The sequence below is a fragment of the Dipodomys merriami genome, unplaced genomic scaffold (assembly GCF_024711535.1).
Source record: "Dipodomys merriami isolate MVZ:Mamm:240054 unplaced genomic scaffold, mDipMer1.0.p SCAF_2252, whole genome shotgun sequence".
Taxonomy (NCBI): domain Eukaryota; kingdom Metazoa; phylum Chordata; class Mammalia; order Rodentia; family Heteromyidae; genus Dipodomys; species Dipodomys merriami.
Window position 1 is genome coordinate 1 of NW_027203663.1, and position 61,908 is coordinate 61,908.

A 61,908-nucleotide genomic window follows, 5' to 3' on the forward strand; every position below is an offset into this window, starting at 1 on the left:
ATTGTCCTCTAGCATTTTTTGCTCAAAGCTGTTACTCTACCACTACTTCCTGCTTTTTTGTTAGTTAATTGGAGATAAGAGTCTCCCAGATTTTCCTGCTCAGGATGGCTACAAATTGAGATCCTCAAATTTCAGCCTCCTCCTTAGCTAGGATTACAGGCATGAACTATTAGCATGTGACTTACCTTGGTTTTATAATGAAATAGTTCACTATAAACTGTAATTAAAGCAGTAGATCATATCCATATTTTTCATTTTTTACTTTCTACTGTGAATAAATATTTTGTTACATTGTTTTGAGGGTTAGGTATTGCTTTATGTTGCCATTATGTGACTTTTTAATTTTCTTCATAGTTTTAGGGCTTGAACTCTGAGCCTCATGATTGCGAAGAAGGTACTACCACTTGAGTCATACTCCCAGGCTTTGACCTTATAGTTAGGAAAACTTGTTAGACAAGTTAGACAAATTTGCATATTCTGATCTAATACTTAATATTCTTTTTAGCAGTGATTACCACATTTGGGAATAAAAAAAATAAAGTGCTGTTTTGGGAGGAAAGAGTATGACTAGTGAAACTTGTTGAAGAAAGTATTATATTTGTTAAATGTTTGTGTGAATATCCTTTGTTTAGGAAGTCGAGGCACAAGAGGTTCTCAGATTGATAGTCACAGTAGTAGTAGCAACTATCATGACAGCTGGGAAACTCGAAGTAGCTATCCTGAAAGAGACAGATACCCAGAAAGAGACAACAGAGATTCTTCCTTTGAGAGAAGACATGGAGAGAGAGACCGTCGGGACAACAGAGAAAGAGGTTTGTCAACAGAATTTTATGAACTTCAGCCAAGTGAATTGTTTTTTTAACAGATATCGATGTACTTTGTAATGCCAAATATCATTTAAGATATTTAAAGCTATTGTGTCTATTGTGTTTATTCATATAGTCTTAGTCCATGTGGTGTATGAGTGATTATGTAAAATAGTTAGCTACCAATAGATAAAGCCGCAGAGTTCAAAACTGGGATGCCCTACTGTTCTCCCGTTGTAACCAAATAGGTCAAAACTCCTTAAAAAGCTGTGAGTAGTTTAATAGTTTAAAATCAAGAATTTTCTAAAGACTGCCAGAAAGGAGCCAGAGGAAAATGGTAATAGGTCTGGGGATTGTTGAGTGTAATGTTGTGTTATTTTGTTCTGAGAATATATAGTATTTGCTTTAGCTTATTTTGTACTCATATGTCTTAAGCTAAAGATATTTAGTTAATCTGTTATATGATCTCTTAATTTTTTTTTTTGGTTGGTCATGGGGCTTGAACTGAGGGCCTGGGTGCTGCCTCTGAGCGTCTTTGCTCAAGACTAGCGCTCTACCATTTTGAGCCACAGCTCCACTCCTGTTTTTTTTAGGGGATTAATTCGAGATGAATCTAACAGTCTTTGCTGCGTGGGCTAGCTTTGAACAGCAATCCTCAGATCTTAGCCTCCTGAATAGCTAGGATTATGGTGCCATCAGTAGTGCCTGTGGTCTTAAAGGAATTTTGAAGCAAGATTACAAGAAAACATTTAAGGGTTATATGTACTTTATATAGCAAGCTTTTATTGTCTGTATTTAGGTCTTTAAAAATCTAAAAATCTTAGGAAGGTCTCATTGTGTTTGGCTGATTTCTTAACACAAGATTTATTATAGTGCTGAGTTTGAAATATTTTTTCAGTTGATGAATATTGGTATGTTAATGTGGGTGAATCAAAGAAGTAATATTATTTCTTGAAATAAATAGTAATAAGAAGGGAACAAACTCTTTTAAGACACTATCTACTTTTGAGAGAATAGACAAGCCCAGACGGTTTGGTTGGAATGAGTTTGTGAAAGGTAAGCCTAAGGTGTATTAGGAGTTTCTCAGTTATAGGCAGGACTAGACTTTTTATGTTCCATATTTCTTAAATTATTTCTTCCCTTGTATTTTAACAACTTCTCTTTTATACTGTGTCCTGATACTTTTTTAAAATTTTCATATCCTAGCTCAGGTTTCCTCATCTTGGGCCTGAACTCAGCAGTAGGATTGATTTCAATCTTGTGTTTAGTTCAACCACACACTTCTACTGGGTGACAAGAATGCTGATAATATTGTTACATACATTGTTTTACTTAGTCTTTACAATAGTCCTAGAAACTTTACAGTATTTCTAAAGTTACATAATCGATATTTCACAATCTTGGAGGTTTTACTAAGAGACATTTTAATACTACAGAGAAGTTCCAGAACTGGAATCTAAACTCAGGTCTTTTGAATACCAGTCCGTTCTTGTCTTTGTATAATTCAGTGGTGAAGATTCTCCTTCTCACCCCCAAAAGGACTCATTGAGACTGTCAAAGAAACCAATATGGACTGAAACTAAAAGAATAAAAAAGAAAAAGAAATAAGAGAATCTGTTTTAGAGTGTTAACAAAAAATTTGAGGAAACATTATTTAGGTGCAAATGGGAGAAAGAAACTAGCTTTACTGAGGAAACTAGCATTTTAAGGATAAAAGTGATTTCATGGGCAGGAAAGAATAGGTACACATTTCTTGAGATAGGAAATAGCTTTCTATGACTCCGGATAGGAAAGAAGACTGCTGTGTCTAGGAGGATGGCATGCAGTAGAGAGACTGACAAACGTTGAGGGTAGAGACATGACCAAATATTTAAATCTGACTTCATAGTCTAGCCACAGAATAGACAGTTCAAGTATAGCGGTTGCTATATAAAGTTGTATGAGAAGACAGAGAAGCAAACATAATTCTGAGGAAGTTCAAGAAAGCTGCTTTAACTAAAAGACTTAACTTCTTTAGGTTTGAAAGATACATGCTTGCTAGAAGGAACAATGGAGGAAGCATTTTGCAGGTAAAGGTACAACATAAGCAGACATGTAGGACTAAAAGAACTATATGCTTTATTTAGAGTAGTATGTATTGTGTTATGAGGCTGTAGTGGTGATGTGCCATAATTGGTATGAAGAAAAGAAGACAAGGAAAAGTCTGATGAGAGGCTCATTAAGAACTTGCCAGCTTTCATGAGTGGGTATGTTGTTGATCAAGATAAGACAGCATTTGAATAGAGGCACATCTTTGAAGAACACATTCCAGGGGAATGATAGTAAGGAAGATAGTTTGGAGGTGTTAGTGTGGCATGCTCATATTCTTTTTATTTTCCTTGGGAAATAAAAGTCATTGTCTTCTTGGTTGAGAAAATTAAGGTTTTATATGTGACAGTATTTTATTGTCTGGTATTCATATATTCAGAAGTTTTAGTGTGAATTGCTATGAGATAGAGTATTGATTGGCATGGATATATAGCATTCTGGGATTCCATTTACTGTAGAACCATTTTTAAATTAAGTTGGTTTCTGCAAAAGTAAAAGTCTTTAAGAAAAACTAACATTTAGGCATAATTTCCATAGTGAGTTCTGGACCATAATTTCTGTACTTTTAAGAACTAAGAAAGGAAAAGATTGGTTAGATTTTAAATTCTCAAAACTTTTCTGTCTGGAAATAAAACCTCTACATAGTAAATATTGAGTATATCTTTCATCTGTGCTAAGGAAGGGAACTTCAAGTTACTTTATTATATACTTCCCTAGAAATATTCTAAAATTATTCTTCATAAAAATAAATGGATGTTAAGTATTCCACTTAACAAACTAAAATACAATTTCTTTGTCAATTAACCAATGTACATTATAGAGTGAAAATATAAGCAGCATAGTAGCATAGATCATACTAGAGTAGTTGCTATCAAAAATGGCTGCCTCTTAGAAAAGTTCATGGATTTTACACACTTTTTTCTTTATCTTAGCTTGATTTCTTGCACATCCAGGCATCTGGTCTTTTTCTCTGTGTTGGTGTGATTCTTATATAGACTGAAAAAAAAAGTTGCTGTTATTAATAGTTATTCATTATAACTTTATTACTAATACAGATACTTTTTACATTTGACTGTTCCACAGTTGTTAGACAACAGTGCCCTTAATTCTAATGTATGATAAGAGACTGATCATTGCAGTCACACTTTTGACGTATGTTTTGTTCCATATTTTTCACATATAATCACTGCACTTTAATGTGTATATGATTTGGCCTGAAATTAGAGGTGTGACTTACGAGGGAAATTTTTTTTTTCCTTCAGCTCCTATGTTCTACACCTCCTGCTGCCCCTATCCTTTGCCACCAGTGTTCTCAGGTCCTGCTGGGGGGACAGAGAAGATCAGAGGTGAAGGGTAGAGATGGCAGAAAGTGGGGTTGGAGCAGTGGGCTGGAGTAGGGTAGGGAGCATGCAGAGAAAGATCAAAGGTGGATCAGTGGGAGGGGGGAAGGGGGTTGATGGGGAGCAGAACACATGATAGTTAAGAGGGCAAAAGGAAATTGACTTTAAGCAAGCATTTTTTAAAGGTCTAGGGGTGATTATTACTTGATTATTACATTAAAATTAAATATAGATGCTGATTTATAATTTGTTGCCAATGTGACCCTGTATTCAGATAAATTTTTAAGATTTGCCATTTACCTATAGGTTATCTGCCAAATTAATCACTGACAAAACTTGATTTTCATTATAGATCAAAGACCAAGCTCACCAATACGCCATCAGGGGAGAAATGACGAGCTTGAGCGTGATGAAAGAAGAGAGGAACGAAGAGTAGACAGAGTGGACGATAGAAGAGACGACAGGGCTAGGGACAGAGATAGGGAGAGAGAGCGGGACAGAGAGCGGGAGAGAGAGAGGGAGCGTGAACGGGATCGGGAAAGAGAAAAGGAAAGAGAGCTAGAAAGGGAGCGGGCCAGAGAACGGGAGAGAGAAAGAGAAAGGGAAAAAGAGCGGGACCGTGAACGAGAGAGGGATCGTGACCATGATCGAGAGAGAGAAAGAGAGAGGGAACGAGATAGGGAAAAAGAAAGGGAGCGAGAGAGAGAAGAAAGGGAGAGGGAGAGAGAGCGAGAACGGGAGAGAGAGAGAGAACGAGAGCGGGAACGAGAAAGAGCGAGAGAAAGGGATAAGGAACGAGAACGTCAAAGGGAGTGGGAAGACAAAGACAAGGGACGGGATGACCGCAGGGATAAGCGAGAAGATATCCGAGAAGATAGGAATCCCAGAGATGGACATGATGAGAGAAAATCAAAGTAAGAATGATTCCCAGTCATTTTTTAAAAGTTATATTTGAGTAAGCATTCAAAAGCACTGCATGTATAAAGGGTTTTTCATTGCCTAGAAAAAATAATTTTAAAATTTTGTTGCTGAATCCAGGAGCTACAAATCATCAACAAGTTATTTTCTGTTGCCATAACAAAAATAACAAAGTCTAGGTAATATACAAAGAAAAAAGGTTGGGCAGAGGTGGTAATTAAACCTTGGTCATTCTGCATGCTAGGCATAACACTCTACCATGTGAAGTTTGCCCCTAATCCCTTTTTTGGGGTGGGGGGGGCGGTGTTGGTCATGGGGCTTGAATTCTGGGCCTGCAGCTCTTCAGCTCAAGGCTAGCTAGCGCTCTACCACTTGAGCCACAGCGCAGCACCACTTCCAGTTCTTTTTCTGGTAGTTTATTGAAGATAAGAGTCTCACAGACTTTACTGCCCGGCTGGCTTTGAACTGTGATCCTCAGATCTCAGCCTCCTGAGTGGCTAGGATTACAGTCATGAGCCACTGGCACCCTGCTAAAATTTGTTTCTGAGGCGCTACCTTATGTGAGCTAGCCTCCAACTTGGGATCCTTCTTCTCCCATCTTCCAAGTAGCTGGGATCACAGACATAAGCCACCACACCCAGCTTACTAGATATTTTCTATGACAGATGAGCTTTCTTGACTGTTGCAGTCAAGAAAGTAATCAAATGTAAAAGTGTGTGTGTGCCATCACATCCCCTTTAAACTAGTTGATATTGACTAGTCATTAAGTGTTACTGCTCTGTGGTTCCCATGTTTCCTATGCCTTTATATATGGTGTTACCACAGCAAGCACTCAGTGTTTTAGAAACTGAGAGAATCCTTAAAGTCAAAACATAGCTTGAAGAAAGTAAGAGTGTAGAAGTTACCTCTGTGGAGGTACAGTAGGTTATTAGGGCCAAAGGTAAGTTATTATGTAATACGTCTGATAGAATTTCTCTCTTTCTTAAGCCAAAATGACTGCTTTGCTGAACTATATGAGTTAGATTAGCTTTTGTTTGTTCTGATGTGATTATATCTTGATTTTTGAAAGAAAGAATTAGGGAAGGTATCGGTCTCCTATTTCCCTTGTATTAGTTCCAGTCTCAGAAAGGGTTGCTCCAAATGGTGAAATGGACTATCCAAGGTTCTACCTGTCAGCCTAGCAGTCCTCTTTGCTATGCTTTCCTAAGCCAGGTTTTTCACTACTGTTATGGATTATGGTTAGGAACAAACCATGTAGCACACAAGTGGAGCCTTCTTCCATTATGCATTGGACGCTCTGTAACCTCTGTCTTATTTCCTGCTTTCCTTACCCCACGTTTAAGAAAAGCTTTATTTTTTAGTATAAACCTCATATAGACACTTAATTCATGTAGGCAAACATGTCCTTCCTCTGCCCACTTGAAATCTGTACTTTTTAAAAAAATTCTGAAATCGTTATATCACATGTTTTATCTAGTTCAATGAGTTATTTTCTTTATGTTTCTAATTTCTGCTTGTAATAGTGAAAGTTTTTCTGGCTAGCAGACTCAAGAATTGACCCTAGAAACTTAGGAATCAGACAACTGTAACAAAAAGCAATTTAAATTAGATTAATAGTGTGATGTTTACATTAATTGGATTGTTGTCTCAGTGCTTTGAGTTATCCAGAAAACCACTGTTTTTCAAACCACCGCTGTGTAGAAGATTTGCTGAACTGCCATAGTATTTTTTTATTGTAGTTTTGTTTCTTTAGATATTTCCTTTGAAGAATTTTAATTTTTTATGTTTTTTATGTTTTTTAATTTTTTTATGACATATTCTAGTGTATCATTTATTTCTTGCTGTGTTTACAAACTACCCCAAAAGTTAGTTAAAAATAACCACCATCAACCTGACATTCCAGGTGGCTTAGATGACTCAAAGTGGGCTTTCTTACAGTTCTAGTAATTTTAATGCTTTATTTCTCCACCACATGACCTTGTCCTGTTGTGGCCCAAAGTCTGCTTCTTTTTTTTTTTTTGGTCTGGTCGTGGGGCCTGAACTCTGGGCCTGGGCACTGTCCCTCAGCTCTTCAGCTCAAGGCTAGTGCTCCACCACTTGAGCCACAGCGCCACTTCCAGCTTTTTTCTTTTTGCTTATGTGGTGCTGAGGAATCGAACCCAGGGCCTCATGCATGCAAGGCAAGCACTCTACCACTGAGCCACCTTCCCAGCCCCCAAAGTCTGCTTTTGCATGTAGTAGTAGAACATATCTTGAGAGCAAAAGCAGAAGCAGCAAGGCCTTTCATTTCTCTCCAGATTTGTATAGTGTCACATTCATTAAATTCTCTCATCATATAAGGGGAGTCACTAAGCCAGCATAAATTAGAACATTGAAGAAATAGGCCACCTTACAATGGGAAGAGCTGTGCATAAGGAATTAAATAGACTGGCACCTGTGAGTAGTCATATTACTCCTGGGCCAGCTTTTCTACATGGTTACTCATCTGCAGATGGAGATGTGTACCATAGCATATTTCACAGCTTTTGACATGGTATTTATAAATACTTAAAATAGTGGTCAAGATTGAAGGAAAATACAAGAAAATACTAGAGTAATAAATATAAGTACCCAAAAGATATAAAGCATTCTTCATTTACAGTTCATCTAAAGAACAAGAAATTCAGTCAACATATGAATCATTTTATTAATTTTTCACTCAGCAAGTAACTTGGTTCTAGTTCTAGGAGGGGGAAGGAAAACTATCTACAGCCTTCCAGGCACTGGGTGTATGACGTAATTAATGTATTCCATACTGCAGTTTTATCAGAATGACTTTCATCTTCTCCTCCAGTTTTAGAGGTGAAAGCTAAAGTTCTGTGACTTTAAGGAACTTATTTAAAAGTTGTATAATAAGTAATGTGGCTGTAAGTAGAACTCACAACTGTTGGATTCCAAAAATAATGCCATATTTTCTCTTAGCCTCTGACACATTTGTTTATCATAAGAGTATAAAACTGAAGAATGTTTATATCAGAAGGCACATTAATATATTGATTTTTCTGCTACTTGTTTTCTCCTTGCAGTATTTAAATCTGGCAATTTCAACTTGAATAACTATGCACATATAATGAAATACATGTTACCTTGTATTTTAAAATCCACATCCCTAGCAAATTTTTATAAAGGACACTGCATGTCTTTTGTGTGATACAGCTGACAGTACAGTTACTGTAAAGAAATGCTAGTGAAAAACAACCATCAACATTTTGTAAATTGCATTTACTTGCCCAATTTAGGAAGCGCTATAGAAATGAAGGAAGTGCCAGCCCTCGGCAGTCACCTAAGCGCAGGCGTGAACATTCTCCTGACAGCGACACCTACAACAGTGGAGATGACAAAAGTAAGCACAGTCCCTCTTCTGTGTCTGTAGTTACACTGTTTAGTAACTGTGAGACTATGCAACTGGTAATTTACGATTTTTAATAGTTTCCTTGCTATACTGTTGCCATACATTTTCTATATGGCTAAAATATGTTACAAATGCATTTTAAGCTAGGTACTGATGGTACATACCTGTAATCCTTGCTACTCATGGGGCTGAAATCTGAGAATTACTGATTGAAGCCAGCCTAGCCTGTACAGACAGGTCCAAGAAATTCTTATCCCCAGTTAACCAACAAAAACAAGAGGTGGAGCTGTGGTTCAAGTGGTAGAGTTCCAGTCTTGAGTGAAAAAATAAATAAATAAAACAAGCAAAAGCATAAGGCCTTGTAACAAGCCCCAATGCTCAGCACAAAAAAAAGTCATTTTTATTACAATGCATTGTCTTTTCCCATTATTTGTAGTTAAAGCTATATTTTTATTTTTACTGAAATAATTAAAAAGGGAGAGACTATCGTAGTATTATTTCAATGTCATGTGTTCTGTTGCTAATTTGGTAAAGATATGGTTACTTTTTATTTTTTGGTATAGATGAAAAGCACAGACTCTTGAGCCAGGTTGTACGACCTCAAGAATCTCGTTCTCTCAGCCCATCACACCTCACAGAAGATAGGCAGGGTAGATGGAAAGAAGAGGACCGTAAGCCAGAAAGAAAGGAGAGTTCGAGGCGCTATGATGAGCAAGAATTGAAAGAGAAAATTTCTTCTGTAGATAGACAGAGAGAACAGACAGAAGTCATGGAGAACTCAAGAGCACGTGCCCAGGACCTGGTAGGCCACCACCAGTCTGAAGATCGTGAGCTATCTGATCGAGCCCATGATGAAAGTAAGAAAAAAGCAAAACTTCAGAAGAAACCTATTAAGAAAAAGAAAGAGGATGATGTTGGAATAGAGAGGGGTAGTATCGAGACAACATCTGAAGATGGTCAAGTCTTCTCACCTAAAAAAGGACAGAAGAAGAAAAATATTGAGAAAAAACGCAAAAGATCCAAAGGTGATTCTGATATTTCGGATGAAGAAGCCACCCAGCAAAGTAAGAAGAAAAGAGGTCCACGGACTCCCCCTATGACAACCAAAGAGGACCTGGTTGAAATTTCTAGTGATAAGGATGGCCCGCTAGAGGACCCTCTGAAGAAGGAGGATACTGCCTTTAGTGACTGGTCTGATGAGGATGTGCCAGACCGGACAGAAGTGATGGAATCAGAACATGCAGTCACCACTACCACTTCAGCTAGTATCCCTTCCCCTCTGTCTTCCCTTCTCCCTCCTCCACCTCCTGTGGCCACTGCCACTGCTGCAGCTGCGGTGCTCACCTCCACCACTGTTACTGCTGCCACCTCTGCCACCCCCACGCCCACCTCTGCCACCCCCTCCACCGTCAATACTACTTTTGCCAGTGAAGACTCACATAGAAAGTGCCACAGAACACGTGTGGAAAAAGTAGAGGCCCCTCATGTGACTATAGAGGACACACCACACCGCAAACTGGTAGACCAAAAGAGGAGCAGCAGCTTGGGCAGCAACCGGAGTAACCGGAGTCACACCTCTGGCCGTCTGCGCTCCCCATCAAATGATTCTGCCCATCGAAGTGGGGACGACCAAGGTAGTCGAAAGAGGGTGCTGCATAGTGGCTCAAGAGATAGAGAAAAAACAAAGAGCCTGGAAGTCACGGGGGAGAGAAAATCTAGGATTGATCAGTTGAAACGTGGAGAACCCAGTCGAAGTACTTCTTCAGGTAATAAGTTGAATTATGTGTTTCCTATGTTATATATTTCACCCAGATGATAATTCTAAATGCCAGATTGATTATAAACTACCTTAAGTTTTATGAGACTTACAATGACATGTCTTGTTTAAAAGGGGTTATGAATTCATGTCCTATATCTGTGCCTGCCATTTTAACCTTCCCGAATTCAATACTAACTTGACAAGAGAAAATAAGGAAGAGATTTTTTTAAATTAACTAGTTAGTTCTACTAATGCCTAATACATTTATATGTTTACAAAGATATTTTGGGCCTGTAGTAGAACTAGACAAGACTTATAAAATTTGCTTTAACATTTTGAGAGCCATAACATTTTTCTCAAAGTTATACATAGTTAGAAGTAGAGAAATGGAGGGGAGGGGAGGAAAGGAGAGGAAATGTAGAATATGCACATATGCAGGGTAATATATGAAGAGATTGTTGAAACTATATGTAAAACACAAAATAAATTGTAACTTGTAAAGAACCCTAAAAACAAAGCATTCTGTTCCTATTTTATTATATGTTAACTTTGGGTGTGGCATATTTATTTTAGATCGTCAAGATTCAAGAAGCCATAGTTCAAGAAGAAGTTCTCCTGAGTCAGATCGGCAAGTCCATTCAAGATCTGGGTCATTTGACAGCAGAGACAGGCTTCAAGAACGGGATCGATATGAGCATGATAGAGAGCGGGAGAGAGAGAGGAGAGATACACGGCAGAGAGAATGGGACCGAGAAGCTGATAAAGATTGGTCAAGGAACCGAGATCGGGAGAGACTGCGGGAACGGGAGAGAGAACGGGACAAAAGGAGAGACTTGGACAGGGAAAGAGAAAGATTAATTCCTGATTCTATGGAAAGGGACCGAGACAGAGATAGGACTTTTGAGAATTCTCAAATAGAGTCTGTGAAACGCAGTGAAGCAAAACTGGAGAGTGAACATGAAAGAGACCTAGATGGTGGTTCCAGAGACTCTGTATCCTTGGATAAAGAAAGAATGGATAAAGATCTGGGGTCTGCACCAGGTTTCGATGATACTACTAAAGTTGAGCGAACAGAGAGTGTGGAAGGTGAGTACGTACCTTGTTATACAACTCTCTCCTTGTCCAGTTTCATGAGGAGCAAATACCTGTTTTGAAAGGCTATCCACTAATAGCAAATTGACAGTGTTCTTTCACAAAGGACATAGATTCATAAGGAAGAGGCTTATGATATTAAAAAAAAAGTGTTCCTTCAGCAGTACTTTCAGTGCAAAATTTGGTTCAGATAGGTCTAATGAAATATGAAAAGTACTGATGAAATAAAAGGTAGGAGAGTAGCAAGAAATAGAAGAATGCAATAGTTTTCTTAATGCCTTACCATTGAAATAAAAGATTGCTTAGTAGCAAAGACCATGGGTGTTAAATAATAATCATCACATCTTTTTTCTCACGTCTTTTTAAAAAATAAAGTCAGATAGATATGCTGGCAGTAACTGTAATCCTGACAGTGGGTAGGCTGAGGCAGGAGAATCTTGAGTTTGAGGCCAGCCTAAACTAGTGTCACTGTCTCAAAAGTAAAATCTTAAGTAAAAACTTCTTAGTTCAATGCAGTCTAATATTATTAGCTTCTGTTCAGTGATTTCTCTTTTGTAGGGCAATTAGAACAAACACAGAATAATACCATCCCTGAATCCATTTAATAGCAGATTGATTGAAATCCTGCTGATACTCCCCACTCTTTGAAAAAGAACACAGAGAGGCCCACTTCAGCCCTCAGGCCAGTCAGGGCCAGTCTGCTCTGTGGAGCCGCTCCCCCATTGCCTCTGCTTTCCATCCTTTATTCCCACTGGGCCAGACTGACTCTAGTTACCAGAGAACTATTACAATGATTAATTATGTTCAGTTATGCCCCCAAGGTTTCTTTTCCTTTAGAACCATGGCTCATGAGTTCATGCTATTTGTACTCAAATTGAGATAAAAATGTAATATGAAAGAAGCTGAGGTAGAATTGCCTTTCATCAAGTCAAATAGACATATATACACATACACACACCATTGGAGTATCTATCAAGAGATATAAGGGTCTGCTTTTTAATACAGTGGATTATTTGTCATCTGACAAATAAAAATACTGTTTATGTGCAACTGACCTGGCCTTTTCATTTTCTTGCCATCTTTATTCCTTTCATTTTTTTTCTTCCTTTTCATTTTTATCTCTTTCTTATTAATAAACTTTAGGTCCCAGTACATGTGTTGCTTGCTCTTGTGAAGCCTTCTCTGCTAAAGTCACTCCTTCAACTTCCCATAGCGTCCCCATACTGTATTAGGATTTTCTATTATTTTTCTACTCATTTTTAGGAACCATAGCTTTTCATCTTTTAGTCATCCAGGCTCCATAGTAAGGGTACCATCAGTGGTTGATAAATGAAGATGTGTTCTGTGATTATGTGTGTCCCCCACATCCTATTCCTTGGTGAATTATAGCCAAGATTAATAGGAAGAGTACCCTGAAAACCTTCCTGGAACTGGGAAGTCCCTCACTGTGACTGTGAAGTTCTTCTACCAGCACTTACAACATTGTTGGGACATAACCTCTCTAATTTGAACCTCCAAGATTTTTTTTTTTAATTTGCCACATAATAGTATTTGGCCTATAGTATAAATGTCCACCATTTTGAAAGTGGATCCTTATATCTCCTAGTCATGTGACTAGATAGCCTGGATGCCATCTGTTATATAGATTTTCCCATTTGACTTAACAAAGACATTACTACCTCAGCCTCTCACATTACATTTTCAGCTCAATGTAAAGAAAATCACTAGCCATGGTTACAATAGATGTAATGGAATGTAATTAGACTAATTATAATACTCTTGTTATTGGAGTCAGTGTTTCTTACCCCTAAGTGCATCCTTGGTTATTTGTGACTACAGATGGTATGGCCTAGAGATATAGAGATTAATCACCTGTTGTACCATTGAAGTATTTTATACACATGGAATAGGAAAATAGGTTGGATAAATTAAAAATCATTAAAATCCTATGATGTCCATTCATGTTTAGGATTATATTTGTATAGCAATAATATTAAAACCAATTACCTTAGAAGTTAATTTATAGGGGTATAAAGAGACTACTACAAGAATTTAATGAAAGAGAAAATTATTAGAATGATGACAAATATACCACAGCCATATATTGTTTTATCCTCCGATTTATACTATTACAATTTCAAAAAGTTTATAGACTTCATAATATAGATAGCTCATAATTAGAAATACTAGGCATATTCTATAGTTTGGGCATTAGATTGACAAAATTTAGTTAGGTAATAAGAAAAGTTGATTAAGAGGCAAAACAATATTAGAATCAAAAATCCTCTTTATTTTCTGCTGCTCCTGGAGCTGGGCTTTTCCCTGAACTTTTTGCTCAAGGCTAGCACTCTACCACTTGAGCCACAACTCCACTTTTGGCTTTTTTGGTAGTTAATTAAAGATAAGAGTCTCATGGAGTTTCCTGTTTGGGCTGGCTTTGAACATTGATCCTTTGAATGTGGATCCTCCGATCTCAGCCTCCTGAATAGCTAAGATTAAAAGGTAAGCCACTGGCACCCAGCTAAAAGTACTTTTTAAGTGTATTATAACATTTTTCTAACAATTGAATTCATCATTTAAAAGAAAATATGCCAGTGGAGAAGAGGAATTGGGAGGTAGGGGGAAAAGTAATGACATTTTTACATTTTACCTTATTCATAGGAAGTTCTTCATAAACTTAAGATTTAAGTTTAAAATACACTCAGAATAGATTTACAAGATTTGTATGTTTCAGTAAAGAAATTGTTGAAGCCTTGGAAGTTAGATTTTTCTGAATGTTAAAGTTTTATTGTCAACTATTAAAGTGTACTTTATCAACAAATATATTAAAAAAGAAATTTAGCAAATTAAATATGTTTTGAGGGTTTTTTCCTTAGAATGATCACATTTGACTAAATGTAATTTTCTGATGAAAATAATCATTTTTACATTGTTGTAATGTGCACAGCTTCTCTCTTTTGGTTTGACGTAGGCATCCATTGTAATGCTTTCTTTGACATGAAGTTAATGTCTCTTTAGCAGGAGATGACGATTCCAAGTTAGATGATGCACATTCATTAGGATCTGGTGCTGGAGAAGGGTATGAGCCAATCAGTGATGATGAACTAGATGAAATTCTGGCCGGTGATGCAGAAAAGAGAGAAGACCAGCAGGATGAGGAGAAGATGCCAGGTAATGGTTTCTAATGGTGGTTGAACATTCAGAATACCTGTAGCCTTTGTTCCCTCTTATGCTGTCAGTGTTGATATAGCATATGACCTGGAATCTGACCAAATACTGATTTCCTACTAGTGTTTGACATGTATGTAGATAGTAAGTAGGTGCAGTGCTTCACAACTGTGGTGCTACAAGCTAGCTTGCTTTTTTTTTTTTTTGAGCTGATTCTGTAGGGCTTGTCCTTGGGCCTGATCACTGTCCTGAGCTTATGTGCCACAAGCCAACTTTTTAAATAGCTATTCAGAAATTATGGTAGCTTATATCTAATTTCAACACTATTTCCCCTAATTCTGTAAATTCAGAAATTGTATTTGCTTCTGGTCACTTCTAGTACCACCCTTTGACATTTTACTGATTTAGTCTGATTGTTCAGGCATATTTTCTTTTTAGTGAGGATCTTTGCTTGGTCTGGATATGTAAAATATTACTAATTTTAAAAAAAATTCTCTTAGTTTTTACATTTTCTTCTAATGTACAAGTTATGTGTGATTTTTTTTCTTTGTCCTTTTCTGGTAGTAGGAATTTGTGAATAGAAATACATATTTAAGTATTCATTCTCAATGGATTATTTGCTCATGGTATCAAATTCTTAAAGGAAAATCATAATGAGTTACTTGTTTATATATATGTGTGCAGATATGCAAACCAGATAGTCTCCTAACCCTTAGGTTAGGATTAAAGTCGAATTCTGGTACCAAGTTTCAAAACATCACATTTAATTTTTGTGAAATAATGGAGACCTTCTGAGAGTCTTTCATGTAAGTTAAATGAGTTATTTTATAGGTATGGGTTAGCTTACCTGTTTTCCTTTAGTGGGAAGATTTTTTTATTTGTAAAGGTTTTTAGCTTCTAAATATTAGTTTTTATGGGAAAGCTTTTATGGTTTAATTGGGTTTTAATTAGCACAAAGTCACTCTGGGTAATAAAATCATGGGAGATTGGCTCCAGGATTCTTAGAGATAGCAAAGTATATATAAATATGAAGTGACTTACTATCAGAATATAGTGTATGCACAACCCTCAGAATACTTCACTTACTTATAATCCCCATTACACTATAAATTCTATGGAAAGAGTTGTCAAACTATATTATTTAGTAGAAAATGATGAGAAAAAAAAACTATACATGTTCACTACAAACTTCTTTTATTTTTAATCTGTGGTTGGTCAGATCCATGGACAGAGAATCCCTGAAACTGGAGGAACAACTATATTTGTCTAGAGATGAGACTACTATTTTTTGATGCAAAATATAATCCTATTTCACTTTTGACAGATCCCTTAGATGTGATAGATGTCGATTGGTCTGGTCTTATGCCAAAGCATCCAAAAGAACCACGAGAGCCTGGGGCTGCACTCTTAAAATTCACACCTGGAGCTGTTTTGCTGAGAGTTGGGATTTCTAAAAAGTTGGCAGGTTCTGAGCTGTTTACTAAAGTCAAAGAAACATGTCAGAGAGTTCTAGAGAAACCTAAAGGTAATTCCATTTTACGTTCTGTATTTTAAGAAGAGTTCTGTTTGGTTGTTATATAGTACTTTATACTATAGGAAGTGCTTTTTGAAGACTTTCATATTTATCATTTCTTACCCATGATCAGAATTTCTTAAGTTTATCTTGAGGAAGTTCTAATTGCACAGACAAGTTGCAAAAATGGTAAAATGGACTTTATATTGCAATTACTTTTTTTTTTTTTTTTTTTGCCAGTCTTGGGGCTTGAATTCTGCACCTGGGTGCGGTCCCTGGGCTCCTTTTGCTCAAAGCTAGTGCTCTACCACTTGAGCCAAGGCCTCACGTCAGCTTTATTTTTCTGTGATTAATTGGAGATAAAGAGTCTCACGGACTTTCCTGCCCAGGCTAGGTTTGAACCATGATCATCAGATCTCAGTCTCCTGAGTAGCTAGGATTATAGGCATGAACCACTGGTGCTCACCTACAGTTACTTTTGGAGCTGAGCGCAGGTACAGCTTTTCATAATAAAGCATGTGCTTTGTATGCACAGAACTCTGGGATCCACTCTAATACAAATAAAAAGGATAGAAAGATTCTGTTTAACACACAGGTCCAAATGTTAAAATACACAATGGTTTGCTCATTGCTAAACAAAGCAGAACTTAAGAAAATTAGGTATCTTGGTAGCCCTTTCATGTGGAAGTGGAGAATTCTTCCCAAATGTAGAAGTGTAGGTTGAGCTTTAATAATGTTCTTCAGGTTGGTCCATAGGGCCAAATGGTCAGGGTTCCAATAGGCATACCATACTACCTATTATCTGATCTCTTCATATGATCATCTGTAGTTGGGATGATTATACTTCTCACTTCCTGAAGTGTTGTAAGGAAGAGCATGACCAATAACTCACTTGAACACTAGAACAGCAGAGCAAATATTAACTGCTACTATTGAGTCTGAAAATACTTTATCACATTGGCTTTTCATCTTACTGTCTTCACTTCATTTGATTTTTGTTGTTTATCTTAGCTGTCATCTCCAATACTTTTATTAACAAGGAAAGGCCAAGTACATGGTAAAAACAAGGAAAGGAAGGTAAAAAGTAAAAACTACATTAATTTTATGTCATGTCCCTGAAAGTATAAAAGTTTATAGTTAAATGCAAATTAGGTTTGTTCAGGCATGGTGGCACATGCTATAATCCCAGGCTAAATTAGGAAAACACTGAGCCATCCCACTCTACAGAATGGAAACAAAAATAGATTTTTTACTAATGTAAAATTATTAATATAAAATCGAAAAATATATGACTTATGAATCCATATCCTTTCACCTGTCAACATAAGCAGCAAAATTTCAATGGGTCCAATAAACTATATATATGAAATATCTAAACAGAATAAGTGTGTGAACATTAAGTAACCCGAATAATGGCCAAAGACTTAGGTGCTTGCCCCATTCTTTCTACTTTGGTTTTATCAGTACACCTAAGGAAGTAATTCTCATGGACCTCAGTTTTATCTGTAAATTGAGGGAATGAAACCCTAAAGATGTTAACCAGCTCTAAAGCTATTTGGTTCTGCGACTTTTGCTAATGGCATTTCAAATTACAATCTGCTGTGATTTTGCTTATTATGAAATAAAATTTGACACTTGCTTAATGATGACATAAGTCTTAAGACATGAGGCAATCTAAGTAAAAAAAAGGATCTGTTGCTTAACAAACCTTTCCTATTTAAGGCTGTGGTGGCTGTATTAAAGAACTGATAAATGATGCTGAATATGAATCATCTAGAATAGTACTTTGTTTTGTTTATTTCCATATCCAATGTCTAATTATCTATTCATACAAATTATGCCATTGCCTACATCAGTGCCTGACAGATGGTAGATATTCAGTAAATGTGCATTGTTGATAACTGGTTTGTATTTCATTGATCTATGCTGGTGGCCCAATACTAATGACAGTATACCTTCATACCGTATGTAATTTTATTTTAAATTAAAAAAGCCAACTAAGCTTAAAATAAAACCATATGTATAGTAGGATTTAAATTGCTCTTCTCTAGGTTTTATTCATTGAACTACAGATATGTTCTTTTGAACTAAACTTTCCTGATTATAGTATATCCATTGTTTTACTTAATCTTATTTATTTATTTATTTATTTTATTTATTTATTTTTGTTGGTCGTGGGGCCTGAACTCTGGGCCTGGGCACTGTCCCTCAGCTCTTTAGCTCAAGGCTAGCGCTCTACCACTTGAGCCATAGCACTACTTCCAGCCTTTTCTGTTTATGTGGGAATGAAGAATCGAACCCAAGGCCTCATGTATGCAAGGCAAACACTACCAATGAGCCACCTTCCCAGCCCCTGTTTTACTTAATCTTAAGTATGTAATTAGTCTGTCTTTTGAGTAATTTGTTGCTGGTAAGCTCAAAACCATAAAAAGAATGTAAATTTATCGAGGCACTGGTAGCTTACGCCTGTAATACTAGCTAATCAAGAGGCTAAGATCTGAGGATCACAGTTCAAAGCCAGCCTAGGCAGGAAAGTCTGTGAAATTTCTATCTTCAATTAACCACCAGAAAACTGGAAGTGGTGCTGTGGTTCAAGTGGTAGTGTGCTCACCTTGAGCTGACGAGCTTAGGGACAGTGCCAGACCCAAAGTTCAAGCCCCACAACCAGGAGTGGGAGGACAGAATGAAAATTTAGTCATGTGCTCTCAGGAGTTTTAAAGGCTTCCTGAAAAAAGTAGTATTTTGTGTCCTGCTGCTATAAATACAGAAAGCCAGGATGCCAATAAAAAGAATATTTTCATAACAGTTTTCAAGGGCCAATGTTCAGTGTAAATTCTATGTACTGTATATATATTTTCAGTTATGTCTGTACTTAATGATGGTGCTCTCAAACAGTAGTGAATCACCTGAGGAGCAGCTGCCTTTTTTAAGGTATCCCAGTCCAACCGTGATGATTCTTATTCTGTAGGTGGGATGCATTCCTAAAAGTTCCTCAGATGATTCAAATGGCTTCAGAGTTTGGGGACTACTTTGGAATTACAGTTTATATTTACACTTGTTATATACCTATTGACTAGATGAATTGCATGAAACTAGTTTCTTGTTAAGTACCTATTCTCATTAATTATGCTTTATAGTCCAGAAAATTCAAATGAATTATGTAATGTAGCCTTGTTTCCTCTTAATCAAAAGTGTTTATTTTTAGATAGATGCTATTCACTAGTTTTATTGCTAACAGTAATCTGTTTGATCTCAGTGTATGAATAGAGACAGTGTTTGTGGCCTGTATTACTCTATAACTTGTAGTTATTTATTTGGATTACTGACTGGTACTGTGTTATTTTTACTTTCTTGGTATATTTTTTAACCCAGTTTACTTCAATTAATCAAATCTTTTCTCAGTTCATCTATTTTTTGCAACCTTGTAAATGTTTTTTCTAACTTAAAGATTGCCCAACAACTTAATCACTTTTCTATCTAACCAATTTGTAGAGGGCACTGTCTTGAGTTTTATTACATTATATTATATTTACCTATATGACATCATGTCTTTTTTGTTGTTGGTGGTGGTAGTTGTGGGTCTTGAACTCTGAGCCTGGGTGCTATCCCTGAGCTCTTTAGCTCAAGGCAAGCACTCTACCACTTGAGCCACAGCACCACTTCTAGTTTTCTGGTGCTTAATTGGACATTCCTGCCCAGCTGGCTTTGAACCACGATACTCAGATCTCAGCCTTCTGAGCAGCTAGGATTATAGGCATGAGCCACTGTCGCCGGGTGACATCATGTCTTTCTATATAATAAAGTTCTAAAATTTAGAACTTGTAGTAATAGATGGTAAAGAACATACTGAATTTAATTTCAGTAATTCTTCTGAAACTTCTCAGTAATCAATGTCTACATTCTATCTCCAAAGTCTGCTTTTCTTATATCTTAAAACTAAAGTTGCTATCAGAATATTTATTTAAAGCTAGCAACATAACTATATGTTGACAGCCTTTCACAGAGAATGTCACCTTAAATATAAAATAATTTTCACCAATATTGCTAACTTCAATAAAGGATAAAATCATGAAATATTCATTTGAGTTGTTGATAACACTTTCCATTTTAAGAAAACTTAAAATATGCTTTTTGTATTGAAAGATGCAGAGAATCTTTTTGAACATGAACTGGGGGCTCTCAATATGGCTGCATTACTACGGAAAGAAGAAAGAGCAAGTCTTCTCAGCAATCTTGGACCCTGTTGTAAAGCCCTGTGCTTCAGGCGGGATTCTGCAATCCGAAAGCAGCTTGTTAAGAATGAGAAGGTACTGTTGCTTCCTTGAGGAAAAATGCAAAGTGCAGAACACAAATGGCACTTATTTTTACATTTGATTGCTTGAAAAAGAGAAGTTATAGTCTGACCCACTTTTTTGAATTTGGTTTCTAGTCTTTTGGACATGTAAAGAAAGAATTATATTAAAATTTATAATACATTTTTTTTCACTTCAGCATTGATGAATGGGTATTTTGAATGACAATTATTCAAAATTTCATGCAAAAAGTTTTAAATGTTCATTCTGTGAAAGCTTTTACATTTGTGAAAAAGCTTTTTTAGATAAGTAAACACTGGAAATTTATCTACATTGAAGACCAAGAAAAAACAATTTCAGATAGAGTGGTGAGGATGGTTATAGGAATAGTGTTCATGCACCAAGGTGGAGGAGAGGTAAATTAATTAAAGGGAATATACATAAGCAGCTACTGGAGAATAGACAATTGACAACTAAGAGAAATATAAATTAGTGTAGCTTTGAAAAATATCTTTTAAGAAATTGAAAACATCTTAGGCTGTTAAAGTTAGAAAACAGAGTTTAATTTTAGAATGTGGCAAGCATGCATAGTGTGACAAAAGAAAGTTGGTTTTAAAAAATTAGAAAAAGGGACTGGGAAGGTGGCTCAATGGAAGAGCGCTTGCCTTGCATGCATGAGGCCCTGGTTCTATTCCTCAGCACCACATAAGCAGAAAAAGCCAGAAGTGGCACTGTGGCTCAAGTGGTAGAGTGCTAGCCTTGTGCCGAAGAGCTGAGGGACAGCGCCCAGGCCCAGAGTTCAGGCCCCACAACCGGATCCAAAAAAAAAAAAAAAAAATTGTAATAACCAAGAGCACCCCTTACAATGTTCAGAACTTTCTAACCTTTTAGTATAAGACATGCATGCATGTGCATGTGTGTGCACCTGTATACACACATACAACATCAAAGAAATTAACGATACAGACAGCACAGTGTGAAGCACGTTATTAGAAGTTTTAATGGCACATTATAAATATGCTATAAAAAGAATTTTCAAATTTCAGATTACTCTGTTAAAAATATCAGCACAAACCAGGTATGGTATTACATGTTTGCATAGGGTGAGAGATATACAGTGAGTGAGTGAGTAGAAAAGGAAATAACTAAAGAAGAATTTTATATGCTAGATAGCCTTGTGAAAAATGTTAAGAAAAACAAAAGCATTTAACTTGTGTATGTTAAGTATATAAAAACTACCATGTATTTCAGAGAATTTAGGTAGAGGATACGAAAAGAACACAGCCATCATAAATTATTTTAAATATCATTTAAAAACAATATGTAGATTTTATAGCAATAATAGTAGAAATGGATTAAATTAAAAATAGAGCACATTAGTAAAACCTAAAGTTGATTCTTCAAAGAAATGAATAAAATTGATAATCTAGCCACGATTGACCAAAAAAAAGAAAAACATCAGTGATCATTATTGGGAATGAAAGTAGAGGTATTACTGTGTATTCTACACATTTTAGAAGTATAAGGGGTCAGATGATATGGTTCAGTGGTACAGTTCAGTTTCTAGTGGTGAAAAAAAATATCAAAATCAATAAAGGGATACTGTGAATAAATTTGTACACATAATAATTCGATAACTTAGAGGAAATGGGTTGAATGTGTTAAAGCTTTAGAGCCCTTTAAAGTCACAGACTATCAGAAGTATAAAAGTAATAATGTAAAACCTAAAAGGTTTGGGTTTTTTTGATCAGTCATGGGGTTGAACTCTGGGCCTGGGCACTGTCCCTCAGTTCTTTAGCTCAAGGCTAGCACTCTACCACTTGAGCCACAGAGCCACTTCCTGTTTTCTGTGTGGTTTATTGAAGACAAGTCTTACGGACTTTCCTGCCTGGGCTGGCTTTGAACTGGAATCATCAGATCTCAGACTCCTGAGTAGCTAGGATTACGTATGAGCCAGGAGTGCCAGCCCCCTAAAAGGTTCTATATCTTTTTTTTTTTTTTTTTTTGGGGGTCAGTCCTAGGGCTTGAACTCAAAGCCTGGGTGCTGTCCCTAAGCTCTTTTGCTGAAACCTGGTGCTCTACCACTTAAAACCATAGCTCTGCTTCCAGTTTTCTGGTGGTTAATTGGAGGTAAGAGTCTCACAGTTTCCTGCCCAGACTGGCTTTGAGCTGCTATCCTCAAATCTTAGCCTCCTGAGTAGTTAGGCTTACAGGCATGAGCCGCCAGCACCTAGCGCTATATCTACTTTTTAAAGTTGGATTTTTAGTTTGAAATTTTATGAAAGAGGAACCTTCAGTTCTAGAGTTGTTCCATTAGCAAAGTTACCAAACACTGAAAGTAGAAATAACACCAGTTCTACACAACAGAAGTGTTTCCAACTCAGTTCATGAGTCTGGCATTACAAACATATCATGCGAGAACATTATAGATCATCATCTTTTATGAAGATGGACATAAAAGTCCTCAAAAGTATTAAGAAATCAAATCTAGCAATTTATAAAAGTGAATGTATAAATATATAGCAATATATAAATATATAACCAAATATGAGAATGAGAAAGTACCTCAGTATACTGAACTTACTTGAAGTAACATACTTATTGACTGATTAAAGAAGAAAAAAAAATACATGATTATATCAGTCAACACAGTAAAAGCACAAAATAAGCTAATATTTATCATGTATCTGACAATTATAAGAATTCTCATCAAGTTATCATTAGAAGTGTTTTATAGCTTTGATAATTTTAGTGACAGTCCACTTGTTTTATCCATTGTCAACTAATAATACATCTTTTCTTGCTCATTTTTGTTTCTCCAAATAGGGTACAGTAAAGCAAGCTTATACAAATGCTCCAGTGGTAGACAATGAATTACTGCGGTTGAGTCTTCGGTTATTTAAGCGGAAGACTACTTGTCACGTCCCTGGACAAGAAAAGGCTGAAGATAATAAACTGGCACAGTCCAATATCCCACAGGAACTGTGTGTATCTTAAAGACCGAAGTTCAGTATGATGTTTGTGGTATTGTCCTCCTTGTACAGTGCATTTTTTTTCAGAGCTCTTTGATTTGAAAAAGATTATTAGTGACAAAGGCAGAAAAGTCTTATCAGCCATGCTAAGGGTGAAGAACTTTGATCTGTAGAGACACTAGTTTTGACCAACTTAAGATTTACAATGATTTTTATACAGCAATTAATACATGCAAAATAATGTGGAAGCATCTAAATTTAGTAGTTTAGTCTGTACCTTCTGTGAAAGCTGAAGATTTTGGAAATTGGTTGTCACCGCTCTTCCAGCTTGTGAATATTTTTTATGAAATGGAACCACTGATTTATATTCTGGATCATCCTTACAGAAACTGATTTTATTCAGAAGCAAGGTGTTCATCAAAGTAACTGCACACATTGTACAGCACCATATTATATGGAACATTTGGAAGGGAATGTTCGTCTAGCATAGTGTATTTAGGCAAATCCCCATCAGGAGAAATCCAGATTTTTTTCTCCTTTTAAAAGTTCTAAAAACATGGATCTTCGATTTTTTTTTTTTTAATGTGTGTACATTCTTACAGTGTATATTGGATATCTTTGGATTCTGAATGGGTTTTTTGTCTGGTTGTTCATCAGAGACTATGTACTATTTTTATTTTTAATAAATGTACCTCCCTTTTTCTTGTTCTTGATTTACTTTACCTTTAGTAACCATATTCCTGATATTCTAAAACACGCATTATCATCACTAGTTTCATACTTCAGATGTTTTCCTGCTGTATTCTTACTGGACAGCTTGATGGAACAGTGTAATACAAGTTGAGAGATACTTGAAGTACAGCTCAGTGATTCCTAAAACAAACCAAGACTTAGCAAACCTATTTAGTATTTAAATGCTACCTTTACATTTTTCACTGCTGTATTGCCTTTCGTTATATTCAACTGCCTCCATGTTATACTATGGAATTGTTTTAAAGTTGCAGAATATTTTATTTGTTCTTTGTACCCATTTAACTTATGAAGTAGATTCTTTAAGAGGATTTGAAATTGACTACAAGCTGTACAACTTGTAAGCCAAATAGTAATAATAGGAGTAGGAGAAGTAAAGGAAACCAGTCAAAATTTTTAATTTGATCATGGCCTTTCACAGGTTTTTGTTAAAACTGTAAGCCTATGTTACCAATCTTTAATTTTAAATTTTCCTCTCTTAAAGGTTACATAATGACACTGGTATAAAATTTGTGTTCATTTCAAGAAACATTTATTATACAGCAAATTTGTACATGATATCTAGTAAAGGAAATAATTTATTTTCTAATGACTTTGAAAGCATGTATAAGAAAATTGCAAGTAGGAGAAAAAAAGTAATTAAATTTTCCTGTTGTCCTTTTCCTAAATATTTTGAATAAAAAAGAAAGAAAATTATGATCTTGGAAACTGAATGCCCTTTAAGAAACCATTTCTGATTATAGAGGAGAATACTGTTTTCTGTAGCATAAAGATATAAAATCTGGAAAACATTAAATATAAAACAGAGTCTTAGAACATGTAATACCCATAATGGTTCCTCTTGTCCACTGACTTTGGAGAATTTTTCCAAATTATTTATACCATGTAGTTAAATCTGTTGCTTTTTTTTTTTTTTTTTTTTTGCTGGTAGTGGGTCCTGAACTTAGCCTGAGCGCTGTCCCTCAGCTCTTCAGCTCAAGGCTACCACTTGAGCCACAGTGCCACTTCTGGCTTTTCCTGTTTATGTGATGCTGAGGAATCGAACCCAGGGCCTCATGCATGCAAGGCAAGCACTCTACCACTGAGCTACCTTCCTAGCCTCTGTTGCATTTTTTTTTATTTTAATTTTTTTTGTTTATTGTTTGTTTTTTTTCATTGTTCACTTGGCCTAAGTATTCAGAGCTTCATGTTCCCAGGGATAATTAAGTCTCGGTTATGTTATTTTTCTTTTTATTATTTAAGTAGTTATACAAAGGAGGTGCCAGTTAGCAAACCAGTTTTTGAATACAATATATCTTGATCACTGTCACCCCTTTCAACATTCTCACCTATCCCTCCTCTACCCACTTACCTTACTCTTATTAATTTTATAGGATATATATTGGATTCTCTCCTTTTATTTTTTTATTTTTAGATGACATTGGGGCTTGAACTCTGGGGCTTACTAATTATTTAGACACTCTTATTCCGGATACACATCTTCAGCCCTGTGTTTGTCATTTTTTCTGGTTACTTTTAGCTGGAGTCTACTCCTTGGGTGAGTCACATATGTCAGGCTTCCTGCCATTGCTGGGATGACAGTTTCTGGCACCACTGTATGTGGGGCGAGGGGACAAAGTAGAAGGTACTTTGTTTATACTGGTGGGCTACACAGTGGATGATTCCCAAAGACTGAGCTCTGATTAGAGCTGAGATCAGCCTGATACACCTGGAAAGGGGCAGGAGGAGTGGGTAATGTGGAAAGTGCTGAGACATTCAGTGTTTAGAAGAACAAAATGGGACTTTGGGCCCCTTGGAAAAGAGGAACTAATACCCTTTCCTTCAAGAGAGAGTTGTAAAATAGTTGGCCACACACAGGCATTTACAATCTCTTAAGAAACAAAAGTTACAAATTGATTACAAAAATACAGTTCTAGGAGCCTGTTTAGTAGCATTAGTCTTGTTAGCAACTTAGCACAGTCTGTGGTAAACCACAAAATTGTTAGTGATAGACAAAGCTGCTAGTGTGGCAAACTTGAGTAAGGGAGAGTATTCTTTTGCTTTTTACTGAAAGTGAGAAACAGACTAATGAGAAACAGGTAAATTCCAGAAATTCATAAATTTAACCCAGTCACCACCATGTCAAGATTCCCATTGAGAAAAAATGCATTTTGTGCCTGGGCTAGCCTTGTAATCTCCCAAATAGTCAGTATCCAAATAGCTAGGATAGTTGTGAGCTACCAGCACCCAGCTTCACTGCTTTGGTTTTAAACCTCAATATTGCCCTATATTAAAGTTCTAAAGCAAATCTTTAGATTGAGTTTTTCATTAAAACTTAAGCCATAAAGTCTCCATCAAATCAGTATGTCTGAAAATTGCCTAGTCTATAAAGTATTTGCTAGTACACTTGAAGGTCTTTTGTCTCATAAGTTTGCCTATTCATTATAATTGTAAAACTGGATTGAAGTTGTAAATAGAGAAGGAGCACAAGTATTTCTGCAATCCAAAATAAATGAATGTTGACACAATTAGATAGCAGTCAAATGTTTGATTTATTTTTGCAGACCTCATTGTTTAGTAAAGTACTGTTAAGAACAAATGTTTATTTCACAGAAATTTGTAAGTATGTCTAAGTAGTAATTTAATAATATGTTAGAAAGTCTGACCTGTAACTTCTCTTTACTCTGAGCAGGTTATCTGATACAGGTTTACTTTGATACAGGTTATCTTCTCTATCTTCCTCATGACTTGGTTAGAATTTTGTGGTTTTTCCTTGTCAACTTGAACATTTATGGCATCAGCAAAATATCCTACTTTGTTCCTTACAGTTGTTTTTTCAGGTGTTTTTGTTTTTTGCTGGTCCTGGAACTTGAACTCAGGGCCTAGGCACTATCCCTTGAGTCTCTTTGTGCTCAAGGCTAGTGCTCTACCGCTTGAGCCACAGCACTGCTTCTGGTTTTCTGAGTAGTTTATTGGAGATAAGCGTCTCATGGACTTTCTTACCCAGGCTTTGAACTGTACTCCTCAGATCTCAGCCTTCTGAGTAGCTAGGATTACAGACATGAGTCATCAGTGCCCAGCCTGTTCCTTACCATTTTAAGTAAAGATAAAGTATAAAGTAACAGTTGTTAATGATGCTTTTAAATCTCAGAGTAAAGAGCTACCAACTAAACTGTAGCTTGCAATTTTAAGATGTTCATGAGGCTAGAGATAGAGTACTTGTTTAACATATATAAGGGTCTGGATTCAAGTCAGCATAGGAAAAAAGGGTGGATCTGTGTTTATGTGTATGCATATTTACCTACTTACATATGTATTCATATACATAGCTGTAATTTTTTTCTGTGTATGTGTATACATTAAAAAGGTATATGAACCTCTCCCATTCTACAAAGTATTTCCTTCTGTTGATTTTCTGACAGAAGTGATCTAGCTCTTTTAAGATACTGTTCAAATTTAAACTTGGATTTGCCTTAATTTTCCCTTTCAAAAGTCTTTAATAAATTTCCATTATTCAGTAGTTTCATTAATCTTTCCATTTGACTAAGTATTTTGAAAGCTTAAAAGTTTTTGGTGCCAAGCGCTGGTGGCTTATGCCTATAATCCTAGCTACTGAGGAGGCCAGCCTGGGCAGGAAAGGCTGTGAGACTGTTATCTCCAGTTAACCACCAGAAAACAGGAAGTGGTGCTGTGGCTCAAAGTGGTAGATCTCCTTGAACAAAAAGAGCTCAGGAATAGTGCCCATACCCTGAGTTCTAGCCCCACAACTGACCAAAAAAAAACAACAAACAAGTTTGGTAAGTAACTTTCTACATGACTTTCTAGACACAATTTACCACTGAATTGAGATTATCTCTTTAAGTTTAAATTTTCTATCATGTTGTCTTGATACACATTTTTGTGGACTCCATCACTTTGAACAGCTTAGGCATAGATAGGAAGTGAACAGATGCTGAAATTGCATCTGTGAACAGATCTGAAATTGCAGTGCTTGTGATGGCATGGAGGTTGTCAGTAGGGAACTATTTTCAAGCACTGATGGTCTTGTGAATGAGCTGAGATTGAGAAAGTGAAATCAGTTAACTATCAGGTAAGAGCATTTCAAGCAGTTTGCTTGGAATGTGCAAAAACCTGAGCTGTAGTAGAGAGCTTTGATACATTGCAAGTATTGTTACACATTAGATGTGAGTGATGCTAAAGAGAAGATCTAGAACCAGTACTGGAAATGTTCGGTAAGTACCCTGCCTAATACGATAGCAAGGAACTTTGTGTGACTGGTACTAACACTTAAATTATGACAGAAATTGAGTTTTTAATTTTAAATAGCTACCATTTAGGCCATTGTAGCTCTAAATCTTGGCCAGGACTTAGGGAATTTAAAAATATTTCTGAAAGTTAGCACATGAATTCTTTTTAAGTTTTAATGTTTTATTTCCTATTTATGATGAGGTACTGATTTACTTACTTAGAATAAACACAAATTACTAAATATATCAGGTAGTATTGAGATAGAACAAAAATGATAGGCAAATAAGTTCAGAATGTGCAGGCTGCATATGAAGTTGGCATTTTATTTAAAAGCAACTAGTAGAAACAAAAAATATGGAACAGATAGGACAAATTTAAAATATATAGTTGTAAACAAATAACTACATGAAAATAGATTCAGCATTCCAATTAAAGACAGATTGTTAAAATCTTTATCTTTCCAGGAAACGAGTTACATTTTGCTTACAAGGGAAAGGAAAAGATGGGGAAAATATTTAAACATCAAGAAAACACTATTTTACTGTTCCTGTATTTTTATATTTATTGCGGTGGAACTAAGTGGCAGTTTTCTGATTCCTTCATTTCTTGTCAGAATGCTGCTTTAAGCAAAATCTACCCATTTCTTTTCCCACCATTTACATCACTATGAAGTCATGGATTGCTATTTTATATTCTGAATCCCAATTCATTACTATCATTAGTTGGTTTCTCAAAATATCCAGGTTAATTTATCTTTGTTAATTTACATCATGTGTATGTTTGCCAATATTCTTTTTTTTTTTTTTTTGGTAGGTCATGGGGCTTGAACTCTGGGCCTGGGCGCTGTCCCTTAGCTCTTCAGCTCAAGGCTAGCACTCTACCACTTGAGCCACAGGGCCACTTCCGGTTTTCTGAGTGGTTTATTGGAGATACTTTTCCTGCTGGGGCGGTCTTTAAACTGCGATCCTCAGATCTCAGCCTCCTGAGTAGCTAGGATTACAGCCGTGAACCACCGGTGCCCGGCCCAATATTAATTCTTAATGCTCCTTCAGAATCTATTTCTCTTGTGTTTGTTGGTTCTTTTTTGTATTTTCTACCCTTGTACCTGCTTCTCATTTATTAATGCCAATATCATGTTTGCAAAATTCTAGAAAAATGAGATTAAAATGCCATTGTGCTTTCCATGGATAGATTTATGTTTGGAGTCACTGATTCTGAGAACATCTTGATCAAGTTTGAAGAACTGGGGTTATCTGGGGTACCCAGGTAGATGGAGCCTGGACTGTGATTTATCCTTGCATACTTCTGGTCCCCATCAGCCTTTGAACATGCAAAAAGCTCCTGTTCTTGGATCTGGGCTCTTGTTTCTTTCTTTCTCTCTCAAGATGTCTCAATATCTGGGAGGCTCCTAAGTTCCCTTGCCAGATTTTAAAATGGCACTTAGGCAAAGTTGACCCAAATGCTAGTTTCACTTCTGGATTTCCATAGCTAGCATCTTGGCATAGGAATTCTCCCTTACCTTACTACTAGCTTTACAGTATCCAAGCATGATGTTTTAAGTAAGTGATCTGTCTGTTGTCTTAAGTTACCAGTAGGAGACTTGGTCTCGTTTATCTACTCATTACCAAAAAAAAAAAAAACAACTAAATTTTTTTCTCTATTTTCATTTCACTTGGTTTTTATTCCTTTATTTTAGTATTTATGTCTCATTGGAAAAATTTGTGGATCCTTCATTTTTCCCTTGGAATGACATTCAAACACACCACCTAGTCAATGAAAACCCTTTATACTTCCCCAAATCCAATGCTTTTGTTACCTGAGTACCTTCTTAAGTACTCAATGATAACTACTTTTGTGTGTCCTGGCATAGCAGCACTTTATGCCTGTTGGGTGCTGCTTCCTCTGCCTTGAATACCACTGCCTGCTCATCATCTTCCCAGGACCTCTTTTCCCTGTTAAGTTTGTATTTGTTAGATAAATCCAGTGCCACTTCTTAGGTGGAACTTCTTATTCCAAACTAACCATTCTCTCCCTAGTTTTTGTGTATAGCACACCTAACAGTACATTATATATTTTTGCAATCTGCTTCATATAGATAGTTGTATGTCAGCTTTTCTCAAAACTATTTTTTGAGACATTAAAATGTAGTTTGAGCAGTCAGCATCTCATGAACTGGATAGCTCCATAAAGTCCCATCTAGGAAGTGGTTCTGTACTACACTAACAGGTAGAGAAAGGTTCACAGAACCAATATAGAAGTTTGACAAAGAATGTATTTGACCAATGTTGGAGCTTATGCCTTATCCTTGTGAAATGTTCAAAACAATATAGTAATTGCCTAGATGGCCACTTCTGACTAAGCTTAAGTTTCTTTGTTTAAATTTTGAATTCAGTTTGGAGTTATAAGTAAGAATCCAGGGTGCTGACATCACCTGACTTCAGAATCCATGTGTATGTTTGTGTGGGTATGTTTCTGGGAATCAAGCTCAGAGCTTTATGCAAGCACTCTACCCCAATAGTGTTGTTTTTAATGCAAGCACTCTACCCCTATAAGATCTTTTTCTTTTCTTTCCTTTTTCTGAAGGGTTTTAGAGATAGCACCCAGAGTCTAGTGCATGCTATGCAATTGCTCTACCACTTAGCTATATTCTCAGGCCACCCAGGAATCATTTTTAATTGACATGAAGTACTCATTCCCACTCTTTGAGAAGAGTGAATAGCTTTTTATTTGACCATTATGAATGTTCAAACGTGTATTAAATCAAGTGGCAGATTAAGTAAACATGCCCACTATATCATGCAGTTTATAGCAGATTTCTACCTTTAGGGAAAGGGGAGAGAGGCTGTGACAGAATCATCATTGGGCAGGTTCTAGTTGCGCCACTTTAGACTTTCATGCTTTATGTGTGGCTTTTTCCTCCATATGAAGACATAAATGTAAATCTTAGACAGTTCTAAGATTTCATTAATTTTTACTCCTGTTCTCAGATTTCAGCTTCAAGTTGTTATTCTGTGTCAATTCAATTTCTTAAAGCCTTGATTAACAACAACGAGTTGTTTTAAAATTAAAACTAGTACAGTTTTTCCTTTTGTGGCTTTAGTCATCTCCGTTTTTATCTTTGTTCTTGCTCTCTTGGGCACCCCATGGATAGAAGCCTGTTCTCTTTTTGTATTGCTGTCTTCAGTGCAGTACTTAAGGATTCATTTCAACTGTCATCAAGGGCAATTGGAGGCAGCTATAAGCTTTGCTAAAATTGTTCCTGTGGTTAACCAGCTGCCTGAAACATTCACTACCACAGATTCCACTGAAGGAAGTTACCTAGCAAACCTGCTTTCTACCACTCATGAACAGGATTAGAGAATATTACCTACTTAATTTTTGTGTTGTGCCAATAGGGATATTAAATGAGTTCAACATTGAATTTGATTGTTCATAGAGAATGTGAATTCCCTAAAGCACAAATGGGGTAAGGTTTCCTATTAAAATTAGTCATTGGCTGGGAGCTGGTGGCTCAAGCCTGTAATCCTAACCAGGAGGCTGACATCTAAGGATTGGGGTTCAAAGCCAGCATGGGCAGTAAAGTCCATGAAGCTTGTGTCCAATAAACTACTCAGAAAAAGCTGTAAGTGGTGCAATGGCTCAAATGGTAGAGTGCTAGCCTTGAGCACAAAGAGGCTCAGGGACAGCCCCAACCCTGCATTCAAGCCCCAGAACTGGAAAAAAAATTAGTCATTGGACCAAAAAAATTGTTATTTTGAAGTTTAAAAAGGCTAACTGATAATTGCAAAATAACATCTTTAGTGACTTTATGTGAAATATTATAACCATCTCTCCAGAAGCTCTTTGCCAGTTCCTTTAGAAAAGAATCTTATAAATCCTATGTTACAAATTTTTAAATAGACTATTTTCACATAAGACTCCTCAGGGTATGATATAAACCTGTAGCACTTATCTTTAGCAAGCATATTTTGGCAAGGATGGAAAATATCACATGCCTGTAGTATTGTTATCCAATCAAGAGCCCTTATGTTTAAAAAAAAATCCACCCAAACTTTGTAAGATTCTACTCAAAGATCATGTTAGGAAGGAGGGGGAGGGAGAGAGAGAAGAGAGTTCCATTTACCTGCACTGCTATCCTTGGGTTTCATGGAGAGGCCTCAATTAGTCAAGCATTCCTGTGAGTAGTAACTAGTTTATCTGAACAGTGTATCCCAGGACCTTTTTGCTGTTTCCATTCTCCTGTGAATTGGACCAAACATTTATAGAAACACAAAATGACTAGGTTGTGTCAGGATGGGGTCCCCCTGACCAGTCTGGACTAGATATACAGGAAGATTTCATGATTTCATAAAAAACAAATAGTGGATTTACAGCTATTTGACAAATGAAGTCTGGCCTGTCCCATTGCTCATACACATTGTCTAATTGCTGGCCACTCTTGCCATGTTTGCTTCTCTTGTTCTTGTTCTAAAAACCATCTATGTGGAAATGTGTTTCTTTCCTCTTTATTTCATTTTGTGGGAAAACAAAATGTTCTCCAGTTATGACACATAGGATGGTAGGAGGAATTTCTTTGGTCTTGAATGTATTTTGTATACATAAATTGAAAGTTACTTCAATTATGAATTTTTTTTATTCCTGTTGATGCATAATGTTGAGTAAGCCTTTTTGTAATCATGGGAGCCATTTTAATCATGAGAATTGAAATAAACCTGCTGAGCATAAGTAATAACTGACCTTAATGTCTCTAGCAATAGATTCATAAAATACATTAAAACACAAGTTTGAATAATGAATCCTCTGAAATCCAAGTGCATACATATTGACATGGTAGATGTGCTGGTTTTAGACTTACTCATTTGGAAATAGTTTTAAACACTGGAAGTTGTAAGTGAAAAATAGGTAATAATAATAATAATAATAATGAAACCAAAGAGACTTCAGCCTTGTCCTATCCACAAGGAGACTGAATTTATACTTTTAATAAAAATCCCAAATGCCAATGGCTTTATGGATAACACTAAGACAATTGATAAGCTACTTATTTTTGTAGCTTAGATACTATTGTCCTGTGTATGATGTGCTTTGTCTTAGAGGTACATCCTGTCTTAACACTATTACCACCAGAGAAAGCTAAACAGTGAAGGATACTGCTCAGGAAACAGGGAATGTCTATTCAGCTTCTCAGTAACTCGCAGATCCAACAGAAATCATGGCTATTGTGAACAGTGCTGCAATGAACATGGAGGTGCATGTACCTTTGTATCCTGGTTCCTATTGCTCAGGGTAAATGCTGGGTCATAGGGGAGGTCTATATTTAGCTTTCTGAAGTACCTCCAGACTGTTTTCCAAAGTTGTATTAGTGTACATTCCCATCAGCAATGCAATAGGGTTCCTCTTTCTCCGCATCCCCTCTGGCATTTGTTGTTGGCTGGATTTAGGATGTGGGCCATTCTGACTGGGATAAGAGTTGTTTTTATTTGCATCTCCTTTACAACCAGAGATGATGAACATTGCGTAATGTGTTTCTTTGCTATTTTTATCTCTTCTTCTGAGAAGTCTCTCTTTAGCTCCCTTACCCTTTAATAACTGGTTTGTTAGATTTGAGAGGGATTAGTTTCTTGAGTTCCCTGTATATAATGGATATTAACCACTTGTCTGATATATTGCTGGTAAATATTTTTTCCCAATTAGTTGGCTGTCTTTCTAATTTTGCAGCTATTTCTTTAGCTGTGCAGAAACTTTTTATTTTAAGGTAGTCTCACTTGTTGAGTCTTTCCAATTAGTTGTGACCCTGGGACTTTGTTCAGAAAGTTCCTGCCTATGCCTATAAGTTCAGTCCTGCAGTAGTTTCAGAGTTTCAGGTTTGATGTTAAGGTCTTTAATGTATTTTGAGTTGCTGTTGGTGCATGGTGACAGGCTAGGGTCCACTTTTAGTTTTCTGCTGTGGCCACCCGGTTTCCCAGCACCAGTAGTTGAAGAGGCTGTGCTTCTTCCACTGTATGTCTTTGGCTTCTTTTTCAAATATCAGCTGACTGTAGGTATGTGATTTTATTTCAGGATCTTCTACTCTGTTCCACTGGTCTTCGGGTCTGTTTTTGTGCCAATACCAAGCAGTCTTTGTTATTATGGCTCTATAGTAGAGCTTGAAATCTGGTATCGTGAACCCTCCTGTGTTGTTACTTTTGCTTAGAATTGCTTTGGCTATTCTATGTCTTTTTTTATTCCATATGAATTTTCGGATTGTTTTCTCTATTTCAGTAAAGAATGTCATTTGGATTTTAATGGGTATCGCATTGAATTTGTGTATCATTGTTGGCAGTATGGCCATTTTCACTATATTAATTCTGTCTATCCAAGAACATTTCCTGGTGTCCTCTATGATTTTCTTCTCTAGGCTTTTATAGTTTTCACTAAATAGTTCCTTTACATCTTTGGTTAGATTAATTCCTAGATATTTTTTTCCCAAGGTTATTGTGAATAGTGTTTCCTTGTTTCCCTTTCTGCTAATGCATTGTTGGTGTACAGAAAGGCAACTGATTTTTGTGGGTTAATTTTGTGTCCTGCTACTATGCCCAAGTGGTTTATAAGCTCTAGGAGTTTGGGAGTGGAGTTTTGGGGATTGTTAAGGTATAATATCATGTCATCTGCAAATAGGGATAGTTTAATTTCTTCCTTCCCTATGCAGATCCCTTTAATGTCCTTTTCTTGCCTTATTGCTCTGGCTAAGGATGCCAGAACTATATTGAAGAGGAGTGGAGAGAGTGGGCATCCTTGCCTTGTTCCTGATTTTAGGAGAATTGGTTGTAGTTTAGTATAATATTGGTTATTGGTCTGTCATATATGGCTTCTATTGTTTTAAGGAATGTTTCTTCTATTCCTATTTCTCCAGAGCTTTTAACATGAATGGATGTTGTATTTTATCAAAAGCCTTTTCTACATCAATGGAGATAATCATGTGGTTCTTGACCTTGGATCTGTTGATGTGATGGATTACATTCATTGATTTATGTATGTTAAAATATCCCTGCATCTCTGGGATGAAGCCTATTGATTGTAATGTGTGATTTTTTTTTTGATAGGTTTCTGGATTCTGTTAGCTAAAATTTTATTGAGGAGCTTTGCATCTGTGTTCATCAAAGAGAGTGGTCTGTAGTTCTCTTTTTTTTTGTTGAATCTTTGCCTGGTTTGGGGATGAGTATGATATTGGCTTCATAGAATGAGTTTGGGATTGTTCTCTATGTTTCTATTTCTCTGAAGAGCTTGAGGTGTATGGGTATTAGTTCCTCTTTAAAGGCCTTACAGAATTCCGTAGTTAATCCATCTGGTCCAGGGCTTTTTTTTTGTTGGAAGACTTCTGATTGCTTCCTCTATCTCATTGTAAGGTATTGGCTTATTTAATTGATTTATTTATTTTTGCTTCAGTTTGGGCAATTTGTATTTCCCTAAAACTTTATCCATTTCCGCTAGGTTTTCCTTACTTAGTGAGTATAGATTTTGGAAATAGTTCTTTATAATTGTTTGGATGTCTTGGATGTTTGTTGTAATTTTTCCCATGGCATCCCTGATCTTATTGATTTGGGTCTCCTCTCTTCTTTTTGTAGTTAATCTTCCAGAGACCCATCAATTTTATTAATTTTTTTAAAAAACAGCTTTTTGTTTATTAATTTTGTTTATAGTTTTCTTAGTCTCTATCTCATTAATTTCAGCTGTTATTTTGGTTATCTCACTCTGTCTAGTAACTTTGGGTTCATTTTTTTCTTGTTTTTCTAGCAGTTTTAGTTGGTCTGTCTCTATTTTCTTGATGTGTGCACTGAGAGTGATAACTTTGCCCCTCAGGACTGCTTTTGCCATGTCCCGTGGGTTTCTTTGTGATGTATATTCATTTTCATTGAATTGTAGGAACTTTTTAATTTCTTCTTTAATTTCTTCTATGACCCATGTGTTGCTCAGAAGTGTGCTGTTCAATTTCCATGTATTTGAGTAGTTTCTGTGGTATGCTTTGTTATTGAGAACTAGCTTGGTTTCACTATGATCAGACAGAATATAAGGGATTATGTCAATTCTCTTATATTTGCTTAAATTCTTTGTATGAACTATGATATGATCTATTTGGGAGAAGGTTCCATGGGCTGCTGATAAGAATGTGTACTGGGTTGTTGTTGGGTGGAAAATTCTGTAGATGTCAATTAAGTCCACTTGAGATTTGGCATCAGTTCCCAGCTACAGTGTGACCAGTAGTCCAGGTGTTAGTGGGAGGGGTCTGGGTCAAGCTTTGGGGGTTACTGCCAGTGCTGGTCTCCCGTGGTGGTTGGGGGTGTCCCCTGTGGGGTACTCACATATTAAAAATGTGTTAAAAAACAAGAATAAACAATAAGATGTGGGATTTTTTTCCAATATAAAACTAGATGTCCTTGGAATTACTTTCAGTAATTCTGCATTTTAATTAGCAACGATCTGCCACAGCACCACTGAAAAGCCCCCAACCAGTTCCCACATTTTAATGGTTTGTAAGAGAATGTAATTATCATGCCACTCTCCTGTATTTCCACTATTAAGTATATATCTATATATTTAATAAGTTAAATATGTTTAATGCATATATGTTCAATATATTTCAATATATTCCATGTTTGTATATTTACATAAATGAGTTAAATATGTGTATATATGTATATTTATTTAATGCTTGTTCTTATGCCCATGTCTTACCTGTCATTTTGCTCAAAGCTTGTTCTAAGTGGACTTCTCAGGAAGGGCTCATGGGAACAGTAGTTTCTAAATTCTAATGTCCTAATAACAATCTGTGGCACTTGTCCTTGAAGGTGAGTTTGTCTGGATATGAGTCTTTTCTCATATTTCCACTCTTTTGGTGCTTTAATTTTATTACCCTGCACTTTCTGGCATAAAAAAAATGTTGTTCAAAGTCTGATATTAGTCTTGGGTTCTTTCCTTTAAAAGAGATTTGGTGGAAGGTCTGGTGAGCACATGGTTTTGGAAGTTTGCAAAGCTGGGGCCCCACCCTCGCCCCTCTGGATTGGCGCTCTGCTAGCTATGCTATTGCTCCTTTCATTTCTCAGATGTAAAACCAATAATCACATAAGATAACCATGAAGTAGGGGATATGTATGAAGGATCCAACCTTTCAAGTTAAGGCATCTGTAACAGCAGTGAAATAATACATTTTTTGTAGAGATAAAACAAAATTTAGGGCTGGGAAGGTGGCTCAGTGTAGAGTGCTTGCCTTGCATGCATGAGGCCCTGGGTTCAATTCCTCAGCACCACATAAGCAGAAAAAGCCAGAAGTGACACTGTGGGCTCAAGTGGTAGAGCGCTAGCCTTGACCTGAAGAGCTGAGGGACAGTGCCCAGGCCCCAGAGTTCAGGCCCCACGACCAACAAAAAAAAAAAAAAGCAAAAAAAAAAATTTAAATTGAAGTTCTAGGAGCCAGAGAAAAATAAAACTCATTAGTGACTCATACTTCAATAACTGTGAATAAAATGCTTTTATAGCAAGTAGCTGGTGGCTCATGGCTGAGAGGCTGAGATCTGAAGGTCCATGGTTCAAAGCTAGCCTGGGTAGGAATGTTTCTTACACTCTTGTCTCCAGTTAACCAGCAAAAAGCCTTAGAAGCAGAATTGTACTTCAAGTGGGGGAGTGTGAGCCTTGAGCAAAAAAGCTGAGACAGCACTTAGACCCTGAGTTCAAGCCCCAGTACTAACACATAAAATTAATTACTAATTAAAATGCTAAATTACTGAAAGTAATTCCAAGGGCATCTAGTTGAATATTGGAGACAAATGTCAAATCTCACTGTTTATCCTTGTTTTTGGCACATTTTTTTCTTTGCTATTTTTAACTCCTGTCCATTTCACACTAAGAAAAGACATCACAGTTGGCCCAGCTCTTGAATTCTTTAAATAATGCTTGCTGATCAAATGATCAATATTTAACCAGCCTTATCAGCTCTTTGCACAGACCCATTAACTAATGAAGGTATCCTGTTAGCAAGACTGAGTGGCTGGACAGCCACATGAAGCGTGTTTGCTAGATTCTATCACCCTCCTGTGATTTTATGCCATTTATCTAATTTGCCAATCAAAGCACTCCACTGGATGTTCCCTGAGGAGACATTTTTATAATTCAGAACAGCAATAATCTCAAAATGGCTTTTCCAGGTTTGCCTGGGGATGAGGACACACTTCTGGGAGCTGACATGTCACCCACAGCTCAGCATACCATCCAAGCTTGTGCATGGGATAGACTGATGTCCAGGGCTGGCCTGTTGTAATGCCGAGAATGAAAGAGTAAGAAATTTCTGGGGTTTTGTTGCTGTTTTGTTTCATTTTCTTGTGGTGTCCTGGAGAATGCTCTTCCTTTGTATATAAATCTCAGAATTGGAGCTGATGATGAAGTTACAGTGGAAAACCAAGAGGAGTGGAGGAACAATCTCCAGCCTCCTCTATGAAAGACACTGCATGTTAGGAAAACCTTAAGATTCCGCCATTTAGTCATATTCTCTAGACGCCAGCACTGCCTGACATAAGTGGGTGCCATTGAAATTGTACAATCCCCAAGATGCTAGTGAGGGGCTCCAAGACCCCCCCCCAAAGTCCCCACTTTATCCCCACACAGCCATCTTCCTGCAGCTCCATCTTCCTATTCTCACTGCTATCTGTGGGCATGCTCATCCTTATGTGTCCAAGTCCTGAATGTAGTGGCCTGCCACTTTCTATTTCTGGGACCAGGAGTCTCTACAACCATTGAAGTTTAATCTTTCCACCTGCAATTTGGCTTCTATCTTTCTGTCTCCAAGGAAATCTCACACTGCTTCTTCTCTTCTCTCTTTCTCTTGGCTCCTCAACCCTTTACCACCTCCTACATCTCCCCCTCAATAGATGAACTGGTGTGACCCTTTCACTGAGCAAGAAAAGACTAGGAGGGGACATGGCAAGATCTCCACCAGCACCTGCCAGCTGCCATTGCTGCTTTCCCAGAACCACAGTTACCAGACTACTTTCCACATCCAACTCCAACAGTGTTACTCTCTGCACATTCCCTCTTATACCTTCCCCTTGTCATCCTAGGTCCCCTGCTCTGCCCTGCCCTGCTTCAAGTTCCAAAGCCACCGTCCCAGGGTGTCCACTGAACATCCCCTAGGCTGCAGCTTTCTTGGGGCAGCCTCTCTCTGAGCAATATGTGTCCACCTCTCCCCATTGCCCCTTGTCTGACATCCCTTCCCTGGCGCTTCTTATTCTTCAAGGATTCTGCACATCCAAGAAGCCTTCTGGGATCACAACTTGTTCCCAATTTTTTTCCATGTCAATTTTCTGTGCTGTTGGCACATCGGTGACATTTCTGACATGTTTTCCTTCGACGTGTGAGAATGAGCAGTGAAGAGTGGTGGGGCCTGTTTGAGGGGAAAAGACACAGTTTTCCATCAGTTAGCAGATAGATCTTGGTAGTGTGCCACAGCTCACAACGGCTGCCACCCCATCTTTGGGTAAAGTGCAGATAGGAGGGGATGAGTGAGAGGTGGGTGCACACGGGAGCCAATAGGAATGGATGCTACACTAGGGCTGTCATTATTGGAGATGCAAGAGATATTCCAGGTCTTCAGAAATCCTTGTTCTACTCGAGGTGGATTGGACAGCCAAGAGGACACAGCTCTGCTTCCATAATCTGGAAAGTTCTGGCACAACTGGATACAGGAGCTCCAGCACTCTAGCTCAGTGTTTTCTCCATCTTTCTACTCATGCTTCTATCTGTGGGCATGCTTGTCCAAGTCCTGAATGCAGGTTCTCTCCAGGTTGCAGGAGAGATGTCTTCAGAAACCTGAGCCAGCCCAATAGAAAGGAAACAATCACATGCAGTGAGAATTTTCACTGACCAACTGAGAGGAGGAACATTCCTGGTATCTTAGTTCTTGCCTGATTCTATTTAGGTCTCATTTTTATGGGGGAGGGGATTGCTGGCTAGTACGGGGGCTTGAATATGGAACCCTAGCACTCTCACTTTGCTGGTGTGCTACCACTTGAGCCACACTGCCACATCTGGCTTTTTGCTAGTTAGTTGGAGAAAAGAATCTCATGGACTTTTCTGCCTGGGCTGTCTTTGAACCATGATCCTCTGATCTCAACCTGCTCAATAGCTAGGATTACAGGTATCAGACACCAGCTCCTGGCAGGACTCATTCTTTCAGAAGGCTCTCTCACATGCCAAATAAGTTTTGTTGTGCATATGTCTACATGCGTGTGTATATGTGTGTGTGTGTGCAGCATTAATCAGGACACAGACATAGTGTAAGATACTTTAGACTGAATTGTCAGTCTTGAAACAGATCCCAGAAAACAGCTAGGAAAAAGACTGGGCCTTCACTTGGCTGCCTCACCACCCTCCTGCCATTAAGGAACTTTTCTGGCATATAAGGGACAAATCCTGGAAGGTGCTGTCCTCACTGTCCCTCCCTGAGCCTGAGCTGGTTATAAAACCGGAATGCAAACACCAAAGCAAGACCACAATCTGCTGTCCCACTGGCTCCAACTGGAAAGATGAAGGTGACCTCATCATACTACTGAAGGCAGGAGGGAAACCCAAGGCCCATGTGGTCAGGAGCTGTTCCTCCCAGCCATATCCCAGGCACCCACTGGTTTAGGAGGATCTGTGAAGCCAAGAATGACTGGGTCCTGGATCTCTGTGATAACTGTGGGTCTACTAATGCCCTTGCTCTCCTGTGGGACCTTCTTAGGCAGTGGGCCTGATTCCAATAACAATGCAAAGGATGGCACAATCTCTGGAGCTTTATCCTGGGCCCTGCAGGCTGCTGTGGGCTCTATTTTCTTCTTTTCTTGCTTTCTGAAAGAAGGAAAGTTAAAAGCCCTGGAGATCTCCCTTTTGTGAAGGAAACTGTATTTTCAAACAAGGGCTGATAATGTAACCATGTTTCCCCACAAAAACTCGCTGAAATCTCAGCTCTCAACCAGGGTACACTTCAGCAATTGATTAGGAGAAGAAAGCTCAGGGGGCCTTCCATGGGATGGGTTGCACTTACGTCCTGAGGACTAGGGGGAGGACTGATGGGGGGTGACCCCTGGTCACACTGTCTGCTCTAGGATCAGCTGGCTGCTGCGGGGTGTGCCCAGAGGGTGACATCCAAAGAGTCTCTTGTTTCTGCCGATCTCCCTCCCTTCATTTCCTTGAATCAGTCAAGAGTCAAGTAACAACAATGCTCTGTTGCCTGCATACACTAGGACTTGGGCTCATCTCAGCCATGAGATTTTGCTATGTCTCTGGCCTATGTTGGAAACTAATTTGTTTCCCAGAACTTTTGATTGCAAAACGCCTCCCATTTGCTGGAGAACAGCACTGGGAGGCTCCTGAAGTCATCATGACATCATAAATCCCAACAATCACATTAATCAGGTCTCAGAGAGAAGGCAATCCATGGGGGGAGGGATGGCGGCTTACTATGACAGCGCTGAGCTTGGGCACAGCATTTTTTTTTTTATATCATGAACTTATCCTAAAGCTTCAGTACGACATCTCTCTTTACTTCCTACTCATGCCAATGGGGGCTCAGTGACCTGGGCACCCAGTTCTCTACTTGAACCTGGGTTGCCTGACTCCAGAGTCTGTGTGCTGCCTCCTGCTGGACATTAGCTCCTGATGAGTGACTTTAGGTCATCAGATGGGAAAGGAAGGTGCAAAATACAGAGAGGGAGTTCCCCCAAGCTAGGCTTTGGAGTTTCCCCCATTTTCCCATTTCCCCCTTCCAGTTCTTATTTTGTGTGTACCAGCCAAGGGCGAGCAGGTGGGGTCTCCTCTCTTTGGCTCAAGTTTCAGCTACTGCAGAGAAACCTCTTCACAGCCTTTCACTGTGCCCCAAGGTGCCCATGTCTGTGCTCTCCTGGGTCCTTTTCGATGACTCTGAGTGTCATCGTTCCCCGCCCCCCCCCACCCCACCGACTTCCAGCGACCTTCAGATCTGATCTATTAAATGTCTCTACAGGGTATTCCCATTGACATTGAGCGTGCCATCAAATAGAGCTCAGCAATAAAAGGGGGAGAATTAATAGGCATTTAAATTTCCGAAATTAATGACGAGAGGTCAGAGTCTTCAGAACATCTGTTTCCAGCATTTCCAAGGGACCTTTAATTTTGCAGCCAGTAGTCAGCCATGTGGTTTCCAGCAGTTAATAGTGGCTTTGCATAGCTCTGTGTGTCTGCTGGACAGTGTCTTAGTCCCAAACTCTCTGAAGAGTGAGATCTGTGGGTAGACGTCTATGGACTAGTAGTTTAGAAACCCCAGGTTTGCATTTCCCCGTGTGTTAAGAGCTCTAGACTCTGTAGATGGGTTGCATGCATGAAAACAGAGACATGAAACCTGTGGAAATTGTTTTAGGAAAGTGGAAAGAATGGAAGGGGAAATGACTGACAGAGAGAGGAGACTGATTGGAATACTGATTGGAAGGGTTGCAGTGATTCTCCCCCACCACTGCATATAACTAAAGTATGCTAAGTTTCGGGGGGAGGGAGATTGGTCATGGGGCTTCAACTCTGGGCCTAAGCACTGTCCCTCAACTCTTCAGCTCAAGGCCAGTGCTCTACCACTTGAGCCACAGTGCCACTTCCAGTTTTCTGGTGGTTAATTGGAGATAAGTTTCTCATGGACTTTCCTCCCTGGGCTGCCTTTGAATGCCGATCCTCAAATCTCAGCCTCCCCAGTAGTTAGGATTACAGGTGTGAGCCACCAGCACCTAGTGTATGCTTATTTTTTTATGTGGGTACTACAGCTTGAATTTGAGGTCTGAGCATTGTTCCTTAGTTGTTTTGTTTTGTTTTAATTAAGGCTTATACTCCACCACTTGAGCCACAGCTCTACTTCCAGCTTTTTTTGGGGGGGGGTCCGGTCATGGGGCCTGAACTCTGGGCCTGGGTGCTGTCCCTCAGCTCTTCAGCTCAAGGCTAGCGCTCTACCACTTGAGCCACAGCGCCACTTCCGGCTTTTTTCTTTTTGCTTATGTGGTGCTGAGGAATCGAACCCAGGGCCTAAGGCATGCAAGGCAAGCGCTCTACCATTGAGCCACCTTTCCAGCCCCTACTTCCAGCTTTTTGATGGCTAATTGGTGTTAAGAATCTCATGGACTTCCCTGGCCAGGCTGCTTTGAATGGTGATCCTCAGATGTCAGCTTCCTGAATAGCTAGGATTGCAGGCATGAGCCACTGGCACCTGGCTAATGTATGTTTCTCCTTTCAAAAAAGTTGTAGACATTGAGAGTTCAAAAGAGTAGTCCTTGTACTGAAGAAGGGGATCTGCTACTTTCTAGAGCTGCATTGTCCAATATGGCAGCCACTGGCCATGGATGACCGCTAAGCAACTGAAATTCAACCCATCTGAGCTGAAAGGTGCTGGACTTGCAAACATTACCCTAGATTTCAAAGACTTACTAGGTAAGGAAGTGTAAACATCTCATTAGCCAGAAGTCAGTGGCTCATACCTGTTATACTAGCTACTCAGGAGGCTGAGATCTGAGGATCACAGTTCAAAGCCAGCCTGGGCAAGAAACTCTGTGACTCTTTTCTCCAATAAACCACTCAGAAAACTGGAAGTGGTGCTGTGGCTTAAGTGGTAGAGTGTTGGCCTTGAGCTGAATGGCTGAGGGATAGTACCCAAGCCCAGAGTTCAAGCCCCATGACCGACACCCAAAAAAAATCTTATTAATAATTTCTGTATTGATGAAGTTAGTGAAACAGTATTTTGGATATATTGAGTTATATAAAAATGTTATCAAAATTAATTTGTTTCTCTTTTTGCAATAAAGGAGATTTATTATGCTGCAGCTATGGAAGATAGCACCTCAGTACATCTTCAGTGGTATAGACATTGGCTTCAGGTTAGAGAGAATGGAGTAGGAAGGGCAAGGAATGAAAAGGGTATTTATTAAAAGCAATCTCATCTTGCAGGTCAGCAGCTGGAGAATTTTAAATTGCACACCTGATTCACATGCTTGTATAAGACACCCTTGCTTTCAATTTTCATTAGCTTGGTAGTTCTCTGGTGAGGAGAGTGGGTGGATTTCCTAGGGTGTCTTCTGGAAGCTTTGGTGAACTCTTTGGTGTCACAGTGTTGGAGTTGGGGACTACTGATATGTAAACTGTTGGGTGAGTGTAACATGGGAAGTCCCATAACTACCAGAGCAAAACAGTCAGACACAAGAAAAGAATTATCCCAGGCCAGGTGTCATGGTTCATACTTGTGATTCCAACTATTCAGGAAGCAGAGATAGGAAAGTCACAGTCTGAGGCTGGCTCAGGAAAAGTTGACATGAGTCTCTATCTGAAAAGTAAAATAAGGGTAAAGACATTGAGAATGTGGCTTAAGAGCTCGAGTGCTTGCTTTGTTTAGGAAGGTGAGGCCCCGAATTCAGTCCCTGCTCCACCAAAATTATCCTTTGATCTTTATCATTTTGAATGTCAACACGATGCCAGCATTTGAGTATGAATCAGAGTCTAAGGGTAGGAGAAGACTAGTGCCCAACAAAAGACAGGCATTCAAAGAGAGAGCACAAAATTCTTCTCCCTTTTTGTTCTATTAATGCCTTCAGAAGATAGGAGAAAAATTAGTTTTAATTATCGGAGCCCAGACCAAATCCTCCCTTTCTTTTTTCCTTTCCTCCTTCCCTCATTCCCCTTTATTTTCCTTCCTTCCTTGCTTGCATCTTTCCTTCCTTCCTTCTTTCCGTCTTTCCTTCCTTCCATTCTTTTTTCCCTCTTTCCTTCCTTCTTGGAATCCAGCAATTGCTTAATCAAGGAAGGACGTACGTCTTGTTTTATCTTGAACAACGTTGTTCCCCACTTAGAAATTCAAAGCACTGTTGCTAGTGCTGCTCAGTGTTTGAATTGCCAACATAACACAGGACCATGGCATTTCCCATAATGCCAGCAGGAGATTCAATCCTCTATCACCTTTACTACAGCTTGCACTGTATCTGCACTTGAGTCCTTGTACATGGAAATGAATGCCATTTTACAGAAAGTTCTTTTCCTTTGTTTCCCTTTTATAAAACATTTGGGATTTTATATCAGTTTTTTTAAACTTACATGTGTACATAAACGATACTGCTAAAGAGTAAGGTTTAACAAAGCATTTTTTTTACAGACATGCCTTATTGCACTTGGTAGAATACAAACCATTGCTGGAACACATGCATGATTTCTCTGGACTCCGGAATGGGAAGGCAGTGCCCAGGTCTGCCCTACAGTGGCCCTTCTTCCAAACAGCTCTGTGCTTCTTGTCCTTGGCACTCACTCATTACCCACCCATTGCCACACACATACATTTATCATCTTCTCTCTTGTAAGGAAGAGCAGGGGTCCTTCCTGTGGGATCCAAGCATGTACAAGCTATGCATTGGACATACTCTCCACCACAGAGCCCAGCACAGGTCAAGCAGGTGTTCTACTTTGTGAGTGAATGTATTAATTCATGGAGATAAAGGGGACTTGGATCCAGAAGACAATAAAAGTTAATGGGACTGAGTGCCACTGGAGGAGGGGATGTGGTTGACAATTCCAGGGGACCCAAGAAGTTGGGCTTTGGTAACAATAGTGAGCCTGGAATGGTGTACAATTATGTAAGTTCTGGTCAAGTTTGAAGGCCTTAGAAGCAGAAGAGAAGATGGTATGACTTTAGTCTGAATCGGAGTCCAGAGGCAGAAGATCCAAGTACAATCACACACACACACACACACACACACACACACACACACACACACACACACACACACACAGAGACAGAGACAGAGACAGAGACAGACAGAGACAGAAAGAGACACAGAGAGAGAGGTATCTTACTTGTACTGTTTTGTTCTGTTGAAACCTTCCTTTGGGGAGCACTGTTTTGCAGAGGCTGGATTTGTCTCTAGCAAACGTTCTTGTTGCCCCAGTATTGATTCCTAACCTGAGACCACTATGCTCACCCCCAACCCCAAACAGCTTTTGGAGATTAGGATTACCTGGTGGGAGTGCTAGAAGTCAACCCATTCTGGTGGATAACTGGAAGGGCAACTGTTCCTTTTACTCTTCCTCTCCCTGATTCTTCTCTACAAAGTTCTTTGAAGTGTGTGCAGCACATCTGGAGCTTCACATCTGGCCTGTATGATGTGGAGGAACAGAGCATTCTTCTTCAGTAGAAGGTCTGGATGCACATACATGAAGTGTTCATGTATGAATCATATAATAACACAGTGCACATGGGTTTAGACAAAGACTTGAGTGTTTTCCTGCTGGACTCAGAAACAGTTTAACTATTTTTAAGCCTTAGTCTCTTAACCTTAAGGTGAGAATAAAACTTAAAAATATATCCACTGAGTTGTTGTGAGGGTCAGATAAAATATGATGTAAAACATAAGCCCTGATACTCAACTTGTACAGTCTGTTAAGTACTAGATAAATATTAAATGAAAAGCAATGTTAAACAAGACGATAGGAGGTTAAAGAGAAAAAGACTTTTGTCTTCACTGTATTCAGAGCCTGACCTGTGTGTGACTCATTTCATTCTGTCCTGGCTCCTCTTCCTTCATCCCTTCACATCTCCTGTCCATTCCTCTCACTGACTGTGAGTCTCAATAACCTAATTTACACAGATGTATCACACTAGGTGGTTGCTAGCCTCCAAGATGGCTTCAGTGATCCCTGCCACCTTTTTTTTTATTTTTGGGTTCCGGTTGTGGGGCCTGGGCGCTGTCCCTCAGCTCTTCAGCTCAAGGCTAGTGCTCTACCACTTGAGCCACAGCGCCACTTCCAGCTTTTTTCTTTTTGCGTATGTGGTGCTGAGGAATCGAACCCAGGGCCTCATGCATGCAAGGCAAGCACTCTACCACTGAGCCACCTTCCCAGCCCCCCCTGCCACCTTACACTCATGCCCAGAGCTGCTTGCTACCACACTGGAGAGGTTGAAAGCACTAGAACATTAGGATACTGCCCTCTCCCTGCCACTCTTCCCCAGGTGCCCCAACCCTATGGGTGTTGGTGGTTCCTGTCTGTAAGTCTAGCTACTCAGAAAACTAAGATCTGAGGATGGAAGTTTGAAGCAAGCCTACACAGAAAAGCACATGATCCCCTTACCTCTAACTAACCGCCTAAAAAGCCGGAAGTGGAGCTGTGGCTTAAATGGCAGAATGATAATCTTGCATGAAAAAGCTTAGGAACAGTACACAAGCCTTGAGTCTCTCTCTCTCTCTCTCTCTCTCTCTCTCTCTCTCTCTCTCTCTCTCTCTCTCTCTCTCTCTCTCTCACACACACACACACACACACACACACACATATACACACACAAAGCAAACCACTTCTAAACAAATACTAAATCCTCAGCACCAGAGAATATTACGATTTAGATATGAAATTGAAGATGTAGCTATGAAATACTTTGTTATGATGGCAGAAAGATTCAATACATTGTTCAGAAAATTATTTAGTTTTAAAAAGTGGTTTTGAAGGTAAAAACTGGATCTGCAGCCAAGAAAGTATGTACATTTTTTGGTGGATTTTCACAGCTTCCCACCAGGAGTAGAAATCAGGCCTCATGGTGGAGATGATCCAAGAACACAGAAAATCGAATTCCCCCAAATTGGAACGGCTGAAGTGCATTGGACTGTTCAGCCCTGTGGAGAGTAAAAGGAAATTAATCTTTTGGAGCTGATCCAAAGGAGAACATCATACATTAGATATTCATTTAAGATGCAGGAATCTGAGCATTCCATTGTACCCAGATGTAAGGTGTCTTGGATGTTCTTCAACAAAGTAGGAAAGGGATGTAACTTTTTTTTTAAGAAACAGTGTACTAAAGCTCTTCTTAGCAAGGTATTCTCTGCCATGTTGGCCATTCATTCCAACAAACCAGCTTGGCCAATTATGGAAGCCAAGTGGGAAATGGATGATCATTTGTCTTCAGAAAGCAAAAGACAGCTATTTCTATGTTTTCATTCTGAGTCCTTGAAATTCTCTCAAGCATCCTTGAGCCCTGGGCACTGGTGACTAATGTGTGTAATCCTAGGTACTCCGATGGCTGAGATCTGAGGACTATGGTTCAAAGACAGCTCAGACAGGAAAGTGCAAGAAACTTTTTTCTCTGATTAACCAGCAAAAAGTCATAAGCAGAGCTATGGCTTAAGTGGTTGAGTGACAGCTTTGAGTGAAAAAGTTAAGGAACAGCCCCCAGATTTCAAGCCCCAGTATGAGCACCAAAAGCAAACAAAGTCCTTGAGGATGAAGTCAATGTGTGTTGAGCACAACTGAGAAAGGAAAAGTAAGAATTTGCAAAAGCTGTTATGGATCTAAGGGATTTTGATGACCCTAAAGAAATGTTTCAGGGAAAGTTAGCATGAATCATCTACACAACTTCTGCAGGCAAGGTCAAGAGTTGTGTGTATCACTTCTTTCTGCCACAGCCATTTGACTTTACCAAAGATCTACAAGAAGAACTTCATGGTGACCTTCAGGGTCAGCACACAGAAGACCCTCTCTCTGAGGAATATGTGGAAAGAGAGATCACATTTCAAGCAAGAAAAGAGCAGCCTCCAAAGAAAAAGCAGAGCAGTGGAGTTGGGCCAGGAAAGGAGAGGTGCTATGCTATATATGAGGAGACAATGAAGACTCTGCCTAAGGAGGCCTTGTAGAAGGGTTATATCAATTTTTGCTCTGAATGATTGTGTGTGTGTGCATGTGCGCGCGCACACACACACACACACACACACCCCAATACTAGGGCTTGAACTTAAGGCCTGGACACCCTTCCTTAGCTTTTGTACTCATGGTTAGTGCTCTACCCCTTAAACCACAGCTCAACTTCTGGATTTATCATGGTTAATTGTAAATAAGAGTCACATGAACTTTCCTGCCTGGGCTGGCTTTGATCCTCAAATCTCAGCCTTCTGAATAGCTAAGAATTATAGAGATAAGCCACCCACACTTAGCTAGAAAGATTTTTTCAAAGAAGACCAGTAATAAGTTCCTCAGAGGGAAGAGGCTGGAAAGAGCAGCAACTGCGTTGCAAAAGACACACGAGTTCTAGGTCCTTTCAGAACTCCAGGACAAGCAGTGGACCAAGTTGTTGTTGTACCACAACTTCTTCAGGGGAGCTTCTAGAGGTGGCAGAAGCCGGGAGAGGATTGTCCAAGTGATGCTGAAAAGTGTAACACCTACATTGGGTCCTTTGTCCTCCTGGTCTTGAAGAATGAGTCCACCGAACAGAGAGAAGAATAAAACAGCAAAGATGTATATAATGAAAAGATAAGCAGAGCTCCCACTAGATGTGAAAGGTCCCAAAGGGAGACACTACCTGGGGTGCATTATGCAGGGGTTCATAAGGTGTCTCTAGGAGAAAGCTACATGACTCTCATGCTCATTGTACAGCCTATGGGCCATGTCAGTTTCCAGATCCAATAAGAGAGTCCCCACAGCTCTCCAGGAGCTGTTTTGTCCCTCTGATTGGATGGATGCCCCTGACAGTGCACACCCCTGGGAGCCATCATGCTTTTGTTCATGTATAAGTTTTCTAGGGGACAATGAGTCATGATATCATGCTCAGGAGCATATCTTGTCCAATTTAATCTTCACAACAGACAGAATTCTCTATTCTTTACCAATTATGAAGAATTTCAGAGAAGTTATCTCAATTCTGCTTGTGTGCCATCAAGTGCCTGTGTTATGTGGACTCAACGTCAGATCTTTCTGATTCCCTAGTGCTTGTTCTTTTCCCACTCACCGGTTGCCTTTAGAACTGTCTTTTGTGGACACCAACAGGAGAGATTGGAAAAGCCTGGAAAGGCCTGGGACTCTTGCTCACTACTGCAGTGGCTGGCTGGTATTATAGGGTGGTACCAACTGAATGGACTGGTCCAGTGCTCCCCAAAGCCAGCATGTGGCAGTTTTTCCCAACTACGATTGTAAATAGCTGATACTCAAACTCGGATCATTAGGCAGCCTAGACTGGCTCCGACTTGATCCCCACATCTTCCCTCATGTTTATCTCAGAAACATGAGTACAATGCAGGGAGGCTGCCACGGGCGAGCATCAAGTCCATCTCCCTGGTTCCCAGCGCATCCCCAGGCTGCCCAGAGAGCAGGGCCTTCACATGGCAGTTCCAGTCTGTTCCAGGCATGGTCTCCAAGTGTCTCTGGGACCCTGAGTGTGGCCTCGTCGCCTCCTGGTCCCTTCTGTTTAGATGGTGCTTGACAGTTTATGCTCATAGACATTTCTTGCTGCTTCTGCTAAATTGGGAGTTTGCAAACTCTTGCCAGTGGGCTGAATCCTGCTAGTAGCCTATTTTTGCTATTGGAACTCATCCAGCTCATCCTTTCCTGACTTGTCTGCTTTCCCTGCCTTAGCACCATTGAGTGGCTGCTATGGAGTCTATCAATAACCCTCACAGCCTAGAACATTTGTTCTTGGCACTTTACAGAAAACATTTGCTGGTGTGCTTTAAACAGCAACATAAGAACATGTAATTATTCTCATTATTTTCATTCAGAGGTAGAAAGACAAATTTGACTTAAAAAAAAAAGCCAAGTGGGTCAGCAACCACTTAAATATGCCCTTAAGAACACAGAGCTGGTTGGCAGGGCCAAAGCAAAATCCAAATGTTCCTACTCCAATGCAAGAATGTGTATTGGAAAAAGGAAGAGTAGGAGGAGGTAAGAGGAGGTAGGAGACGGTGGAAGGAGGCAGGAGAAGGTGGGAGAAGATAGGTGATTGGCAGTAGAAAGGAAGGGCTTCTCTGAAAGCCCTTTAGGTCCGCTATGTCTTGGAGAACAAAATGGCTGTTACCGGCAGTCAACCCAAGAGAAGACCAGCACCGAACTCAGGTTTCAGGTTTAAAATACCAAAGGCTCTATGATATTGTATTCACTTTTTATCCCCTAATTCCAAAAACAATCAGAGTCTTCCCAACCACTAGGTGTGCAGGATGTAAAGGTGGACAGGGACTTATGGGAAGGAAGCAGGAGTCTTGGAGTGGAGCCAAGGGACATCTTTCCTTACCCCACACCCTCTCAATCCCCTACCATACACAGAACTGGATTGGCTGAGACAGCCAGGGTAATAGCACCCTTTCCAGTACCACCTAGAACCAAGGACATTTCTCACTGGTTAGTCTCAGGTTCTAATCCTGATGCACCTCATATATATACATATATATATATGTATACATATATATATATATATGTGTGTATGAGAGCAGCGCTTGAGTGAGAAGACCAACCAGGAAGGGAGAAGGGGGAGGAGTCAACTTTGGAGATGGGGCATAGCAGCAGCACTAGCAGTGGGGCCACAGGGTCACAAAGCTCAAGTGGCCAGGTGCATGACTGCATCTGTAAATGCTCCTCCTCGATGGTGCATGGTGCAATGTACAACCCGTGCAGCATTCATGGCTGCTCTGAGAAGGGCCAATTAACTCAGCGTTTCCAGAAATGGATTTTGGAAATATAGGGTTAAGTCCAACACAACAAACATATATACCTATACATACACTCATGTATATATGCATATATATTCATACACACAAGTATTTGTATGTAAGAAAGAAGGAAAGAAGCAGGATCAAACTAAAATAGTAAAGAGAGAACCACAGCTCAAAACTTTTGTGTTGATCTACATTATTAATGACCAAGGCCTTCCCTGCCTTGGAGACAGAGATCTAATAGAGGTTTTAAGAAGTCATTTTGCATGAGAAGGTCAAAGGGGAGGAGCAAGAAATAGGCTGATTTGGGACCCGGGCACTCCCTGGCGCCTGTGTTTCTCCTCTCCTCTCCACCAGAAGGAAGAGCGCTCCCAGCTAGCCCTGCTAGTGGCACATCAATATTTTTCCATCAATTTTCTTCCAATCCCCTTAAAAACAAGATGTTATCAGTGGGAGCCAATTTCATGAAGTCTAAGGAAATGAAGTGCTGGGCTTTCTGGGAAATGTGGTAGGCTCCCAATCTCCCAGAGGACTTGGGGACACACTGATGGCTGGGCACCACCCCCCAAGCTTCAGATTCAGTAGTTCTTTGGATGGGATTCAGGAGTTGGCACTTATGACAAATTCCCAGACGACCCTGATGCTGCAAACTCAGGATCCACACTGAGAACTTGTATATGGGAGAATGGTAAGTTTAACAACGGGGGCCTTGGATTCGGACTGCCAGCATCTTTGCCTTTGCTCCCTCTGTGACCTGGAGCACATTACTTGAATTAGTCTGAGTTTGCACTGCTGCAATGAAATACCCCAGGCAGCTGACACACAGAGAGATGCAGTAGCGAGTCAAGAGTCAGAGGGAAGAGAGAGAAAACATGGAGATCCCATAATCCTCTTTGAGTTCCCCGTCCCCATTGGCTTTAAAACCTCCCACTGGGCCCATCTCTTAAAAGTTTTCCTACCTGGGGCTGGGAAGGTGGCTCAGTGGTAGAGTGTTTGCCTTGAATGCATGAGGCCCTGGGTTTGATTCCTCAGCGCCACATAAGCAGAAAAGGCTGGAAATGGTGCTGTGGCTCAAGTGGTAGAGCGCTAGCCTTGCGCTGAAGAGCTGAGGGACAGCGCCCAGGCCCAGAGTTCAGGCCCCATGATCGACCAAAAAAAAAAAAATTCCCTACCTCCCAAGAGTGTCACCCTAGTGACCATGGTTCTCTGGGGAGATCCAACATTCACACCATAGCATTATTCAAATTCTTTACACCCACCATCACTGATTTTGGTATTTTTTTTAAAAGTGAGATTAAATGTGTTCATGACACACATACAGCACAATGCATAAAATGCAGTCAGAAGTCCCTGGCCTTCAGACCCCTGAGCTGAAGAGCAGGAGCCTGATGAGGAGTAGCACAGTAAGAAGAGGGGATGGTAAGACTGGCAGGTGGGGCCAGCTGGTAGACAGGAACTCTCCAGCCCCAGATATGTCTGGGGGCTGCCTGACCATCCTGTCTGCCCACTGGGGACCAGGAGGAAGAAGAGGTGGCCGGTCTTAAGCACTCTCCATTTGGTCAGTACTTCCACAAGCACCATCCCATTTGATCTTCTCAACAACCTGTAAGAAGAACCTTAAGGTGGATAAGGACTCCTGGACCTGCAGATCAGCAGTTCAGCCATGGTCAGGAAGTACAGACAGGGTCAGCTCCAGGCAGCAGCTCCCATCAGGTCCCCTTCCTAGCCTCTTGCTGGCCAACCTCCTGTCCAGGTTCCTTACTGATCTTCTGAAGTCTGGGGTCAGGCTCATGTTCCAAATGAGGCCAGTAGCATAACTGAGGATGACATTCCCCCTCTCACAGGGTCTTGGGACTTCCTAGAATGGTAGCTTCTACATCAAAAAAAAAAAAACCCTCAAGGATCAAGTATAGGGTGGACTTCTTCCAGTGGGCTTAGTGAGTGGTCCTCGGTGCTTGAGGACTAGTATATGGTGGTGGCTCAGAAAGGAAGAGTGGGAAAGAAAGAGGGCTGGGTGCTAGTCAACTGATGACCCCTTTGGGGGTCATGTAATTGATTTGTAGTAGAACACAAGATCATATTCTGTTTTTAATTGTGGGAATGTCTCAGGTACACTGGCTCATGCCTGTAATCCCAACTGCATAGGAGGTGAAGATGAGGAGGATTGGGATTGGAGTCTGGACAAAAAGCTAGTAAGACCTCCATATCAATTAATAAACTGGGCATGGTTGAATGTATCTATGGTCCCAATTATACAAGAAGCCCATTCAAAGTCATATTGTGGTCTGAGGCCGGGCCCAGGCAAAAAATGAGAGACCCTACATGACAAATAATTTTGGCAGACAAGGGTTGACAGAGCACTTACTTAGCAAGTATAAGGTCCAGTCCAACTGGAGAAGGAGAGGAGGAAGAGGAGGAGGAGGAGGAGGAGCAAGAGGAGGAGGAGGAGGAGGAGCAAGAGGAGGAGGAGGAGGAGGAGGAGGAGGAGGAGGAGGAGGAGGAGGAGGAGGAGGAGGAGGAGGAGGAGGAGGAGGAGGAGGAGGAGGAAGAAGAAGAAGAAGAAGAAGAAGAAGAAGAAGAAGAAGAAGAAGAAGAAGAAGAAGAAGAAGAAGAAGAAGAAGAAGAAGAAGAAGAAGAAGAATAAGAATTTCAAACCTAGTGTCAAGGAATGAGATATGGCACAATGGGTGTCATTTAGCACCTTTCATATCACATCATGAAATGCCTTCAAACTCTTCTTACACGTAAGGGAGACTGTGTAAAAAAATCTCTATCCTAAAGACATTTACAATCCCAAAAGGCCCATTTAGTGGCTGAAGATTATCTAGTGCTGATAAAAGGAGAAATGTGGTTAAATCAGAAAAACAGACAAGCCGGGATATGTGGGGGACATATTAATTTTCAGGCTGTTTCCGTCACTCCCGAGGAGCTTATGAGGTTTGTGATATGTTTGTGTGCATGTAGCTGTCACCTAGCTGTAATTTACAATGTTTCCTGGGTTGACAAGGGGCAAAAATAGATTCCTGATGACAGCCTTTGTTCCTATGGGCACTTCAAGTCCCTCTGATGATGTCCCTTGGATTGAAATTGGATTGGAAAGAACACAGGAGAAAAAAAAAAGCACACCTTTCCTTAACAGAACAATGATGAAAACACACAGGGCAGGAGGCTGCTGCCGACAGGGAACTTCCTCTGACACCTACCTGCTGTTGGTGTGTCAAGCAAAAGCAGGGATAGGGGAGTTGGTCTGGGCACAGCGAACTCAGCTGAGTGACCAGGGCTACCTTGGCCAGTTTGTGGCAGAAGCAGTCAAACATCCCAGGACAAGAAGTTACTGCAGAGCAAAGAGCAGTCAATTCCTGACCTCTTACAGCTTCTCATTTTAATGATGTGGCCTTCCAAGACCTGAAAGCATCTAAGCCATCAGCACACTGAAATGTTAGGTGTTGGCTTTGGCTTCTCTAGCCCCATAGCTGCCATCCTTGCTGAGCCCACCTTGCCTAACTTTGTGGATAAGCCTCAACAAAGCCATGTACACATATAGGTGTACATGTTCTCTCTCTATTAGCCCCAGCACTCCACCCCACAAGTAGTCTGGGATTATAAACACAAGTCACACTCCTGGCCCAAGATCAATATTTCTAACATGTTCCCATGCTGGTTTGGGAACCCCTATATCATGTGGTCACACAGTCTCCTTCCAAGGCCTTACAGAGAAGCTACGGATGTGTTTATACCATCACATATATTTTTATAAAATAAAAAAATAAGATATATGACGATTATTTTCTTAAAGGTGATTTCTTGCATGTGTGTATGCTATGGGTTTTGCATACCCTGGATCTGACTAGACCACAGTATCCTCCTTCAGCCATATTTTTCTTGCTTTTTATCTCAGATCAGATCTGTCTCCTATTACAAAGTCCAGCCAATGAGGCAAAGCTGCCCCCAACCCAGCAGGCTAGGATTTTCTAAAGTACTTAAGTCTGGGCACATAAATCCACCATACAATCTGTCTGCAGGCTTCAGATAAACAGAGGATTCGCATAGCTTAATGTATTAAAGTGATCTCCGGGGCTATCAAGACACCCTGGTGGGAGGCTGATTTGATATCTGAAGGGATGTCATTCACACTCTTTGTAGAGAGATTGCTACCCAGACCTGGGAAGTCAGCCTCTGGCTTGCATTAGTAGCAATAAGGAAGCCCCTTTATTTAGTATTGGAAGGGGTCTTGCTGTCAGATGGTGAGAGCCAGAGAAGAGTGGGTGTCCTCCCCTGCCCCTCCCCTTACTCCAAGTCTTCCATCAGCAAGAACTGTGGGGACCCTTCAGCAAGGGTTTAAGAGCCAGGAGAGAAGAAAGTGAGGAAGGAAAATCTCTGCAGGTCTGTCCAATTGGAGTACAGTTGGGCCACAGATAAAATTTTGTAGCTGCACCAAGTCAAATTCATCTTAACAATCTATTTGCATTACACTAATATACTCAAATTATCACATCAATGTTATAATCAATACAAAAACAATGAGATATTTGACTTCACTTTTCATGGTTTTTAATTTTCCTTTTGATCATACTGGGGTTTGAACTCACAGCCTTATCACTTGTTAAGCAGATGCTTTACCACTTGAGCCACACCCCTAGCCCTTGCAGTAAGCCTTTAAAGGTCAATGTATCTTTATATGTACAGTTTACACTTTAGAATTTACATCCCAATCCAGGCACTAAACTATCAACAGTGAAATGTAGTCTGAACAAGAGAACACAGTTCTGTTTGATGAAAACTTGCTCAGTTTTAAGATTTGTATAAAAAGTTAAATGAAAGCTTCAGAGGCTCCATTGAATTAGCTATATTTTACATATAGCTCAAAGATTAAACAAACTGTTAGCCCGGACCTGGGGACATCAGATTCCACAAAGCAATGGAAAGGTCTTTGTGGTAAGAATAGAGCAGCTATCTGCAGACACTACAGGACAGACAAGGGAGGAATCTGGAATTTGTAAAAAAAGAAAGCAAAAAGAGAAAATCCAAGGTGGGTGGCATTCTTCATACCATCTCTGTCCCAGGAATAATGGCTGCTCCACTATGTCCACTGCTTACCTGTGCAGTACACAATGTGTGTGATAAGTTGTTAGATTCAGTGCAGAGGGTAGAAAGTGCGCCTCTTAGTCGCTGCTGTGTCTATTGAGCCAGGCTCTGTGCCTGATAAGAGGGCTTTCAGAATTGGAAGGAAGACTAAGTAAAAAAAAATGCCCTAATTCCTTTCAAGGACAAGGTAAGGTGGGGTGTCAGAGATTCTGTCTATCCATGAGAAAATCAGCCCACAGGCAGAAATAATATCTGAGTGAGAGGAAAAGACCAGCCTGTGGCTTACTCCTTAGCTTCTATGGGCAGGCTGTACAGTGCCCCACATGATCTTGCACAAGTGAGAGAAGTAGGCCTTGTGTGTTAGTGGATGCAGGCCTATGGCACTTTGCCAGTGGCTCCAAATTTGTCTAAGGAAACACAGAAATGGCCCTTCTTCCACACTGGCTGCCTTCCCAGCTTCTATCCCATTAAAGGCACTGCTCTCCCAGAGTGGAAATTGCTCCCTCTCCTGTGACATCCTTTCTGAGGGAGGCTCCCGGGCCATCTCTTCCCCCTACCCCCCCCCCCCCAGTGGCACAATCATGTCTCTGAGAGATACAAAAGCCTAGCTCAGCTGGTCCTTGGTTGGCCAGTAGAATTGCCTGACTATACCTGCTACCCATGGCTGCTGGCTGGTCTACTTGCGTGTGTACTGGTCCCTTTCTTGAAATGGCCTCTCAGCTACCTTTTAGTCAATTCCTGCTCCACTACTAGGGAGGGGGCTCTCTGATCCTTTCATTTGGGTAAATCCTAATCCATAGCATCCTGCTCTGAGCTTTTTCCCTGGACTGAGCAGGCTGTTAAGTGTTTACTTCTCTAAGTGGGACCACAGGAAGGATATGGCCCAGGGTTCCAATTTGTTCTCTCTTCACTCGTTAACATCTGACCTGGCAGGGGGTGTTTGCTATGTGTTTGATGCTCCCAGCTTGTTCCACTCAAGACAATGATTGGCAAATGGGAACAAATCCATGTGGCTTCAGGAATTGTATGGACTGTGTGGTATTCTGGGTACTTTGAGTTTTAGATCTACATAGGTAGAAGTGACTATTATACTCTTTTTTTTTTTCAGCTAATGAAACAGGCACAGAGGGGGAAATAGCTCCCTGAAAAGGACTCAGGTAGCACCCTCTGGTGTCTAACTCTATAGTTCACGAAGTCATATGGGACATGGTTGTACTTTCTCTCCTCAGTGATTACCTCCCCTCTACCCTCAGTGATTACAAAGATCTTACTCCATCATGCACAAGTTTAGGGCTTCTAACCAATAGCCTTATGTCATCCATGCATATGTGTGTGTGTGTGTGTGTGTGCGCGCGCGCGTGCACGCATGCATACTAATACAGGGGTTTAAACTCAGGGCCAGGGCACTCTTGCTTAGCTGTTCCACTCCAGGCTGGTGCTCTCCCACTTGAACCACAGCTCTACTTCTAGGTTTTTGGTGGTTAATTGGAGTGTCATAGACTTTTCTGCCCAAGCCGGCTTTGAACAGTGATCCTCAGATCTCAGTTTCTCAAGTAGCTAGAGATTACAGGTATGAGCCACCAATACCCAGCTTTCACCTGTGAGTCTTTGAAGATCTATTCCTTTTCTTCTTATCAAGCTGAGGGGCCTTTGTGGGATTTGTGCCATTCATCTTTCTACAATCTACAGTTCTTGACAAGTTGTAAGTATTTTGTAAATATTTATTGACTTGGATTATCCATCAAATTATTTGTTGATTTATTCTGTGAAACTCTAATGGTGAATTCTCTGGAGTCAGGGCAGAAAGTATTTTTTGAGCAGATGGCTCATTCCAGTACCCATCAAATTATACTTGATGGGTCATTTTCTAAGCACAGGGCCAGCCCTGAGGCCATAGATAGAACAAATTTAAATTCATGATGAATTCATTAAAAATTCTAGGACAAGAAATGTTTCAGAAGCACTAATGACATCCCCATTTAAAACAAAATTAATTCTGTATGGTTTAAATGTTATTACAGTGAAGTGCAAACCAATGTAATTGTGACGGGGCTCTGCTGCAGAAAAAGGATCCATTAAGTCTGTCATTCATCCTTGCTTAGCTATTCATTTATATTGCTTGACACCTTCTTAGGTGCACCATATAGGCAATGCAGATTACCAGACACTTGCTCAAATAATGCAAGGGATCAGGTATGCAGGCAATCAAGCTAGCAGTGCATGGCAAGGGCTCTTGCTCTAAGTGTGGTGTGTCCACCAGCATACCTTGGAAGCTTGAAAGAAATGCACATGCTCAGACCCCAGCGCCAAACCTCCCATCAGTTTAACCACAGCCCTTGGGATTAGTAGGGCCATTGAACTTGAAAAGCAAATCACTGTCCTGCAGGTGGTAACACAGGCCAGTTACATGAGGTAAGTGCTGAAGGGATGGAACCCTCTCACTTGGCCCCTGGGACCTTTGACTCTTGAAACACAAATCACCACAGTCTGCCACCTGCATCATCGCCATGTCTTACTCCACTTTTCTTTTCCATAACGTTATTACCATTTAACATATACCACACATATATTGTGCACATCATTCATTCTGTCTCCCTCTGCTAGAATTTCAGTCTGCAATGGAGGGGCTCGTGGTCCAGATTGCTCACTGATAACAACTCTATGATTTGAGCGCCTCGGGGCCAAGATGCTTCTCATGTTCCTCCAGTGCCCACCACAGTGTGTAACTTTATAAATGCAGAATGCAGACGCCTTAATAATCAGATGGAGATACTGCTGGCTGTTTCCGGGGCCCCAAAGACTGATAAACTTTGAGTCTTCCAGCTCATCTTCTGGCTTTGCCAGTCCTGGAGCTTGAACTCAGAGTCTGGGCACTGTCCTTGAGCTCCTTTTGTTCAAAGCTAGCACTCTACCACTTGAGCCACAGCACCACTTCTGGCCTTTTCTGTTTATATGGTACTGAGGAATCGAACCCAGGGCTTCATGCATGCTAAGCAAGCACTCTACCACTAAGCCACATTCCCAGCCCCTTCCAGCTCATCTTCTGAATTTGTAAAATAGCCTGAATTGGGAGGCCTTCCTGGGAAGGGAAATGAGACCCTATCATCCACACAGGCACTTCTGAGATGGATGGAGTACAGAGAGGACATGAATAGTGCTGTAGTGGGTCATCTCAGGTCATCTCAATGGGTGTGACCACACCTACGAGGCCATTGAGCTCTGTCATCCTCTGATATCCAATCATTGGAGGATGTACTAGAAAGCTGCCTCCACGTTAGCTCTTCTCATACACACTTAGGTTTTCATATTTTCTTTACAAAATAGTGTATATTTTCTCACTTGACTAAATCCTTTAGATTGTAAACTCATACTTTGGTTTATATGGTACTCGGTCATGCTATTTTCAGTGGATGTGAGGAACAGATAAACATATTCATTTCCAAAAAGGGTCAAATATCCCATTGCAAAGTAGAAGCAATGTCAAGTACAAGGAAGTAGAGGGCAAGGGTAGGGAGGAGGGCCCACAATGGTCACATACAAGTGAGCTGAGAGTCCATGTCTTCTCCCCTTGCATTTTTTTTTTTTTGCTGGTCGTGGGGGCTGAACTCGAGGTCTGGGCACTGTCCCTCAGCTCTTCAGCTCAAGACTAGCACTCTACCACTTGAGCCACAGCACCACTTCAGGCTTTTTTCTGCTTATATGGTGCTAAGGAATTGAACCCAGAGCCTCATGCATGCAAGGCAAGCACTCTACCACTGAGCCACCTTCCCAGCCTCCCTCTTGCCTTTTAAAATAAAAATAAAATAAAAAATAAAAACCAGACAAAACAAACAAATAACTCTCTTCCCAATCTACCATTCTTTCTTTCTGTCCTAAGATGATCCCAAATAAATTTTGTTGTGGGCAGCACTAGAGTTTGAACACTGAGTCTCTTAGTCGGTAGGCCTACTCTACCACGTGAACTATGGTATCAGCCCTTTTTTGCTTTGGCATTTTTCAGATAAGTTCTGTTTTTCCTGGAGGCTGGCCTCTGATCCTTGTGATCCTTATACCTGTGCCTTCTAAGTAGCTAGGATTTGCAAGCATATGCCACCACACCTAACTCCACTTGTCCTTGCAATTTCCTATGCCTCCTCTAATCTTTTAGGTCTGTAGACATGTCTTCATAATGGTTCTCAATCCTCTTGCTTATAAGGTAGCATCATTTACTAAAACTTGGATGTGCTATTTTATAGTCACAAAATATGTGACAGTACCCTAATTTACTCCCCACATTAATATTTGTGCTTATGCGTTTGCCTCACACATCTCTTCCCTATTTGAAGAGGCATCACAATGCTCTGAAGATAATCAAAGAAGCTACTTGAGAATGACATGCTGCCCTTTGTGGGGAATAAACACCCTCACAGTGCTTGTGTTGAACTCCTATAATAATGAGCTCAGACAGGAACCCAACTGAGACTTTCACGGTCAACCCACCCAGCTGGGAGAATTGCATTTTACACAAATCATTTTATGATGCTATAAATTTCACAATTTTACAGTTATAGGTCTTAATAATCATGAAAAACGTTTCTGCATGTATCTTTGGTAAACAGAATTAAAACTTCCACATCATCTTTCAAAATGCTAAGTTGTTAATAGCTTCTCTAGAGCTTTGTGGCTTGCTATGACCTCTGATGATTCACCATTGGTTAGGCATATGAAAATCACAATTTAGGCTGATAAGTCTAATTTAAATCTCCATGTAGGTTTTTTTTTTTTTTTTTTTTTTTTTTACAATCTCTTTATGGTCCATTTTTCTTGCTTCTTTTTTTCTTCTTTTTCAAGGTTAAAAAAAAGTCATTTTACAAACAACCCGAGTATAAAACAATAAAGATACCAATTAATAAACCCAGAGTATAGAAACACCACTGTATCTATTTCCACGCTGTTGCACATGCATTTGTAATGTTCAGTCACAATGTGTAATCCATTTCGTTGTTTTGCTTCATAGTTGGCTCTTCAACAAATCTGCTTTTCACTTGAAGTTTTGGACTTGCTCTCTTTTA

At 39.7% G+C, this 61,908-nt stretch overlaps 1 protein-coding gene across 1 annotated transcript; it reads left to right on the top strand.

Moving 5' to 3' along the window:
* Positions 1-574: 574 nt before the first annotated feature.
* On the top strand, positions 575-26,596 carry LOC138835063 (zinc finger CCCH domain-containing protein 13-like; the record flags this gene model as incomplete). The annotated part of the gene is made up of 10 exons (XM_070033768.1): positions 575-812; positions 4,157-4,240; positions 4,587-5,148; positions 8,431-8,534; positions 9,107-10,309; positions 10,876-11,388; positions 14,416-14,565; positions 15,887-16,087; positions 20,219-20,382; positions 23,194-26,596. Coding segments are annotated over 10 exons (3,390 nt in total), but the record flags the coding sequence as incomplete, so codon positions are not given.
* Positions 26,597-61,908: the final 35,312 nt, after the last annotated feature.